This window comes from Schistocerca nitens, unplaced genomic scaffold, assembly GCF_023898315.1.
Source record: "Schistocerca nitens isolate TAMUIC-IGC-003100 unplaced genomic scaffold, iqSchNite1.1 HiC_scaffold_528, whole genome shotgun sequence".
Taxonomy (NCBI): Eukaryota; Metazoa; Arthropoda; class Insecta; order Orthoptera; family Acrididae; genus Schistocerca; species Schistocerca nitens.
The window spans coordinates 4,898,715-4,970,803 of record NW_026046061.1 but is presented as its reverse complement, the minus strand read 5'-3'; positions in this window follow the sequence as shown (position 1 = coordinate 4,970,803).

The window sequence follows — 72,089 nt, the reverse complement described above, 5'->3', positions numbered from 1 at the left end:
GGCACAATGCCGACTTAAGTACAAGAAGAGTGAGTCTTGTAACAGTTTGTGCTTTGAGCGGCTCCTGGGAGACGAGTATCAGATTCCGATGCACCAGTGCAGGTTTACTGTATCCCTTGGACCTTCACATTGACGATGAAACACAGAAATTGCATCGGAATTGAATATAAAAGTCACAATGCCGACTTAAGTACAATAAGAGTGAATCATCTAAGAGTTTGTGCTTTGAGCGGCTCGTGGGAGACCAGTATTGGATTCCGATGCACCAATGAAGGTTTACTGTATCCCTTGGACCTCCACATTGACGATGAAACACAGAAATCGCATCGGAATTGAATATAAAATGCACAATGACGACTTAAGTACAAGAAGAGTGAATCTTGTAAGAGTTTGTGCTTTGAGCGGCTCCTGGGAAACCAGTATTGGATTCCGATGCACCAGTGCAGGTTTACTGTATCCCTTGGACCTTCACATTGACGATGAAACACAGAGATCGCATCGGAATTGAATATAAAAGGCACAATGCCGACTTAAGTACAAGAAGAGTGAGTCTGCTAAGAGTTTGTGCTTTGAGCGGCTTCTGGGAGACCAGTATTAGATTCCGATGCACCAGCGCAGGTTTACTGTATCCCTTGGACCTTCACATTGACGAAGAAACACAGATATCGCATCGGAATTGAATATAAAGGCCACAATGCCGACATAAGTACAAGAAGAGTGAGTATTCTAACAGTTTGTGGTTTGTGTGGCTCCTGGGAGACCAGTATTAAATTCCGATGCACCAGTGCAAGTTTACTGTGTGCCTTGGACCTTCACATTGACGATGAAACACAGAAATCGCATCGGAATTGAATATAAAAGGCACAATGCCGACTTAAGTACAAGAAGAGTGAATCTTCTACGAGTTTGTGCTTTGAGCGGCTCCTGGGTGACCAGTATTAGATTCCGATGCACCGGTGCAGGTTTACTGTATCCCTTGGACCTTCACATTGACGATGAAACACAGAAATCGCATCGGAATTGAATATAAAAGGCACAATGACGACTTAAGAACAAGAAGAGTGAGTCTTTTAACAGTTTGTGGTTTGAGCGACTCCTGGGAGACCAGTATCAGATTCCGATGCACCAGTGCAGGTTTACTGTATCCCTTGGACCTCCACATTGACGATGAAACACAGATATCTCATCGGAATTGAATTTAAAAGGCACAATGACGACTTAAGTACAAGAAGAGTGAGTCTTCTAGCAGTTTGTGGTTTAGCGGCTCTAGGGAGACCAGTATTAGATTCCGATGCTCCAGTGCAGGTTTACTGTATCCCTTGGACCTTCACATTGACGATGAAACACAGAAATCGCATCGGACTTGAATATAAAAGGCACAATGCCGACTTAAGTACAAGAGGAGTGAATCTTCTAAGAGTTTGTGGTTTGAGTGGCTCCTGGGAGACCAGTATTAGATTCCGATGCACCAGTGCAGGTTTACTGTATCCCTTGGACCTTCACATTGACGATGAAACACAGAAATCGCATCGGAATTGAATATAAAATGAACAATGCCGACATAAGTACAAGAAGAGTGAATCTTCTACGAGTTTGTGCTTTGAGTGGCTCCTGGGAGACCAGTATTAGATTCCGATGCACCAGTGCAGGTTTACTGTATCCCTTGGACCTTCACATTGACGATGAAACACAGAAATCGCATCGGAATTGAATATAAAAGGCACAATGCCGACATAAGTACAAGAAGAGTGAATCTTCTAAGCGTTTGTGCATTGAGCGGCTCCTGGGAGACCAGTATTAGATTCCGATGCACCAGTGCAGGTTTACTGTATCCCTTGGGCCTTCACATTGCCGATGAAACACAGAAATCGCATCGGAATTGAATATAAAAGGCACATTGCCGACTTAAGTTCAAGAAGAGTGAATCTTCTAAGATTTTGTGCATTGAGCGGCTCCCCGAGACCAGTATTAGATTCCAATGCACCAGTGGAGGTTTACTGCATCCCTTGGACCTTCACATTGACGATGAAACACAGAAATGTCATCGCAATTGAATATAAAAGGCACAATGCCGACTTAAGTACAAGTAGAGTAAGTCTTCTAACAGTTTGTGCTTTGAGCGGCTCCTGCGAGACCAGCATTAGATTCTGATGCACCAGTGCAGGTTTAATGTATCCCTTGGACCTTCGCATTGACGATGAAACACAGAAATCGCATCGGAATTGAATATAAAAGGCACAATGCCGACTTAAGTACAAGAAGAGTGAATCTTCTAAGAGTTTGTGCTTTGGGCGGCTCCTGGGAGACCAGTATTAGATTCCGATGCACCAGTGCAGGTTTACTGTATCTCTTGGACCTTCACATTGACGATGAAACACAGATATCGCATCGGAATTGAATATAAAAGGCACAATGCCGACATAAGTACAAGACGAGTGAGTATTCTAACAGTTTGTGGTTTGTGTGGCTCCTGTTAGACCAGTATTTGATTCCGATGCACCAGTGCAGGTTTGCTGTATACCTTGGACCTACACAATGACGATGAAACACAGAAATCGCATCGGAATTGAATATAAAAGGAACAATGCCGACTTAAGCACAAGATGAGTGAGTCTTCTAACAGCTTGTGCTTTGAGCGGCTCCAGGGAGACCTGTATTGGAATCCGATGCACCAGTGCAGGTTTATTGTATCCCTTCGACCTTCACACTGACGATGAAAGACAGAAATCTCATCCGAATTGAATATAAAAGGAACAATGCCGACTTAAGTACAAGAAGAGTGAGTCTTCCAACAGTTTGTGCTTTGAGCGGCTCGTGGGAGACGAGTATTGGATTCCGATGCACCAGTGCAGGTTTACTGTATCCCTTGGACCTTCACATTGACGATGAAACACAGATATCGCATCGGAATTGAATATAAAAGGCACAATGCCGACATAAGTACAAGAAGAGTGAGTATTCTAACAGTTTGTGGTTTGTGTGGCTCCTGGGAGACCAGTATTAGATTCCGATGCACCAGTGCAGGTTTACTGTATCCCTTGGACCTTCACATTGACGATGAAACACAGAAATCGCATCGGAATTGAATATAAAAGACACAATGCCGACTTAAGTACAAGAAGAGTGAGTCTTCTAACAGTTTGTGGTTTGAGCGACTCCTGGGAGACCAGTATCAGATTCCGATGCACCAGTGCAGGTTTACTGTATCCCTTGGACCTCCACATTGACGATGAAACACAGACATCTCATCGGAATTGAATTTAAAAGGCACAATGACGACTTAAGTACAAGAAGAGTGAGTCTTCTAGCAGTTTGTGGTTTAGCGGCTCTAGGGAGACCAGTATTAGATTCCGATGCTCCAGTGCAGGTTTACTGTATCCCTTGGACCTTCACATTGACGATGAAACACAGAAATCGCATCGGAATTGAATATAAAAGGCACAATGCCGACATAAGTACAAGAAGAGTGAATCTTCTACGAGTTTGTGCTTTGAGTGGCTCCTGGGAGGCCAGTATTAGATTCCGATGCACCAGTGCAGGTTTACTGTATCCCTTGGACCTTCACATTGACGATGAAACACAGAAATCGCATCGGAATTGAATATAAAAGGCACAATGCCGACATAAGTACAAGAAGAGTGAATCTTCTAAGAGTTTGTGCTTTGAGCGGCTCCTGGGAGACCAGTATTAGATTCCGATGCACCAGTGCAGGTTTACTGTATCCCTTGGGCCTTCACATTGCCGATGAAACACAGAAATCGCATCGGAATTGAATATAAAAGGCACATTGCCGACTTAAGTTCAAGAAGAGTGAATCTTCTAAGATTTTGTGCATTGAGCGGCTCCTGGGAGACCAGTATTAGATTCCGATGCACCAGTGCAGGTTTACTGTATCCCTTGGACCTTCACATTGACGATGAAACACAGAAATCGCATCGGAATTGAAAATAAAAGGCACAATGCCGACTTAAGTACAAGAAGAGTGAATCTTCTAAGAGTTTGTGCTTTGAGCGGCTAATGGGAGACCAGTATTAGATTCCGATGCACCAGTGCAGGTTTACTGTATCCCTTGGACCTTCACATTGACGATGAAACACAGATATCGCATCGGAATTGAATATAAAAGGCACAATGCCGACATAAGTACAAGAAGAGTGAGTATTCTAACAGTTTGTGCTTTGAGCGGCTCCTGGGAGACGAGTATTAGATTCCGATGCACCAGTGCAGGTTTACTGTATCCTTTGGACCTTCACATTGACGATGAAACACAGAAATCGCATCGGAATTGAATATTAATGGCACAATGCCTACTTAAGTACAAGAAGAGTGAATCTTCTAAGATTTTGTGCTTTGAGCGGCTCCTGGGAGACAAGTATTAGATTCCGATGCACCAGTGCAGGTTTACTGTTGCCCTTGGACCTTCACATTGACGATGAAACACAGAAATCGCATCGGAATTGACTATAAAAGACACAATACCGACTCAAGTATAAGAAGAGTGATTCTTCTATGAGTTTGTGCTTTGAGCGGCTCCTGGGAGACCAGTATTAGATTCCGCTGCACCAGTGCAGGTTTACTGTTGCCCTTGGACTTTCACATTGACGATGAAACACAGAAATCGCATCGGAATTGAATATAAAAGACACAATGCCGACTTAAGTACAAGAAGAGTGAATCTTCTAAGAGTTTGTGCTTTGAGCGGCTCCTGGGAGACGAGTATTAGATTCCGCTGCACCAGTGCAGGTTTACTGTATCCCTTGGACCTTCACATTGACGATGAAATACAGAAATCGCATCGGAATTGAATATAAAACGCACAATGCCGACTTAAGTACAAGAAGAGTGAATCTTCTAAGACTTTGTGGTTTGAGCGGTTCCTGGAAGACCAGTATTGGATTCCGATGCACCAGTGCAGGTTTACTGTATCCCTTGGACCTACACATTGACGATGAAACACAGAAATCGCATCGGAATTGAATATAAAAGGCACAATGCCGACTTAAGTACAAGAAGAGTGAATCTTCTAAGAGTTTGTGCTTTGAGCGGCTCCTGGGAGACCAGTATTAGATTCCGATGCACCAGTGCAGGTTTACTGTATCTCTTGGACCTTCACATTGACGATGATACACAGATATCGCATCGGAATTGAATGTAAAAGGCACAATGCCGACATAAGTACAAGACGAGTGAGTATTCTAACAGTTTGTGGTTTGTGTGGCTCCTGTTAGACCAGTATTTGATTCCGATGCACCAGTGCAGGTTTGCTGTATACCTTGGACCTACACATTGACGATGAAACACAGAAACCGCATCGGAATTGAATATAAAAGGAACAATGCCGACTTAAGCACAAGATGAGCGAGTCTTCTAACAGCTTGTGCTTTGAGCGGCTCCAGGGAGACCAGTATTGGAATCCGATGCACCAGTGCAGGTTTATTGTATCCCTTCGACCTTCACACTGACGATGAAAGACAGAAATCTCATCCGAATTGAATATAAAAGGAACAATGCCGACTTAAGTACAAGAAGAGTGAGTCTTCCAACAGTTTGTGCTTTGAGCGGCTCGTGGGAGACCAGTATTGGATTCCGATGCACCAGTGCAGGTTTACTGTATCCCTTGGACCTTCACATTGACGATGAAACACAGATATCGCATCGGAATTGAATATAAAAGGCACAATGCCGACATAAGTACAAGAAGAGTGAGTATTCTAACAGTTTGTGGTTTGTGTGGCTCCTGGGAGACCAGTATTTGATTCCGATGCACCAGTGCAGGTTTACTGTATCCCTTGGACCTTCACATTGACGATGAAACACAGAAATCGCATCGGAATTGAATATAAAAGACACAATGCCGACTTAAGTACAAGAAGAGTGAGTCTTCTAACAGTTTGTGGTTTGAGTGACTCCTGGGAGACCAGTATCAGATTCCGATGCACCAGTGCAGGTTTACTGTATCCCTTGGACCTCCACATTGACGATGAAACACAGATATCTCATCGGAATTGAATTTAAAAGGCACAATGACGACTTAAGTACAAGAAGAGTGAGTCTTCTAGCAGTTTGTGGTTTAGCGGCTCTAGGGAGACCAGTATTAGATTCCGATGCTCCAGTGCAGGTTTACTGTATCCCTTGGACCTTCGCTTGACGATGAAACACAGAAATCGCATCGGAATTGAATATAAAAGGCACAATGCCGACATAAGTACAAGAAGAGTGAGTATTCTAACAGTTTGTGCTTTGAGCGGCTCCTGGGAGACGAGTATTAGATTCCGATGCACCAGTGCAGGTTTACTGTATCCTTTGGACCTTCACATTGACGATGAAACACAGAAATCGCATCGGAATTGAATATTAATGGCACAATGCCTACTTAAGTACAAGAAGAGTGAATCTTCTAAGATTTTGTGCTTTGAGCGGCTCCTGGGAGACAAGTATTAGATTCCGATGCACCAGTGCAGGTTTACTGTTGCCCTTGGACCTTCACATTGACGATGAAACACAGAAATCGCATCGGAATTGACTATAAAAGACACAATACCGACTCAAGTATAAGAAGAGTGATTCTTCTATGAGTTTGTGCTTTGAGCGGCTCCTGGGAGACCAGTATTAGATTCCGCTGCACCAGTGCAGGTTTACTGTTGCCCTTGGACCTTCACATTGACGATGAAACACAGAAATCGCATCGGAATTGAATATAAAAGACACAATGCCGACTTAAGTACAAGAAGAGTGAATCTTCTAAGAGTTTGTGCTTTGAGCGGCTCCTGGGAGACGAGTATTAGATTCCGCTGCACCAGTGCAGGTTTACTGTATCCCTTGGACCTTCACATTGACGATGAAATACAGAAATCGCATCGGAATTGAATATAAAACGCACAATGCCGACTTAAGTACAAGAAGAGTGAATCTTCTAAGACTTTGTGGTTTGAGCGGTTCCTGGAAGACCAGTATTGGATTCCGATGCACCAGTGCAGGTTTACTGTATCCCTTGGACCTACACATTGACGATGAAACACAGAAATCGCATCGGAATTGAATATAAAAGGCACAATGCCGACTTAAGTACAAGAAGAGTGAATCTTCTAAGAGTTTGTGCTTTGAGCGGCTCCTGGGTGACCAGTATTAGATTCCGATGCACCAGTGCAGGTTTACTGTATCTCTTGGACCTTCACATTGACGATGATACACAGATATCGCATCGGAATTGAATGTAAAAGGCACAATCCCGACATAAGTACAAGACGAGTGAGTATTCTAACAGTTTGTGGTTTGTGTGGCTCCTGGGTGACCAGTATTTGATTCCGATGCACCAGTGCAGGTTTACTGTATCCCTTGGACCTACACTTTGACGATGAAACACAGATATCGCATCGGAATTGAATATAAAAGGAACAATGCCGACTTAAGTACAAGATGAGTGAGTCTTCTAACAGCTTGTGCTTTGAGCGGCTCCAGGGAGACCAGTATTGGAATCCGATGCACCAGTGCAGGTTTATTGTATCCCTTGGACCTACACATTGACGATGAAACACAGAAATCGCATCGGAATTGAAAATGAAAGGCACAATGCCGACTTAAGTACAAGAAGAGTGAATCTTCTAAGAGTTTGTGCTTTGAGCGGCTAATGGGAGACCAGTATTAGATTCCGATGCACCAGTGCAGGTTTACTGTATCCCTTGGACCTTCACATTGACGATGAAACACAGATATCGCATCGGAATTGAATATAAAAGGCACAATGCCGACATAAGTACAAGAAGATTGAGTGTTCTGTTTGTGGTTTGTGTGGCTCCTGGGAGACCAGTATTAGATTCCGATGCACCAGTGCAGGTTTACTGTATCCCTTGGACCTTCACATTGGCGATGAAACACAGAAATCGCATCGGAATTGAATATTAATGGCACAATGCCTACTTAAGTACAAGAAGAGTGAATCTTCTAGGATTTTGTGCTTTGAGCGGCTCCTGGGAGACAAGTATTAGATTCCGATGCACCAGTGCAGGTTTACTGTTGCCCTTGGACCTTCACATTGACGATGAAACACAGAAATCGCATCGGAATTGACTATAAAAGACACAATACCGACTCAAGTATAAGAAGAGTGATTCTTCTATGAGTTTGTGCTTTGAGCGGCTCCTGGGAGACCAGTATTAGATTCCGATGCACCAGTGCAGGTTTAATGTATCCCTTGGACCTTCGCATTGACGATGAAACACAGAAATCGCATCGGAATTGAATATAAAAGGCACAATGCCGACTTAAGTACAAGAAGAGTGAATCTTCTAAGAGTTTGTGGTTTGAGCGGTTCCTGGAAGACCAGTATTGGATTCCGATGCACCAGTGCAGGTTTACTGTATCCCTTGGACCTTCACATTGACGATGAAACTCAGAAATCGCATCGGAATTGAATATTAAAGGCACAATGCCGACTTAAGTACAAGAAGAGTGAGTCTTGTAACAGTTTGTGCTTTGAGCGGCTCCTGGGGGACGAGTATTAGATTCCGATGCACCAGTGCAGGTTTGCTGTATCCCTTGGACCTTCACATTGACGGTGAAACACAGAAATCGCATCGGAATTGAATATAAAAGGTACAATGCTGACTTAAGTAGGAGATGAGTGAATCTTCTAAGAGTTTGTGTTGTGAGCGGCTCCTGGGAGACCAGTATTGGATTCCGATGCACCAGTGCAGGTTTACTGTATCCCTTGGACCTTCACATTGACGATGAAACACAGAAATCGCATCGGAATTGAATATAAAAGGCACAATGCCGACTCAAGTACATGAAGAGTGAGTCTTCTAACAGTTTGTGCATTGTGCGGGTCCTGGGAGACCAGTATTAGATTCCGATGCACCAGTGCAGGTTTACTGTATCCCTTGGACCTTCACATTGACGATGAAACACAGAAATCGCATCGGTATTGAATAGAAAAGTCACAATGCCAGTGAATCTTCTAAGAGTTTGTGCTTTGAGCGGCACCTGGGGACCAGTATTGGATTCCGATGCACCAGTGCAGGTTTACTGTATCCCTTGGACCTTCACATTGACGATGAAACACAGAAATCGCATCGGAATTGAATATAAAAGGCACAATGCCGACTTAAGTACAAGAAGAGTAAATCTTCTAAGAGTTTGTGCTTTGAGCGGCTCCTGGGAGACCAGTATTGGATTCCGATGCACCAGTGCCGGTTTACTGTATCCCTTGGACCTTCACATTGACGATGAAACACAGAAATCGTATCGGAATTGAATATTAAAGGCACAATGCCGACTTAAGTACAAGAAGAGTGAGTCTTGTAACAGTTTGTGCTTTGAGCGGCTCCTGGGAGACCAGTATTGGATTCCGATTCACCAGTGCAGGTTTTCTGTAACCCTTGGACCTTCACACTGACGATGGAAGACAGAAATCGCATCCGAATTGAATATAAAAGGCACAATGCCGACTTAAGTACAAGAAGAGTGAGTCTTGTAACAGTTTGTGCTTTGAGCGGCTCCTGGGAGACGAGTATCAGATTCCGATGCACCAGTGCAGGTTTACTGTATCCCTTGGACCTTCACATTGACGATGAAACACAGAAATTGCATCGGAATTGAATATAAAAGTCACAATGCCGACTTAAGTACAATAAGAGTGAATCATCTAAGAGTTTGTGCTTTGAGCGGCTCGTGGGAGACCAGTATTGGATTCCGATGCACCAGTGAAGGTTTACTGTATCCCTTGGACCTTCACATTGACGATGAAACACAGAAATCGCATCGGAATTGAATATAAAATGCACAATGACGACTTAAGTACAAGAAGAGTGAATCTTGTAAGAGTTTGTGCTTTGAGCGGCTCCTGGGAAACCAGTATTGGATTCCGATGCACCAGTGCAGGTTTACTGTATCCCTTGGACCTTCACATTGACGATGAAACACAGAAATCGCATCGGAATTGAATATAAAAGGCACAATGCCGACTTAAGTACAAGAAGAGTGAGTCTTCTAAGAGTTTGTGCTTTGAGCGGCTTCTGGGAGACCAGTATTAGATTCCGATGCACCAGTGCAGGTTTATTGTATCCCTTGGACCTTCACATTGACGAAGAAACACAGATATCGCATCGGAATTGAATATAAAAGCCACAATGCCGACATAAGGACAAGAAGAGTGAGTATTCTAACAGTTTGTGGTTTGTGTGGCTCCTGGGAGACCAGTATTAAATTCCGATGCACCAGTGCAAGTTTACTGTGTGCCTTGGACCTTCACATTGACGATGAAACACAGAAATCGCATCGGAATTGAATATAAAAGGCACAATGCCGACTTAAGTACAAGAAGAATGAATCTTCTACGAGTTTGTGCTTTGAGCGGCTCCTGGGTGACCAGTATTAGATTCCGATGCACCGGTGCAGGTTTACTGTATCCCTTGGACCTTCACATTGACGATGAAACACAGAAATCGCATCGGAATTGAATTTAAAATTCACAATGACGACTTAAGAACAAGAAGAGTGAGTCTTTTAACAGTTTGTGGTTTGAGCGACTCCTGGGAGACCAGTATCAGATTCCGATGCACCAGTGCAGGTTTACTGTATCCCTTGGACCTCCACATTGACGATGAAACACAGATATCTCATCGGAATTGAATTTAAAAGGCACAATGACGACTTAAGTACAAGAAGAGTGAGTCTTCTAGCAGTTTGTGGTTTAGCGGCTCTAGGGAGACCAGTATTAGATTCCGATGCTCCAGTGCAGGTTTACTGTATCCCTTGGACCTTCACATTGACGATGAAACACAGAAATCGCATCGGAATTGAATATAAAAGGCACAATGCCGACTTAAGTACAAGAGGAGTGAATCTTCTAAGAGTATGTGGTTTGAGTGGCTCCTGGGAGACCAGTATTAGATTCCGATGCACCAGTGCAGGTTTACTGTATCCCTTGGACCTTCACATTGACGATGAAACACAGAAATCGCATCGGAATTGAATATAAAAGGCACAATGCCGACTCAAGTACAAGAAGAGTGAGTCTTCTAACAGTTTGTGCATTGAGCGGGTCCTGGGAGACCAGTATTAGATTCCGATGCACCAGTGCAGGTTTACTGTATCCCTTGGACCTTCACATTGACGATGAAACACAGAAATAGCTTCGGTATTGAATAGAAAAGTCACAATGCCAGTGAATCTTCTAAGAGTTTGTGCTTTGAGCGGCACCTGGGGACCAGTATTGGATTCCGATGCACCAGTGCAGGTTTACTGTATCCCTTGGACCTTCACATTGACGATGAAACACAGAAATCGCATCGGAATTGAATATAAAAGGCACAATGCCGACTTAAGTACAAGAAGAGTAAATCTTCTAAGAGTTTGTGCTTTGAGCGGCTCCTGGGAGACCAGTATTGGATTCCGATGCACCAGTGCCGGTTTACTGTATCCCTTGGACCTTCACATTGACGATGAAACACAGAAATCGTATCGGAATTGAATATTAAAGGCACAATGCCGACTTAAGTACAAGAAGAGTGAGTCTTGTAACAGTTTGTGCTTTGAGCGGCTCCTGGGAGACCAGTATTGGATTCCGATTCACCAGTGCAGGTTTTCTGTATCCCTTGGACCTTCACACTGACGATGAAAGACAGAAATCGCATCCGAATTGAATATAAAAGGCACAATGCCGACTTAAGTACAAGAAGAGTGAGTCTTGTAACAGTTTGTGCTTTGAGCGGCTCCTGGGAGACGAGTATCAGATTCCGATGCACCAGTGCAGGTTTACTGTATCCCTTGGACCTTCACATTGACGATGAAACACAGAAATTGCATCGGAATTGAATATAAAAGTCACAATGCCGACTTAAGTACAATAAGAGTGAATCATCTAAGAGTTTGTGCTTTGAGTGGCTCGTGGGAGACCAGTATTGGATTCCGATGCACCAGTGAAGGTTTACTGTATCCCTTGGACCTTCACATTGACGATGAAACACAGAAATCGCATCGGAATTGAATATAAAATGCACAATGACGACTTAAGTACAAGAAGAGTGAATCTTGTAAGAGTTTGTGCTTTGAGCGGCTCCTGGGAAACCAGTATTGGATTCCGATGCACCAGTGCAGGTTTACTGTATCCCTTGGACCTTCACATTGACGACGAAACACAGAAATCGCATCGGAATTGAATATAAAAGGCACAATGCCGACTTAAGTACAAGAAGAGTGAGTCTTCTAAGAGTTTGTGCTTTGAGCGGCTTCTGGGAGACCAGTATTAGATTCCGCTGCACCAGTGCAGGTTTACTGTATCCCTTGGACCTTCACATTGACGAAGAAACACAGATATCGCATCGGAATTGAATATAAAAGCCACAATGCCGACATAAGTACAAGAAGAGTGAGTATTCTAACAGTTTGTGGTTTGTGTGGCTCCTGGGAGACCAGTATTAAATTCCGATGCACCAGTGCAAGTTTACTGTGTGCCTTGGACCTTCACATTGACGATGAAACACAGAAATCGCATCGGAATTGAATATAAAAGGCACAATGCCGACTTAAGTACAAGAAGAGTGAATCTTCTACGAGTTTGTGCTTTGAGCGGCTCCTGGGTGACCAGTATTAGATTCCGATGCACCGGTGCAGGTTTACTGTATCCCTTGGACCTTCACATTGACGATGAAACACAGAAATCGCATCGGAATTGAATATAAAAGGCACAATGACGACTTAAGAACAAGAAGAGTGAGTCTTTTAACAGTTTGTGGTTTGAGCGACTCCTGGGAGACCAGTATCAGATTCCGATGCACCAGTGCAGGTTTACTGTATCCCTTGGACCTCCACATTGACGATGAAACACAGATATCTCATCCGAATTGAATTTAAAAAGCACAATGACGACTTAAGTACAAGAAGAGTGAGTCTTCTAGCAGTTTGTGGTTTAGCGGCTCTAGGGAGACCAGTATTAGATTCCGATGCTCCAGTGCAGGTTTACTGTATCCCTTGGACCTTCACATTGACGATGAAACACAGAAATCGCATCGGAATTGAATATAAAAGGCACAACGCCGACTTAAGTACAAGAGGAGTGAATCTTCTAAGAGTTTGTGGTTTGAGTGGCTCCTGGGAGACCAGTATTAGATTCCGATGCACCAGTGCAGGTTTACTGTATCCCTTGGACCTTCACATTGACGATGAAACACAGAAATCGCATCGGAATTGAATATAAAATGCACAATGCCGACATAAGTACAAGAAGAGTGAATCTTCTACGAGTTTGTGCTTTGAGTGGCTCCTGGGAGACCAGTATTAGATTCCGATGCACCAGTGCAGGTTTACTGTATCCCTTGGACCTTCACATTGACGATGAAACACAGAAATCGCATCGGAATTGAATATAAAAGGCACAATGCCGACATAAGTACAAGAAGAGTGAATCTTCTAAGCGTTTGTGCTTTGAGCGGCTCCTGGGAGACCAGTATTAGATTCCGATGCACCAGTGCAGGTTTTCTGTATCCCTTGGGCCTTCACATTGCCGATGAAACACAGAAATCGCATCGGAATTGAATATAAAAGGCACATTGCCGACTTAAGTTCAAGAAGAGTGAATCTTCTAAGATTTTGTGCATTGAGCGGCTCCCCGAGACCAGTATTAGATTCCAATGCACCAGTGGAGGTTTACTGCATCCCTTGGACCTTCACATTGACGATGAAACACAGAAATGTCATCGCAATTGAATATAAAAGGAACAATGCCGACTTAAGTACAAGTAGAATAAGTCTTCTAACAGTTTGTGCTTTGAGCGGCTCCTGCGAGACCAGCATTAGATTCTGATGCACCAGTGCAGGTTTAATGTATCCCTTGGACCTTCGGATTGACGATGAAACACAGAAATCGCATCGGAATTGAATATAAAAGGCACAATGCCGACTTAAGTACAAGAAGAGTGATTCTTCTAAGAGTTTGTGCTTTGGGCGGCTCCTGGGAGACCAGTATTAGATTCCGATGCACCAGTGCAGGTTTACTGTATCTCTTGGACCTTCACATTGACGATGAAACACAGATATCGCATCGGAATTAGATATAAAAGGCACAATGCCGACATAAGTACAAGACGAGTGAGTATTCTAACAGTTTGTGGTTTGTGTGGCTCCTGTTAGACCAGTATTTGATTCCGATGCACCAGTGCAGGTTTGCTGTATACCTTGGACCTACATATTGACGATGAAACACAGAAATCGCATCGGAATTGAATATAAAAGGAACAATGCCGACTTAAGCACAAGATGAGTGAGTCTTCTAACAGCTTGTGCTTTGAGCGGCTCCAGGGAGACCAGTATTGGAATCCGATGCACCAGTGCAGGTTTATTGTATCCCTTCGACCTTCACACTGACGATGAAAGACAGAAATCTCATCCGAATTGAATATAAAAGGAACAATGCCGATTTAAGTACAAGAAGAGTGAGTCTTCCAACAGTTTGTGCTTTGAGCGGCTCGTGGGAGACCAGTATTGGATTCCGATGCACCAGTGCAGGTTTACTGTATCCCTTGGACCTTCACATTGACGATGAAACACAGATATCGCATCGGAATTGAATATAAAATGCACAATGACGACTTATGTACAAGAAGAGTGAATCTTCTAAGAGTTTGTGCTTTGAGTGGCTCCTGGGAAACCAGTATTGGATTCCGATGCACCAGTGCAGGTTTACTGTATCCCTTGGACCTTCACATTGACGATGAAACACAGAAATCGCATCGGAATTGAAAATAAAAGGCACAATGCCGACTTAAGTACAAGAAGAGTGAATCTTCTAAGAGTTTGTGCTTTGAGCGGCTAATGGGAGCCCAGTATTAGATTCCGATGCACCAGTGCAGGTTTACTGTATCCCTTGGACCTTCACATTGACGATGAAACACAGATATCGCATCGGAATTGAATATAAAAGGCACAATGCCGACATAAGTACAAGAAGAGTGAGTATTCTAACAGTTTGTGGTTTGTGTGGCTCCTGGGAGACCAGTATTAGATTCCGATGCACCAGTGGAGGTTTACTGTATCCCTTGGACCTACACATTGACGATGAAACACAGAAATCGCATCGGAATTGAATATAAAAAACACAATGCCGACTTAAGTACAAGAAGAGTGAGTCTTCTAACAGTTTGTGGTTTGAGCGACTCCTGGGAGACCAGTATCAGATTCCGATGCACCAGTGCAGGTTTACTGTATCCCTTGGACCTCCACATTGACGATGAAACACAGATATCTCATCGGAATTGAATTTAAAAGGCACAATGACGACTTAAGTACAAGAAGAGTGAGTCTTCTAGCAGTTGGTGGTTTAGCGGCTCTAGGGAGACCAGTATTAGATTCCGATGCTCCAGTGCAGGTTTACTGTATCCCTTGGACCTTCACATTGACGATGAAACACAGAAATCGCATCGGAATTGAATATAAAAGGCACAATGCCGACATAAGTACAAGAAGAGTGAATCTTCTACGAGTTTGTGCTTTGAGTGGCTCCTGGGAGGCCAGTATTAGATTCCGATGCACCAGTGCAGGTTTACTGTATCCCTTGGACCTTCACATTGACGATGAAACACAGAAATCGCATCGGAATTGAATATAAAAGGCACAATGCCGACATAAGTACAAGAAGAGTGAATCTTCTAAGAGTTTGAGCTTTGAGCGGCTCCTGGGAGACCAGTATTAGATTCCGATGCACCAGTGCAGGTTTACTGTATCCCTTGGGCCTTCACATTGCCGATGAAACACAGAAATCGCATCGGAATTGAATATAAAAGGCACATTGCCGACTTAAGTTCAAGAAGAGTGAATCTTCTAAGATTTTGTGCATTGAGCGGCTCCCCGAGACCAGTATTAGATTCCAATGCACCAGTGGAGGTTTACTGCATCCCTTGGACCTTCACATTGACGATGAAACACAGAAATGTCATCGCAATTGAATATAAAAGGCACAATGCCGACTTAAGTACAAGAAGAGTGAATCTTCTAAGAGTTTGTGCTTTGGGCGGCTCCTGGGAGACCAGTATTAGATTCCGATGCACCAGTGCAGGTTTACTGTATCTCTTGGACCTTCACATTGACGATGAAACACAGATATCGCATCGGAATTGAATATAAAAGGCACAATGCCGACATAAGTACAAGACGAGTGAGTATTCTAACAGTTTGTGGTTTGTGTGGCTCCTGGGAGGCCAGTATTTGATTCCGATGCACCAGTGCAGGTTTGCTGTATCCCTTGGACCTACACATTGACGATGAAACACAGAAATCGCATCGGAATTGAATATAAAAGGAACAATGCCGACTTAAGTACAAGATGAGTGAGTCTTCTAACAGCTTGTGCTTTGAGCGGCTCCAGGGAGACCAGAATTGGATTCCGATGCACCAGTGCAGGTTTATTGTATCCCTTCGACCTTCACACTGACGATGAAAGACAGAAATCTCATCCGAATTGAATATAAAAGGAACAATGCCGACTTAAGTACAAGAAGAGTGAGTCTTCCAACAGTTTGTGCTTTGAGCGGCTCGTGGGAGACCAGTATTGGATTCCGATGCACCAGTGCAGGTTTACTGTATCCCTTGGACCTTCACATTGACGATGAAACACAGATATCGCATCGGAATTGAATATAAAATGCACAATGACGACTTATGTACAAGAAGAGTGAATCTTCTAAGAGTTTGTGCTTTGAGCGGCTCCTGGGAAACCAGTATTGGATTCCGATGCACCAGTGCAGGTTTACTGTATCCCTTGGACCTTCACATTGACGATGAAACACAGAAATCGCATCGGAATTGAAAATAAAAGGCACAATGCCGACTTAAGTACAAGAAGAGTGAATCTTCTAAGAGTTTGTGCTTTGAGCGGCTAATGGGAGACCAGTATTAGATTCCGATGCACCAGTGCAGGTTTACTGTATCCCTTGGACCTTCACATTGACGATGAAACACAGATATCGCATCGGAATTGAATATAAAAGGCACAATGCCGACATAAGTACAAGAAGAGTGAGTATTCTAAGAGTTTGTGGTTTGTGTGGCTCCTGGGAGACCAGTATTAGATTCCGATGCACCAGTGCAGGTTTACTGTTGCCCTTGGACCTTCACATTGACGATGAAACACAGAAATCGCATCGGAATTGACTATAAAAGACACAATACCGACTCAAGTATAAGAAGAGTGATTCTTCTATGAGTTTGTGCTTTGAGCGGCTCCTGGGAGACCAGTATTAGATTCCGCTGCACCAGTGCAGGTTTACTGTTGCCCTTGGACTTTCACATTGACGATGAAACACAGAAATCGCATCGGAATTGAATATAAAAGACACAATGCCGACTTAAGTACAAGAAGAGTGAATCTTCTAAGAGTTTGTGCTTTGAGCGGCTCCTGGGAGACGAGTATTAGATTCCGCTGCACCAGTGCAGGTTTACTGTATCCCTTGGACCTTCACATTGGCGATGAAATACAGAAATCGCATCGGAATTGAATATAAAACGCACAATGCCGACTTAAGTACAAGAAGAGTGAATCTTCTAAGAGTTTGTGCTTTGAGCGGCTCCTGGGATACGAGTTTTAGATTCCGCTGCACCAGTGCAGGTTTACTGTATCCCTTGGACTTTCACATTGACGATGAAACACAGAAATCGCATCGGAATTGAATATAAAAGACACAATGCCAATTAAGTACAAGAAGAGTGAATCTTCTAAGAGTTTGTGCTTTGAGCGGCTCCTGGGATACGAGTTTTAGATTCCGCTGCACCAGTGCAGGTTTACCGTATCCCTTGGACCTTCACATTGACGATGAAATACAGAAATCGCATCGGAATTGAATATAAAACGCACAATGCCGACTTAAGTACAAGAAGAGTGAATCTTCTAAGACTTTGTGGTTTGAGCGGTTCCTGGAAGACCAGTATTGGATTCCGATGCACCAGTGCAGGTTTACTGTATCCCTTGGACCTTCACATTGACGATGAAACACAGAAATCGCATCGGAATTGAATATAAAAGGCACAATGCCGACTTAAGTACAAGAAGAGTGAATCTTCTAAGAGTTTGTGCTTTGAGCGGCTCCTGGGAGACCAGTATTAGATTCCGATGCACCAGTGCAGGTTTACTGTATCTCTTGGACCTTCACATTGACGATGATACACAGATATCGCATCGGAATTGAATGTAAAAGGCACAATGCCGACATAAGTACAAGACGAGTGAGTATTCTAACAGTTTGTGGTTTGTGTGGCTCCTGGGAGACCAGTATTTGATTCCGATGCACCAGTGCAGGTTTACTGTATCCCTTGGACCTACACATTGACGATGAAACACAGAAATCGCATCGGAATTGAATATAAAAGGAACAATGCCGACTTAAGTACAAGATGAGTGAGTCTTCTAACAGCTTGTGCTTTGAGCGGCTCCAGGGAGACCAGTATTGGAATCCGATGCACCAGTGCAGGTTTATTGTATCCCTTCGACCTTCACACTGACGATGAAAGACAGAAATCTCATCCGAATTGAATATAAAAGGAACAATGCCGACTTAAGTACAAGAAGAGTGAGTCTTCCAACAGTTTGTGCTTTGAGCGGCTCGTGGGAGACCAGTATTGGATTCCGATGCACCAGTGCAGGTTTACTGTATCCCTTGGACCTTCACATTGACGATGAAACACAGATATCGCATCGGAATTGAATATAAAATGCACAATGACGACTTATGTACAAGAAGAGTGAATCTTCTAAGAGTTTGTGCTTTGAGCGGCTCCTGGGAAACCAGTATTGGATTCCGATGCACCAGTGCAGGTTTACTGTATCCCTTGGACCTTTACATTGACGATGAAACACAGAAATCGCATCGGAATTGAAAATAAAAGGCACAATGCCGACTTCAGTACCAGAAGAGTGAATCTTCTAAGAGTTTGTGCTTTGAGCGGCTAATGGGAGACCAGTATTAGATTCCGATGCACCAGTGCAGGTTTACTGTATCCCTTGGACCTTCACATCGACGATGAAACACAGATATCGCATCGGAATTGAATATAAAAGGCACAATGCCGACATAAGTACAAGAAGATTGAGTATTCTAAGAGTTTGTCGTTTGTGTGGCTCCTGGGAGACCAGTATTAGATTCCGATGCACCAGTGCAGGTTTACTGTATCCCTTGGACCTTCACATTGGCGATGAAACACAGAAATCGCATCGGAATTGAATATTAATGGCACAATGCCTACTTACGTACAAGAAGAGTGAATCTTCTAAGATTTTGTGCATTGAGCTGCTCCTGGGAGACAAGTATTAGATTCCGATGCACCAGTGCAGGTTTACTGTTGCCCTTGGACCTTCACATTGACGATGAAACACAGAAATCGCATCGGAATTGACTATAAAAGACACAATACCGACTCAAGTATAAGAAGAGTGATTCTTCTATGAGGTTGTGCTTTGAGCGGCTCCTGGGAGACCAGTATTAGATTCCGATGCACCAGTGCAGGTTTAATGTATCCCTTGGACCTTCGCATTGTCGATGAAACACAGAAATCGCATCGGAATTGAATATAAAAGGCACAATGCCGACTTAAGTACAAGAAGAGTGAATCTTCTAAGAGTTTGTGCTTTGAGCGGCTCCTGGGAGACGAGTATTAGATTCCGATGCACCAGTGCAGGTTTACTGTATCTCTTGGACCTTCACATTGACGATGAAACACAGATATCGCATCGGAATTGAATATAAAAGGCACATTGCCGACTTAAGTTCAAGAAGAGTGAATCTTCTAAGATTTTGTGCATTGAGCGGCTCCCCGAGACCAGTATTAGATTCCAATGCACCAGTGGAGGTTTACTGCATCCCTTGGACCTTCACATTGACGATGAAACACAGAAATGTCATCGCAATTGAATATAAAAGGCACAATGCCGACTTAAGTACAAGAAGAGTGAATCTTCTAAGAGTTTGTGCTTTGGGCGGCTCCTGGGAGACCAGTATTAGATTCCGATGCACCAGTGCAGGTTTACTGTATCTCTTGGACCTTCACATTGACGATGAAACACAGATATCGCATCGGAATTGAATATAAAAGGCACAATGCCGACATAAGTACAAGACGAGTGAGTATTCTAACAGTTTGTGGTCTGTGTGGCTCCTGGGAGGCCAGTATTTGATTCCGATGCACCAGTGCAGGTTTGCTGTATCCCTTGGACCTACACATTGACGATGAAACACAGAAATCGCATCGGAATTGAATATAAAAGGAACAATGCCGACTTAAGTACAAGATGAGTGAGTCTTCTAACAGCTTGTGCTTTGAGCGGCTCCAGGGAGACCAGAATTGGATTCCGATGCACCAGTGCAGGTTTATTGTATCCCTTCGACCTTCACACTGACGATGAAAGACAGAAATCTCATCCGAATTGAATATAAAAGGAACAATGCCGACTTAAGTACAAGAAGAGTGAGTCTTCCAACAGTTTGTGCTTTGAGCGGCTCGTGGGAGACCAGTATTGGATTCCGATGCACCAGTGCAGGTTTACTGTATCCCTTGGACCTTCACATTGACGATGAAACACAGATATCGCATCGGAATTGAATATAAAATGCACAATGACGACTTATGTACAAGAAGAGTGAATCTTCTAAGAGTTTGTGCTTTGAGCGGCTCCTGGGAAACCAGTATTGGATTCCGATGCACCAGTGCAGGTTAACTGTATCCCTTGGACCTTCACATTGACGATGAAACACAGAAATCGCATCGGAATGGAAAATAAAAGGCACAATGCCGACTTAAGTACAAGAAGAGTGAATCTTCTAAGAGTTTGTGCTTTGAGCGGCTAATGGGAGACCAGTATTAGATTCCGATGCACCAGTGCAGGTTTACTGTATCCCTTGGACCTTCACATTGACGATGAAACACAGATATCGCATCGGAATTGAATATAAAAGGCACAATGCCGACATAAGTACAAGAAGAGTGAGTATTCTAAGAGTTTGTGGTTTGTGTGGCTCCTGGGAGACCAGTATTAGATTCCGATGCACCAGTGCAGGTTTACTGTTGCCCTTGGACCTTCACATTGACGATGAAACACAGAAATCGCATCGGAATTGACTATAAAAGACACAATACCGACTCAAGTATAAGAAGAGTGATTCTTCTATGAGTTTGTGCTTTGAGCGGCTCCTGGGAGACCAGTATTAGATTCCGCTGCACCAGTGCAGGTTTACTGTTGCCCTTGGACTTTCACATTGACGATGAAACACAGAAATCGCATCGGAATTGAATATAAAAGACACAATGCCGACTTAAGTACAAGAAGAGTGAATCTTCTAAGAGTTTGTGCTTTGAGCGGCTCCTGGGAGACGAGTATTAGATTCCGCTGCACCAGTGCAGGTTTACTGTATCCCTTGGACCTTCACATTGACGATGAAATACAGAAATCGCATCGGAATTGAATATAAAACGCACAATGCCGACTTAAGTACAAGAAGAGTGAATCTTCTAAGAGTTTGTGCTTTGAGCGGCTCCTGGGATACGAGTTTTAGATTCCGCTGCACCAGTGCAGGTTTACTGTATCATTTGGACTTTCACATTGACGATGAAACACAGAAATCGCATCGGAATTGAATATAAAAGACACAATGCCGACTTAAGTACAAGAAGAGTGAATCTTCTAAGAGTTTGTGCTTTGAGCGGCTCCTGGGATACGAGTTTTAGATTCCGCTGCACCAGTGCAGGTTTACTGTATCTCTTGGACCTTCACATTGACGATGAAACACAGATATCGCATCGGAATTGAATATAAAAGGCACATTGCCGACTTAAGTTCAAGAAGAGTGAATCTTCTAAGATTTTGTGCATTGAGCGGCTCCCCGAGACCAGTATTAGATTCCAATGCACCAGTGGAGGTTTACTGCATCCCTTGGACCTTCACATTGACGATGAAACACAGAAATGTCATCGCAATTGAATATAAAAGGCACAATGCCGACTTAAGTACAAGAAGAGTGAATCTTCTAAGAGTTTGTGCTTTGGGCGGCTCCTGGGAGACCAGTATTAGATTCCGATGCACCAGTGCAGGTTTACTGTATCTCTTGGACCTTCACATTGACGATGAAACACAGATATCGCATCGGAATTGAATATAAAAGGCACAATGCCGACATAAGTACAAGACGAGTGAGTATTCTAACAGTTTGTGGTCTGTGTGGCTCCTGGGAGGCCAGTATTTGATTCCGATGCACCAGTGCAGGTTTGCTGTATCCCTTGGACCTACACATTGACGATGAAACACAGAAATCGCATCGGAATTGAATATAAAAGGAACAATGCCGACTTAAGTACAAGATGAGTGAGTCTTCTAACAGCTTGTGCTTTGAGCGGCTCCAGGGAGACCAGAATTGGATTCCGATGCACCAGTGCAGGTTTATTGTATCCCTTCGACCTTCACACTGACGATGAAAGACAGAAATCTCATCCGAATTGAATATAAAAGGAACAATGCCGACTTAAGTACAAGAAGAGTGAGTCTTCCAACAGTTTGTGCTTTGAGCGGCTCGTGGGAGACCAGTATTGGATTCCGATGCACCAGTGCAGGTTTACTGTATCCCTTGGACCTTCACATTGACGATGAAACACAGATATCGCATCGGAATTGAATATAAAATGCACAATGACGACTTATGTACAAGAAGAGTGAATCTTCTAAGAGTTTGTGCTTTGAGCGGCTCCTGGGAAACCAGTATTGGATTCCGATGCACCAGTGCAGGTTAACTGTATCCCTTGGACCTTCACATTGACGATGAAACACAGAAATCGCATCGGAATGGAAAATAAAAGGCACAATGCCGACTTAAGTACAAGAAGAGTGAATCTTCTAAGAGTTTGTGCTTTGAGCGGCTAATGGGAGACCAGTATTAGATTCCGATGCACCAGTGCAGGTTTACTGTATCCCTTGGACCTTCACATTGACGATGAAACACAGATATCGCATCGGAATTGAATATAAAAGGCACAATGCCGACATAAGTACAAGAAGAGTGAGTATTCTAAGAGTTTGTGGTTTGTGTGGCTCCTGGGAGACCAGTATTAGATTCCGATGCACCAGTGCAGGTTTACTGTTGCCCTTGGACCTTCACATTGACGATGAAACACAGAAATCGCATCGGAATTGACTATAAAAGACACAATACCGACTCAAGTATAAGAAGAGTGATTCTTCTATGAGTTTGTGCTTTGAGCGGCTCCTGGGAGACCAGTATTAGATTCCGCTGCACCAGTGCAGGTTTACTGTTGCCCTTGGACTTTCACATTGACGATGAAACACAGAAATCGCATCGGAATTGAATATAAAAGACACAATGCCGACTTAAGTACAAGAAGAGTGAATCTTCTAAGAGTTTGTGCTTTGAGCGGCTCCTGGGAGACGAGTATTAGATTCCGCTGCACCAGTGCAGGTTTACTGTATCCCTTGGACCTTCACATTGACGATGAAATACAGAAATCGCATCGGAATTGAATATAAAACGCACAATGCCGACTTAAGTACAAGAAGAGTGAATCTTCTAAGAGTTTGTGCTTTGAGCGGCTCCTGGGATACGAGTTTTAGATTCCGCTGCACCAGTGCAGGTTTACTGTATCATTTGGACTTTCACATTGACGATGAAACACAGAAATCGCATCGGAATTGAATATAAAAGACACAATGCCGACTTAAGTACAAGAAGAGTGAATCTTCTAAGAGTTTGTGCTTTGAGCGGCTCCTGGGATACGAGTTTTAGATTCCGCTGCACCAGTGCAGGTTTACCGTATCCCTTGGACCTTCACATTGACGATGAAATACAGAAATCGCATCGGAATTGAATATAAAACGCACAATGCCGACTTAAGTACAAGAAGAGTGAATCTTCTAAGACTTTGTGGTTTGAGCGGTTCCTGGAAGACCAGTATTGGATTCCGATGCACCAGTGCAGGTTTACTGTATCCCTTGGACCTTCACATTGACGATGAAACACAGAAATCGCATCGGAATTGAATATAAAAGGCACAATGCCGACTTAAGTACAAGAAGAGTGAATCTTCTAAGAGTTTGTGCTTTGAGCGGCTCCTGGGAGACCAGTATTAGATTCCGATGCACCAGTGCAGGTTTACTGTATCTCTTGGACCTTCACATTGACGATGATACACAGATATCGCATCGGAATTGAATGTAAAAGGCACAATGCCGACATAAGTACAAGACGAGTGAGTATTCTAACAGTTTGTGGTTTGTGTGGCTCCTGGGAGACCAGTATTTGATTCCGATGCACCAGTGCAGGTTTACTGTATCCCTTGGACCTACACATTGACGATGAAACACAGAAATCGCATCGGAATTGAATATAAAAGGAACAATGCCGACTTAAGTACAAGATGAGTGAGTCTTCTAACAGCTTGTGCTTTGAGCGGCTCCAGGGAGACCAGTATTGGAACCCGATGCACCAGTGCAGGTTTATTGTATCCCTTCGACCTTCACACTGACGATGAAAGACAGAAATCTCATCCGAATTGAATATAAAAGGAACAATGCCGACTTAAGTACAAGAAGAGTGAGTCTTCCAACAGTTTGTGCTTTGAGCGGCTCGTGGGAGACCAGTATTGGATTCCGATGCACCAGTGCAGGTTTACTGTATCCCTTGGACCTTCACATTGACGATGAAACACAGATATCGCATCGGAATTGAATATAAAATGCACAATGACGACTTATGTACAAGAAGAGTGAATCTTCTAAGAGTTTGTGCTTTGAGCGGCTCCTGGGAAACCAGTATTGGATTCCGATGCACCAGTGCAGGTTTACTGTATCCCTTGGACCTTTACATTGACGATGAAACACAGAAATCGCATCGGAATTGAAAATAAAAGGCACAATGCCGACTTCAGTACCAGAAGAGTGAATCTTCTAAGAGTTTGTGCTTTGAGCGGCTAATGGGAGACCAGTATTAGATTCCGATGCACCAGTGCAGGTTTACTGTATCCCTTGGACCTTCACATTGACGATGAAACACAGATATCGCATCGGAATTGAATATAAAAGGCACAATGCCGACATAAGTACAAGAAGATTGAGTATTCTAAGAGTTTGTCGTTTGTGTGGCTCCTGGGAGACCAGTATTAGATTCCGATGCACCAGTGCAGGTTTACTGTATCCCTTGGACCTTCACATTGGCGATGAAACACAGAAATCGCATCGGAATTGAATATTAATGGCACAATGCCTACTTACGTACAAGAAGAGTGAATCTTCTAAGATTTTGTGCTTTGAGCGGCTCCTGGGAGACAAGTATTAGATTCCGATGCACCAGTGCAGGTTTACTGTTGCCCTTGGACCTTCACATTGACGATGAAACACAGAAATCGCATCGGAATTGACTATAAAAGACACAATACCGACTCAAGTATAAGAAGAGTGATTCTTCTATGAGGTTGTGCTTTGAGCGGCTCCTGGGAGACCAGTATTAGATTCCGATGCACCAGTGCAGGTTTAATGTATCCCTTGGACCTTCGCATTGTCGATGAAACACAGAAATCGCATCGGAATTGAATATAAAAGGCACAATGCCGACTTAAGTACAAGAAGAGTGAATCTTCTAAGAGTTTGTGCTTTGAGCGGCTCCTGGGAGACGAGTATTAGATTCCGATGCACCAGTGCAGGTTTACTGTATCTCTTGGACCTTCACATTGACGATGAAACACAGATATCGCATCGGAATTGAATATAAAAGGCACAATGCCGACATAAGTACAAGACGAGTGAGTATTCTAACAGTTTGTGGTTTGTGTGGCTCCTGGGAGACCAGTATTTGATTCCGATGCACCAGTGCAGGTTTACTGTATCCCTTGGACCTTCACATTGACGATGAAACACAGAAATCGTATCGGAATTGAATATAAAAGGTACAATGCCGACTTAAGTAGAAGAAGAGTGAATCTTCTAAGAGTTTGTAATGTGAGCGGCTCCTGGGAGACCAGTATTGGATACCGATGCACCAGTGCAGGGTTACTGTATCCATTGGACCTTCACATTGACGATGAAACACAGAAATCGCATCGGAATTGAATATGAAAGGCAAATTGCCGACTTAAGTACAAGAAGAGTGAATCTTCTAAGGGTTTCTTCTTTGAGCGGCTCCTCGGAGACCAATATTGGATTCCGATGCACCAGTGCAGGTTTACTGTATCCCTTGGACCTTCACATTGACGATGAAACACAGAAATCGCATCGGAATTGAATATTAAAGGCACAATGCCGACTTAAGTACAAGAAGAGTGAGTCGTGTAACAGTTTGTGCGTTGAGCGGCTCCTGGGAGACGAGTATTAGATTCCGATGCACCAGTGGAGGTTTGCTGTATCCCTTGGACCTTCACATTGACGATGAAACACAGAAATCGCATCGGAATTGAATATAAAAGGCACAATGCCGACTTAAGTACAAGAAGAGTAAATCTTCTAAGAGTTTGTGCTTTGAGCGGCTCCTGGGAGACCAGTATTGGATTCCGATGCACCAGTGCAGGTTTACTGTATCCCTTGGACCTTCACATTGACGATGAAACACAGAAATCGTATCAGAATTGAATATTAAAGGCACGATGCCGACTTAAGTACAAGAAGAGTAAGTCTTCTAACAGTTTGTGCTTTGAGCGGCTCCTGGGAGACGAGTATTAGATTCGGATGCACCAGTGCAGGTTTACTGTATCCCTTGGACCTTCACATTGACGATGAAATACAGAAATCGCATCGGAATTGAATATAAAACGCACAAAGCCGACTTAAGTACAAGAAGAGTGAATCTTCTAAGAGTTTGTGGTTTGAGCGGTTCCTGGAAGACCAGTATTGGATTCCGATGCACCAGTGCAGGTTTACTGTATCCCTTGGACCTTCACATTGACGATGAAACTCAGAAATCGCATCGGAATTGAATATTAAAGGCACAATGCCGACTTAAGTACAAGAAGAGTGAGTCTTGTAACAGTTTGTGCTTTGAGCGGCTCCTGGGGTACGAGTATTAGATTCCGATGCACCAGTGCAGGTTTGCTGTATCCCTTGGACCTTCACATTGTCGGTGAAACACAGAAATCGCATCGGAATTGAATATAAAAGGTACAATGCTGACTTAAGTAGGAGATGAGTGAATCTTCTAAGAGTTTGTGTTGTGAGCGACTCCTGGGAGACCAGTATTGGATTCCGATGCACCAGTGCAGGTTTACTGTATCCCTTGGACCTTCACATTGACGATGAAACACAGAAATCGCATCGGAATTGAATATAAAAGGCACAATGCCGACTCAAGTACAAGATGAGTGAATCTTCTAGGAGTTTGTGCTTTGGGCGGCTCGTGGGAGACCAGTATTGGATTCCGATGCAGCAGTGCAGGTTAACTGTATCCCTTGGACCTTCACATTGACGATGAAACACAGAAATCGCTTCGGAATTGAATATGAAAGTCACAATGCCGACTTAAGTACAAGAAGAGTGAGTCTTCTAACTGTTTGTGCATTGAGCGGGTCCTGGGAGACCAGTATTAGATTCCGATGCACCATTGCAGGTTTACTGTATCCCTTGGACCTTCACATTGACGATGAAACACAGAAATCGCTTCGGTATTGAATATAAAAGGCACAATGCCAGTGAATCTTCTAAGAGTTTGTGCTTTGAGCGGCACCTGGGGACCAGTATTGGATTCCGATGCACCAGTGCAGGTTTACTGTATCCGTTGGACCTTCACATTGACGATGAAACACAGAAATCGCATCGGAATTGAATATAAAAGGCACAATGCCGACTTAAGTACAAGATGAGTAAATCTTCTAAGAGTTTGTGCTTTGAGCTGCTCCTGGGAGACCAGTATTGGATTCCGATGCACCAGTGCCGGTTTACTGTATCCCTTGGACCTTCACATTGACGATGAAACACAGAAATCGTATCGGAATTGAATATTAAAGGCACAATGCCGACTTAAGTACAAGAAGAGTGAGTCTTGTAACAGTTTGTGCTTTGAGCGGCTCCTGGGAGACCAGTATTAGATTCCGATGCACCAGTGCAGGTTTACTGTATCCCTTGGACCTTCACATTGACGATGAAACACAGAAATCGCATCGGAATTCAATATAAAAGGTACAATGCCGACTTAAGTAGGAGAAGAGTGAATATTCTAAGAGTTTGTGTTGTGAGCGGCTCCTGGGAGACCAGTATTGGATTCCGATGCACCAGTGCAGGTTTACTGTATCCCGTGGACCTTCACATTGACGATGAAACACATAAATCGCATCGGAATTCAATATAAAAGGCACAATGCCGACTTAAGTACAAGAAGAGTGAATCTAATAAGAGTTTGGTCTTTGACCGGCTCCTGGGCGACCAGTATTGGATTCCGATGCACCAGTGCAGGTTTACTGTATCCCTTGGACCTTCACATTGACGATGAAACACAGAAATCGCATCGGAATTGAATATAAAAGGCACAATGCCGACTTAAGTACAAGAAGAGTGAATCTTCTAAGAGTTTGTGGTTTGAGCGGCTCCTGGGAGACCAGTATTGGATTTCGATGCACCAGTGCAGGTTAACTGTATCACTTGCGCCTTCACATTGAGGATGAAATACAGAAATCCCATCGGAATTGAATATAAAAGGCACAATGCCGACTTAACTACAAGAAGAGTGAGTATTCTAACAGTTTGTGCTTTGAGCGGCTCCTGGGAGACAAGTATTAGATTCCAATGCACCAGTGCAGGTTTACTGTATTCCTTGGACATTCACATTGACGATGAAACACAGATATCTCATCGGAATTGAATATAAAAGGCACAATGCCGACTTAAGTACAAGAAGAGTGAGTCTTGTAACAGTTTGTGCTTTGAGCGGCTCCTGGGAGACGAGTATCAGATTCCGATGCACCAGTGCAGGTTTACTGTATCCCTTGGACCTTCACATTGACGATGAAACACAGAAATCGCATCGGAATTGAATGTAAAACGCACAATGCCGACTTAAGTACGAGAAGAGTGAATCTTCTAAGAGTTTGTGGTTTGAGCGGTTCCTGGAAGACCAGTGTTGGATTCCGATGCACCAGTGCAGGTTCACTGTATCCCTTGGACCTTCCCATTGACGATGAAACACAGAAATCGCATCGGAATTCAATATAAAAGGTACAATGCCGACTTAAGTAGGAGAAGAGTGAATCTTCTAAGAGTTTGTGTTGTGAGCGGCTCCTGGGAGACCAGTATTGGATTCCGATGCACCAGTGCAGGTTTACTGTATTCCTTGGACCTTCCCTTGACGATGCAACAAAGAAATCGCATCGGAATTGAATATAAAAGGCACAATGCCGACTTAAGTACAAGAAGAGTGAATCTTCTAAGAGTTTGGTCTTTCAGCGGCTCCTGGGCGACCAGTATTGGATTCCGATGCACCAGTGCAGGTTTACTGTATCCCTTGGACCTTCGCATTGACGATGAAACACAGAAATCGCATCGGAATTGAATATAAAAGGCACAATGCCGACTTAAGTGCAAGAAGAGTGAATCTTCTAAGAGTTTGTGGTTTGAGCGGCTCCTGGGAGACCAGTATTGGATTCCGATGCACAAGTGCAGGTTAACTGTATCCCTTGGTCCTTCACATTGACGATGAAGCACAGAATTCGCATCGGAATTGAATATAAATGGCACAATGCCGACTTAAGTACAAGAAGAGTGAGTCTTCTAACAGTTTGAGCTTTGAGCGGCTCCTGGGAGACCAGTATTATATTCCGATGCACCAGTGCAGGTTTACTGTACCCCTTGGACCTTCACATTGACGATGAAACACAGAAATCGCATCGGTATTGAATATAAAAGGCACAATGCCGACTTATGTACAAGGAAAGTGAATCTTTTAAGAGTTTGTGCTTTGAGCGGCACCTGGGAGACCGGTATTGGATTCCGATGCACCAGTGCAGGTTTACTGTATCCCTTGGACCTTCACATTGACGATGAAACACAGAAATCCCATCGGAATTGAATATAAAAGGCACAATGCCGACTTAAGTACAAGAAGAGTAAATCTTCTAAGAGTTTGTGCTTTGAGCGGCTCCTGGGAGACCAGTATTGGATTCCGATGCACCAGTGCAGGTTTACTGTATCCCGTGGACCTTCACATTGACGATGAAACACAGAAATCGTATCGGAATTGAATATTAAAGGCACAATGCCGACTTAAGTACAAGAAGAGTGAGTCTTCTAACAGTTTGTGCTTTGAGCGGCTCCTGGGAGACGAGTATTAGATTCCGATGCACCAGTGCAGGTTTACTGTATCCCTTGGTCCTTCACATTGACGATGAAATACAGAAATCGCATCGGAATGGAATATAAAACGCACATTGCTGACTTAAGTACAAGAAGAGTGAATCTTCTAAGACTTTGTGGTTTGAGCGGTTCCTGGAAGACCAGTATTGGATTCCGATGCACCAGTGCAGGTTTACTGTATCCCTTGGACCTTCACATTGACGATGAAACACAGAAATCGCATCGGAATTGAATATTAAAGGCACAATGCCGACTTAAGTACAAGAAGAGTGAGTCTTGTAACAGTTTGTGCTTTGAGCGGCTCCTGGGAGACGAGTATCAGATTCCGATGCACCAGTGCAGGTTTACTGTATCCCTTGGACCTTCACATTGACGATGAAACACAGAAATCGCATCGGAATTCAATATAAAAGGTACAATGTCGACTTAAGTAGGAGAAGAGTGAATCTTCTAAGAGTTTGGTCTTTGAGCGGCTCCTGGACGACCAGTATTGGATTCCGATGCACCAGTGCAGGTTTACTGTATCCCTTGGACCTTCACATTGACGATGAAACACAGAAATCGCATCGGAATTGAATATAAAACGCACAATGCCGACTTCAGTACAAGAAGAGTGAATCTTCTAAGAGTTTGTGGTTTGAGCGGTTCCTGGAAGACCAGTGTTGGATTCCGATGCACCAGTGCAGGTTCACTGTATCCCTTGGACCTTCACATTGACGATGAAACACAGAAATCGCATCGGAATTCAATATAAAAGGTACAATGCCGACTTAAGTAGGAGAAGAGTGAATCTTCTAAGAGTTTGTGTTGTGAGCGGCTCCTGGGAGACCAGTATTGGATTCCGATGCACCAGTGCAGGTTTACTGTATCCCTTGGACCTTCACATTGACGATGAAACACAGAAATCGCATCGGAATTGAATATAAAAGGCACAATGCCGACTTAAGTACAAGAAGAGTGAATCTTCTAAGAGTTTGGTCTATGAGCGGCTCCTGGGCGACCAGTATTGGATTCCGATGCACCAGTGCAGGTTTACTGTATCCCTTGGACCTTCACATTGACGATGAAACACAGAAATCGCATCGGAATTGAATATAAAAGGCACAATGCCGACTTAAGTACAAGAAGAGTGAATCTTCTAAGAGTTTGTGCTTTGAGCGGCTCCTGGGAGACCAGTATTGGATTCCGATGCACAAGTGCAGGTTAACTGTATCACTTGCGCCTTCACATTGAGGATGAAATACAGATATCGCATCGGAATTGAATATAAAAGGCACAATGCCGACTTAACTACAAGAAGAGTGAGTATTCTAACAGTTGTGCTTTGAGCGGCTCCTGGGAGACCAGTATTAGATTCCGATGCACCAGTGCAGGTTTACTGTATTCCTTGGACATTCACATTGACGATGAAACACAGATATCTCATCGGAATTGAATATAAAAGGCACAATGCCGACATAAGTACAAGAAGAGTGAGTATTCTAACAGTTTGAGGTTTGAGCGGCTCCTGTGAGACCAGTATTTGATTCCGATGCACCAGTGCAGGTTTACTGTATCCCTTGGACCTTCACATTGACGATGAAACACAGAAATCGCATCGGAATTGAATATAAACGTCACAATGCCGACTTAAGTGCAAGAAGAGTGAGTCTTCTAACATCTTGTGCTTTGAGCGGCTCCTGGGAGACCAGTATTGGATTCCGATGCACCAGTGCAGGTTTACTGTATCCATTGGACCTTCACATTGACGATGAAACACAGAAATCGCATCGGAATTGAATATAAAAGGCAAATTGCCGACTTAAGTACAAGAAGAGTGAATCTTCTAAGAGTTTGGTCTTTGAGCGGCTCCTCGGAGACCAATATTGGATTCCGATGCACCAGTGCTGGTTTACTGTATCCCTTGGACCTTCACATTGACGGTGAAACACAGAAATCGCATCGGAATTGAATATTAAAGTCACAATGCCGACTTAAGTACAAGAAGAGTGAGTCGTGTAACAGTTTGTGCTTTGACCGGCTCCTGGGAGACGAGTATCTGATTCCGATGCACCAGTGCAGGTTTGCTGTATCCCTTGGACCTTCACATTGACGATGAAACACAGAAATCGCATCGGAATTGAATATAAAAGGCACAATGCCGACTTAAGTACAAGAAGAGTAAATCTTCTAAGAGTTTGTGCTTTGAGCGGCTCCTGGGAGGCCAGTATTGGATTCCGATGCACCAGTGCAGGTTTACTGTATCCCTTGGACCTTCACATTGACGATGAAACACAGAAATCGTATCGGAATTGAATATTAAAGGCACGATGCCGACTTAAGTACAAGAAGAGTGAGTCTTCTAACAGTTTGTGCTTTGAGCGGCTCCTGGGAGACGAGTATTAGATTCGGATGCACCAGTGCAGGTTTACTGTATCCCTTGGACCTTCACATTGACGATGAAATACAGAAATCGCATCGGAATTGAATATAAAACGCACAAAGCCGACTTAAGTACAAGAAGAGTGAATCTTCTAAGAGTTTGTGGTTTGAGCGGTTCCTGGAAGACCAGTATTGGATTCCGATGCACCAGTGCAGGTTTACTGTATCCCTTGGACCTTCACATTGACGATGAAACACAGAAATCGCATCGGAATTGAATATTAAAGGCACAATGCCGACTTAAGTACAAGAAGAGTGAGTCTTGTAACAGTTTGTGCTTTGAGCGGCTCCTGGGGGACGAGTATTAGATTCCGATGCACCAGTGCAGGTTTGCTGTATCCCTTGGACCTTCACATTGACGGTGAAACACAGAAATCGCATCGGAATTGAATATAAAAGGTACAATGCTGACTTAAGTAGGAGATGAGTGAATCTTCTAAGAGTTTGTGTTGTGAGCGGCTCCTGGGAGACCAGTATTGGATTCCGATGCACCAGTGCAGGTTTACTGTATCCCTTGGACCTTCACATTGACGATGAAACACAGAAATCGCATCGGAATTGAATATAAAAGGCACAATGCCGACTCAAGTACAAGATGAGTGAATCTTCTAGGAGTTTGTGCTTTGGGCGGCTCGTGGGAGACCAGTATTGGATTCCGATGCAGCAGTGCAGGTTAACTGTATCCCTTGGACCTTCACATTGACGATGAAACACAGAAATCGCTTCGGAATTGAATATAAAAGTCACAATGCCGACTTAAGTACAAGAAGAGTGAGTCTTCTAACAGTTTGTGCTTTGAGCGGGTCCTGGGAGACCAGTATTAGTTCCGATGCACCAGTGCAGGTTTACTGTATCCCTTGGACCTTCACATTGACGATGAAACACAGAAATCGCTTCGGGATTGAATATAAAAGGCACAATGCCAGTGAATCTTCTAAGAGTTTGTGCTTTGAGCGGCACCTGGGGACCAGTATTGGATTCCGATGCACCAGTGCAGGTTTACTGTATCCCTTGGACCTTCACATTGACGATGAAACACAGAAATCGCATCGGAATTGAATATAAAAGGCACAATGCCGACTTAAGTACAAGAAGAGTAAATCTTCTAAGAGTTTGTGCTTTGAGCGGCTCCTGGGAGACCAGTATTGGATTCCGATGCACCAGTGCCGGTTTACTGTATCCCTTGGACCTTCACATTGACGATGAAACACAGAAATCGTATCGGAATTGAATATTAAAGGCACAATGCCGACTTAAGTACAAGAAGAGTGAGTCTTGTAACAGTTTGTGCTTAGAGCGGCTGCTGGGAGACCAGTATTAGATTCCGATGCACCAGTGCAGGTTTACTGTATCCCTTGGACCTTCACATTGACGATGAAACTCAGAAATCGTATCGGAATTGAATATTAAAGGCACAATGCCGACTTAAGTACAAGAAGAGTAAATCTTCTAAGAGTTTGTGCTTTGAGCGGCTCCTTGGAGACCAGTATTGGATTCCGATGCACCAGTGCAGGTTTACTGTATCCCTTGGACCTTCACATTGACGATGAAACACAGAAATTGCATCGGAATTGAATATAAAAGTCACCTTGCCGACCTAAGTACAAGAAGAGTGAGTCTTGTAACAGTTTGTGCTTTGAGCGGCTCCTGGGAGACCAGTATTAGATTCCGATGCACCAGTGCAGGTTTACTGTATCCCTTGGACCTTCACATTGACGATGAAACTCAGAAATCGTATCGGAATTGAATATTAAAGGCACAATGCCGACTTAAGTACAAGAAGAGTGAGTCTTATAACAGTTTGTGCTTTGAGCGGCTCCTGGGAGACGAGTATCAGATTCCGATGCACCAGTGCAGGTTTACTGTATCCCTTGGACCTTCACATTGACGATGAAACACAGAAATCGCATCGGAATTGAATATAAAACGCACAATGCCGACTTAAGTACAAGAAGAGTGAATCTTCTAAGAGTTTGTGGTTTGAGCGGTTCCTGGAAGACCAGTGTTGGATTCCGATGCACCAGTGCAGGTTCACTGTATCCCTTGGACCTTCAAATTGACGATGAAACACAGAAATCGCATCGGAATTCAATATAAAAGGCACAATGCCGACTTAAGTACAAGAAGAGTGAGTCTTATAACAGTTTGTGCTTTGAGCGGCTCCTGGGAGACGAGTATCAGATTCCGATGCACCAGTGCAGGTTAACTGTATCCCTTGGACCTTCACATTGACGATGAAACACAGAAATTGCATCGGAATTGAATATAAAACGCACAATGCCGACTTAAGTACAAGTAGAGTGAGTATTCTAACAGTTTGTGGTTTGAGCGGCTCCTGTGAGACCAGTATTTGATTCCGATGCACCAGTGCAGGTTTACTGTATCCCTTGGACCTTCACATTGACGACGAAACACAGAAATCGCGTCGGAATTGAACATAAAACGCACAATGCCGACTTAAGTACAAGAAGAGTGAATCTTCTAAGAGTTTGTGGTTTGAGCGGTTCCTGGAAGACCAGCATTGGATTCCGATGCACCTGTGAAGGTTTACTGTATCCCTTGGACCTTCAAATTGACGATGAAACACAGAAATCACATCTGAATTGAATATAAAACGTCCAATGCCGACTTAGGTAGGAGAAGAGTGAATCTTCGACGAGTTTGTGTTGTGAGCGGCTCCTGGGAGACCAGTATTGGATTCCGATGCACCAGTGCAGGTTTACTGTATCCCTTGGACCTTCACATTGACGATGAAACACAGAAATCGCATCGGAATTGAATATAAAAGGCACAATGCCGACTCAAGTACAAGATGAGTGAATCTTCTAGGAGTTTGTGCTTTGGGCGGCTCGTGGGAGACCAGTATTGGATTCCGATGCAGCAGTGCAGGTTAACTGTATCCCTTGGACCTTCACATTGACGATGAAACACAGAAATCGCTTCGGAATTGAATATAAAAGTCACAATGCCGACTTAAGTACAAGAAGAGTGAGTCTTCTAACAGTTTGTGCTTTGAGCGGGTCCTGGGAGGCCAGTATTAGATTCCGATGCACCAGTGCAGGTTTACTGTATCCCTTGGACCTTCACATTGACGATGAAACACAGAAATCGCTTCGGTATTGAATATAAAAGGCACAATGCCAGTGAATCTTCTAAGAGTTTGTGCTTTGAGCGGCACCTGGGGACCAGTATTGGATTCCGATGCACCAGTGCAGGTTTACTGTATCCCTTGGACCTTCACATTGACGATGAAACACAGAAATCGCATCGGAATTGAATATAAAAGGCACAATGCCGACTTAAGTACAAGAAGAGTAAATCTTATAACAGTTTGTGCTTTGAGCGGCTCCTGGGAGACGAGTATCAGATTCCGATGCACCAGTGCAGGTTAACTGTATCCCTTGGACCTTCACATTGACGATGAAACACAGAAATTGCATCGGAATTGAATATAAAACGCACAATGCCGACTTAAGTACAAGTAGAGTGAGTATTCTAACAGTTTGTGGTTTGAGCGGCTCCTGTGAGACCAGTATTTGATTCCGATGCACCAGTGCAGGTTTACTGTATCCCTTGGACCTTCACATTGACGACGAAACACAGAAATCGCGTCGGAATTGAACATAAAACGCACAATGCCGACTTAAGTACAAGAAGAGTGAATCTTCTAAGAGTTTGTGGTTTGAGCGGTTCCTGGAAGACCAGCATTGGATTCCGATGCACCTGTGAAGGTTTACTGTATCCCTTGGACCTTCAAATTGACGATGAAACACAGAAATCACATCTGAATTGAATATAAAACGTCCAATGCCGACTTAGGTAGGAGAAGAGTGAATCTTCGACGAGTTTGTGTTGTGAGCGGCTCCTGGGAGACCAGTATTGGATTCCGATGCACCAGTGCAGGTTTACTGTATCCCTTGGACCTTCACATTGACGATGAAACACAGAAATCGCATCGGAATTGAATATAAAAGGCACAATGCCGACTCAAGTACAAGATGAGTGAATCTTCTAGGAGTTTGTGCTTTGGGCGGCTCGTGGGAGACCAGTATTGGATTCCGATGCAGCAGTGCAGGTTAACTGTATCCCTTGGACCTTCACATTGACGATGAAACACAGAAATCGCTTCGGAATTGAATATAAAAGTCACAATGCCGACTTAAGTACAAGAAGAGTGAGTCTTCTAACAGTTTGTGCTTTGAGCGGGTCCTGGGAGGCCAGTATTAGATTCCGATGCACCAGTGCAGGTTTACTGTATCCCTTGGACCTTCACATTGACGATGAAACACAGAAATCGCTTCGGTATTGAATATAAAAGGCACAATGCCAGTGAATCTTCTAAGAGTTTGTGCTTTGAGCGGCACCTGGGGACCAGTATTGGATTCCGATGCACCAGTGCAGGTTTACTGTATCCCTTGGACCTTCACATTGACGATGAAACACAGAAATCGCATCGGAATTGAATATAAAAGGCACAATGCCGACTTAAGTACAAGAAGAGTAAATCTTCTAAGAGTTTGTGCTTTGAGCGGCTCCTGGGAGACCAGTATTGGATTCCGATGCACCAGTGCCGGTTTACTGTATCCCTTGGACCTTCACATTGACGATGAAACACAGAAATCGTATCGGAATTGAATATTAAAGGCACAATGCCGACTTAAGTACAAGAAGAGTGAGTCTTGTAACAGTTTGTGCTTAGAGCGGCTGCTGGGAGACCAGTATTAGATTCCGATGCACCAGTGCAGGTTTACTGTATCCCTTGGACCTTCACATTGACGATGAAACTCAGAAATCGCATCGGAATTGAATATTAAAGGCACAATGCCGACTTAAGTACAAGAAGAGTAAATCTTCTAAGAGTTTGTGCTTTGAGCGGCTCCTGGGAGACCAGTATTGGATTCCGATGCACCAGTGCAGGTTTACTGTATCCCTTGGACCTTCACATTGACGATGAAACACAGAAATCGTATCGGAATTGAATATTAAAGGCACGATGCCGACTTAAGTACAAGAAGAGTGAGTCTTCTAACAGTTTGTGCTTTGAGCGGCTCCTGGGAGACGAGTATTAGATTCGGATGCACCAGTGCAGGTTTACTGTATCCCTTGGACCTTCACATTGACGATGAAATACAGAAATCGCATCGGAATTGAATATAAAACGCACAAAGCCGACTTAAGTACAAGAAGAGTGAATCTTCTAAGAGTTTGTGGTTTGAGCGGTTCCTGGAAGACCAGTATTGGATTCCGATGCACCAGTGCAGGTTTACTGTATCCCTTGGACCTTCACATTGACGATGAAACACAGAAATCGCATCGGAATTGAATATTAAAGGCACAATGCCGACTTAAGTACAAGAAGAGTGAGTCTTGTAACAGTTTGTGCTTTGAGCGGCTCCTGGGGGACGAGTATTAGATTCCGATGCACCAGTGCAGGTTTGCTGTATCCCTTGGACCTTCACATTGACGGTGAAACACAGAAATCGCATCGGAATTGAATATAAAAGGTACAATGCTGACTTAAGTAGGAGATGAGTGAATCTTCTAAGAGTTTGTGTTGTGAGCGGCTCCTGGGAGACCAGTATTGGATTCCGATGCACCAGTGCAGGTTTACTGTATCCCTTGGACCTTCACATTGACGATGAAACACAGAAATCGCATCGGAATTGAATATAAAAGGCACAATGCCGACTCAAGTACAAGATGAGTGAATCTTCTAGGAGTTTGTGCTTTGGGCGGCTCGTGGGAGACCAGTATTGGATTCCGATGCAGCAGTGCAGGTTAACTGTATCCCTTGGACCTTCACATTGACGATGAAACACAGAAATCGCTTCGGAATTGAATATAAAAGTCACAATGCCGACTTAAGTACAAGAAGAGTGAGTCTTCTAACAGTTTGTGCTTTGAGCGGGTCCTGGGAGACCAGTATTAGTTCCGATGCACCAGTGCAGGTTTACTGTATCCCTTGGACCTTCACATTGACGATGAAACACAGAAATCGCTTCGGGATTGAATATAAAAGGCACAATGCCAGTGAATCTTCTAAGAGTTTGTGCTTTGAGCGGCACCTGGGGACCAGTATTGGATTCCGATGCACCAGTGCAGGTTTACTGTATCCCTTGGACCTTCACATTGACGATGAAACACAGAAATCGCATCGGAATTGAATATAAAAGGCACAATGCCGACTTAAGTACAAGAAGAGTAAATCTTCTAAGAGTTTGTGCTTTGAGCGGCTCCTGGGAGACCAGTATTGGATTCCGATGCACCAGTGCCGGTTTACTGTATCCCTTGGACCTTCACATTGACGATGAAACACAGAAATCGTATCGGAATTGAATATTAAAGGCACAATGCCGACTTAAGTACAAGAAGAGTGAGTCTTGTAACAGTTTGTGCTTAGAGCGGCTGCTGGGAGACCAGTATTAGATTCCGATGCACCAGTGCAGGGTTACTGTATCCCTTGGACCTTCACATTGACGATGAAACTCAGAAATCGTATCGGAATTGAATATTAAAGGCACAATGCCGACTTAAGTACAAGAAGAGTAAATCTTCTAAGAGTTTGTGCTTTGAGCGGCTCCTGGGAGACCAGTATTGGATTCCGATGCACCAGTGCAGGTTTACTGTATCCCTTGGACCTTCACATTGACGATGAAACACAGAAATTGCATCGGAATTGAATATAAAAGTCACCTTGCCGACCTAAGTACAAGAAGAGTGAGTCTTGTAACAGTTTGTGCTTTGAGCGGCTCCTGGGAGACCAGTATTAGATTCCGATGCACCAGTGCAGGTTTACTGTATCCCTTGGACCTTCACATTGACGATGAAACTCAGAAATCGTATCGGAATTGAATATTAAAGGCACAATGCCGACTTAAGTACAAGAAGAGTGAGTCTTATAACAGTTTGTGCTTTGAGCGGCTCCTGGGAGACGAGTATCAGATTCCGATGCACCAGTGCAGGTTTACTGTATCCCTTGGACCTTCACATTGACGATGAAACACAGAAATCGCATCGGAATTGAATATAAAACGCACAATGCCGACTTAAGTACAAGAAGAGTGAATCTTCTAAGAGTTTGTGGTTTGAGCGGTTCCTGGAAGACCAGTGTTGGATTCCGATGCACCAGTGCAGGTTCACTGTATCCCTTGGACCTTCAAATTGACGATGAAACACAGAAATCGCATCGGAATTCAATATAAAAGGCACAATGCCGACTTAAGTACAAGAAGAGTGAGTCTTATAACAGTTTGTGCTTTGAGCGGCTCCTGGGAGACGAGTATCAGATTCCGATGCACCAGTGCAGGTTAACTGTATCCCTTGGACCTTCACATTGACGATGAAACACAGAAATTGCATCGGAATTGAATATAAAACGCACAATGCCGACTTAAGTACAAGTAGAGTGAGTATTCTAACAGTTTGTGGTTTGAGCGGCTCCTGTGAGACCAGTATTTGATTCCGATGCACCAGTGCAGGTTTACTGTATCCCTTGGACCTTCACATTGACGACGAAACACAGAAATCGCGTCGGAATTGAACATAAAACGCACAATGCCGACTTAAGTACAAGAAGAGTGAATCTTCTAAGAGTTTGTGGTTTGAGCGGTTCCTGGAAGACCAGCATTGGATTCCGATGCACCTGTGAAGGTTTACTGTATCCCTTGGACCTTCAAATTGACGATGAAACACAGAAATCACATCTGAATTGAATATAAAACGTCCAATGCCGACTTAGGTAGGAGAAGAGTGAATCTTCGACGAGTTTGTGTTGTGAGCGGCTCCTGGGAGACCAGTATTGGATTCCGATGCACCAGTGCAGGTTTACTGTATCCCTTGGACCTTCACATTGACGATGAAACACAGAAATCGCATCGGAATTGAATATAAAAGGCACAATGCCGACTCAAGTACAAGATGAGTGAATCTTCTAGGAGTTTGTGCTTTGGGCGGCTCGTGGGAGACCAGTATTGGATTCCGATGCAGCAGTGCAGGTTAACTGTATCCCTTGGACCTTCACATTGACGATGAAACACAGAAATCGCTTCGGAATTGAATATAAAAGTCACAATGCCGACTTAAGTACAAGAAGAGTGAGTCTTCTAACAGTTTGTGCTTTGAGCGGGTCCTGGGAGGCCAGTATTAGATTCCGATGCACCAGTGCAGGTTTACTGTATCCCTTGGACCTTCACATTGACGATGAAACACAGAAATCGCTTCGGTATTGAATATAAAAGGCACAATGCCAGTGAATCTTCTAAGAGTTTGTGCTTTGAGCGGCACCTGGGGACCAGTATTGGATTCCGATGCACCAGTGCAGGTTTACTGTATCCCTTGGACCTTCACATTGACGATGAAACACAGAAATCGCATCGGAATTGAATATAAAAGGCACAATGCCGACTTAAGTACAAGAAGAGTAAATCTTCTAAGAGTTTGTGCTTTGAGCGGCTCCTGGGAGACCAGTATTGGATTCCGATGCACCAGTGCCGGTTTACTGTATCCCTTGGACCTTCACATTGACGATGAAACACAGAAATCGTATCGGAATTGAATATTAAAGGCACAATGCCGACTTAAGTACAAGAAGAGTGAGTCTTGTAACAGTTTGTGCTTAGAGCGGCTGCTGGGAGACCAGTATTAGATTCCGATGCACCAGTGCAGGTTTACTGTATCCCTTGGACCTTCACATTGACGATGAAACTCAGAAATCGCATCGGAATTGAATATTAAAGGCACAATGCCGACTTAAGTACAAGAAGAGTAAATCTTCTAAGAGTTTGTGCTTTGAGCGGCTCCTGGGAGACCAGTATTGGATTCCGATGCACCAGTGCAGGTTTACTGTATCCCTTGGACCTTCACATTGACGATGAAACACAGAAATTGCATCGGAATTGAATATAAAAGTCACCTTGCCGACCTAAGTACAAGAAGAGTGAGTCTTGTAACAGTTTGTGCTTTGAGCGGCTCCTGGGAGACCAGTATTAGATTCCGATGCACCAGTGCAGGTTTACTGTATCCCTTGGACCTTCACATTGACGATGAAACTCAGAAATCGTATCGGAATTGAATATTAAAGGCACAATGCCGACTTAAGTACAAGAAGAGTGAGTCTTATAACAGTTTGTGCTTTGAGCGGCTCCTGGGAGACGAGTATCAGATTCCGATGCACCAGTGCAGGTTTACTGTATCCCTTGGACCTTCACATTGACGATGAAACACAGAAATCGCATCGGAATTGAATATAAAACGCACAATGCCGACTTAAGTACAAGAAGAGTGAATCTTCTAAGAGTTTGTGGTTTGAGCGGTTCCTGGAAGACCAGTGTTGGATTCCGATGCACCAGTGCAGGTTCACTGTATCCCTTGGACCTTCACATTGACGATGAAACACAGAAATCGCATCGGAATTCAATATAAAAGGCACAATGCCGACTTAAGTACAAGAAGAGTGAGTCTTATAACAGTTTGTGCTTTGAGCGGCTCCTGGGAGACGAGTATCAGATTCCGATGCACCAGTGCAGGTTTACTGTATCCCTTGGACCTTCACATTGACGATGAAACACAGAAATTGCATCGGAATTGAATATAAAACGCACAATGCCGACTTAAGTACAAGTAGAGTGAGTATTCTAACAGTTTGTGGTTTGAGCGGCTCCTGTGAGACCAGTATTTGATTCCGATGCACCAGTGCAGGTTTACTGTATCCCTTGGACCTTCACATTGACGACGAAACACAGAAATCGCGTCGGAATTGAACATAAAACGCACAATGCCGACTTAAGTACAAGAAGAGTGAATCTTCTAAGAGTTTGTGGTTTGAGCGGTTCCTGGAAGACCAGCATTGGATTCCGATGCACCTGTGAAGGTTTACTGTATCCCTTGGACCTTCAAATTGACGATGAAACACAGAAATCACATCTGAATTGAATATAAAACGTCCAATGCCGACTTAAGTAGGAGAAGAGTGAATCTTCTACGAGTTTGTGTTGTGAGCGGCTCCTAGGAGACCAGTATTGGATTCCGATGCACCAGTGCAGGTTTACTGTATCCCTTGGACCTTCACATTGACGATGAAACAAAGAAATCGCATCGGAATTGAATATAAAAGGCACAATGCCGACTTAAGTACAAGAAGAGTGAATCTTCTAAGAGTTTGGTCTTTGAGCGGCTCCTGGGCGACCAGTATTGGATTCCGATGCACCAGTGCAGGTTTACTGTATCCCTTGGACCTTCGCATTGACGATGAAACACAGAAATCGCATCGGAATTGAATATAAAAGGCACAATGCCGACTTAAGTGCAAGAAGAGTGAATCTTCTAAGAGTTTGTGGTTTGAGCGGCTCCTGGGAGACCAGTATTGGATTCCGATGCACAAGTGCAGGTTAACTGTATCCCTTGGTCATTCACATTGACGATGAAGCACAGAAATCGCATCGGAATTGAATATAAAAGGCACAATGCCGACTTAAGTACAAGAAGAGTGAGTCTTCTAACAGTTTGAGCTTTGAGCGGCTCCTGGGAGACCAGTATTAGATTCCGATGCACCAGTGCAGGTTTACTGTACCCCTTGGACCTTCACATTGACGATGAAACACAGAAATCACATCGGTATTGAATATAAAAGGCACAATGCCGACTTATGTACAAGGAAAGTGAATCTTCTAAGAGTTTGTGCTTTGAGTGGCACCTGGGAGACCAGTATTGGATTCCGATGCACCAGTGCAGGTTTACTGTATCCCTTGGTCCTTCACATTGACGATGAAATACAGAAATCGCATCGGAATTGAATATACAACGCACATTGCTGACTTAAGTACAAGAAGAGTGAATCTTCTAAGAGTTTGTGGTTTGAGCGGTTCCTGGAAGACCAGTATTGGATTCCGATGCACCAGTGCAGGTTTACTGTATCCCTTGGACCTTCAAATTGACGATGAAACACAGAAATCGCATCGGAATTGAATATAAAACGTACAATGCCGACTTAAGTAGAAGAAGAGTGAATCTTCTAAGAGGTTGTGCTTTGAGCGGCTCTTGGGAGTCCAGTATTGAATTCCGATGCATCAGTGCAGGTTTACTGTATACCTTGGACCTTCACATTGACGATGAAACACAGAAATCGCATCGGAATTGAATATAAAAGGCACAATGCCGACTTAAGTACAAGAAGAGTGAATCTTCTAAGAGTTTGTGATTTGAATGGCTCCTGGGAGACCAGTATTGGATTCCGATGCACCAGTGCAGGTTAACTGTATCACTTGCGCCTTCACATTGAGGATGAAATACAGAAATCCCATCGGAATTGAATATAAAAGGCACAATGCCGACTTAACTACAAGAAGAGTGAGTATTCTAACAGTTTGTGCTTTGAGCGGCTCCTGGGAGACCAGTATTAGATTCCAATGCACCAGTGCAGGTTTACTGTATTCCTTGGACATTCACATTGACGATGAAACACAGATATCTCATCGGAATTGAATATAAAAGGCACAATGCCAACTTAAGTACAAGAAGAGTGAGTATTCTAACAGTTTGTGGTTTGAGCGGCTCCTGTGAGACCAGTATTTGATTCCGATGCACCAGTGCAGGTTTACTGTATCCCTTGGACCTTCACATTGACGACGAAACACAGAAATCGCATCGGAATTGAACATAAAACGCACAATGCCGACTTAAGTACAAGAAGAGTGAATCTTCTAAGAGTTTGTGGTTTGAGCGGTTCCTGGAAGACCAGCATTGGATTCCGATGCACCTGTGAAGGTTTACTGTATCCCTTGGACCTTCACATTGACGATGAAACACAGAAATCGCATCGGAATTGAATATAAAACGTCCAATGCCGACTTAAGTAGGAGAAGAGTGAATCTTCTAAGAGTTTGTGTTGTGAGCGGCTCCTGGGAGACCAGTATTGGATTCCGATGCACCAGTGCAGGTTTACTGTATCCCTTGGACCTTCACATTGACGATGAAACAAAGAAATCGCATCGGAATTGAATATAAAAGGCACAATGCCGACTTAAGTACAAGAAGAGTGAATCTTCTAAGAGTTTGGTCTTTGAGCGGCTCCTGGGCGACCAGTATTGGATTCCGATGCACCAGTGCAGGTTTACTGTATCCCTTGGACCTTCGCATTGACGATGAAACACAGAAATCGCATCGGAATTGAATATAAAAGGCACAATGCCGACTTAAGTGCAAGAAGAGTGAATCTTCTAAGAGTTTGTGGTTTGAGCGGCTCCTGGGAGACCAGTATTGGATTCCGATGCACAAGTGCAGGTTAACTGTATCCCTTGGTCATTCACATTGACGATGAAGCACAGAAATCGCATCGGAATTGAATATAAAAGGCACAATGCCGACTTAAGTACAAGAAGAGTGAGTCTTCTAACAGTTTGAGCTTTGAGCGGCTCCTGGGAGACCAGTATTAGATTCCGATGCACCAGTGCAGGTTTACTGTACCCCTTGGACCTTCACATTGACGATGAAACACAGAAATCGCATCGGTATTGAATATAAAAGGCACAATGCCGACTTATGTACAAGGAAAGTGAATCTTCTAAGAGTTTGTGCTTTGAGTGGCACCTGGGAGACCAGTATTGGATTCCGATGCACCAGTGCAGGTTTACTGTATCCCTTGGTCCTTCACATTGACGATGAAATACAGAAATCGCATCGGAATTGAATATACAACGCACATTGCTGACTTAAGTACAAGAAGAGTGAATCTTCTAAGAGTTTGTGGTTTGAGCGGTTCCTGGAAGACCAGTATTGGATTCCGATGCACCAGTGCAGGTTTACTGTATCCCTTGGACCTTCAAATTGACGATGAAACACAGAAATCGCATCGGAATTGAATATAAAACGTACAATGCCGACTTAAGTAGAAGAAGAGTGAATCTTCTAAGAGTTTGTGCTTTGAGCGGCTCTTGGGAGTCCAGTATTGAATTCCGATGCATCAGTGCAGGTTTACTGTATACCTTGGACCTTCACATTGACGATGAAACACAGAAATCGCTTCGGAATTGAATATAAAAGGCACAATGCCGACTTAAGTACAAGAAGAGTGAATCTTCTAAGAGTTTGTGATTTGAATGGCTCCTGGGAGACCAGTATTGGATTCCGATGCACCAGTGCAGGTTAACTGTATCACTTGCGCCTTCACATTGAGGATGAAATACAGAAATCCCATCGGAATTGAATATAAAAGGCACAATGCCGACTTAACTACAAGAAGAGTGAGTATTCTAACAGTTTGTGCTTTGAGCGGCTCCTGGGAGACCAGTATTAGATTCCAATGCACCAGTGCAGGTTTACTGTATTCCTTGGACATTCACATTGACGATGAAACACAGATATCTCATCGGAATTGAATATAAAAGGCACAATGCCAACTTAAGTACAAGAAGAGTGAGTATTCTAACAGTTTGTGGTTTGAGCGGCTCCTGTGAGACCAGTATTTGATTCCGATGCACCAGTGCAGGTTTACTGTATCCCTTGGACCTTCACATTGACGACGAAACACAGAAATCGCATCGGAATTGAACATAAAACGCACAATGCCGACTTAAGTACAAGAAGAGTGAATCTTCTAAGAGTTTGTGGTTTGAGCGGTTCCTGGAAGACCAGCATTGGATTCCGATGCACCTGTGAAGGTTTACTGTATCCCTTGGACCTTCACATTGACGATGAAATACAGAAATCGCATCGGAATTGAATATAAAACGTCCAATGCCGACTTAAGTAGGAGAAGAGTGAATCTTCTAAGAGTTTGTGTTGTGAGCGGCTCCTGGGAGACCAGTATTGGATTCCGATGCACCAGTGCAGGTTTACTGTATCCCTTGGACCTTCACATTGACGATGAAACAAAGAAATCGCATCGGAATTGAATATAAAAGGCACAATGCCGACTTAAGTACAAGAAGAGTGAATCTTCTAAGAGTTTGGTCTTTGAGCGGCTCCTGGGCGACCAGTATTGGATTCCGATGCACCAGTGCAGGTTTACTGTATCCCTTGGACCTTCGCATTGACGATGAAACACAGAAATCGCATCGGAATTGAATATAAAAGGCACAATGCCGACTTAAGTGCAAGAAGAGTGAATCTTCTAAGAGTTTGTGGTTTGAGCGGCTCCTGGAAGACCAGTATTGGATTACGATGCACAAGTGCAGGTTAACTGTATCCCTTGGTCCTTCACATTGACGATGAAGCACAGAAATCGCATCGGAATTGAATATAAAAGGCACAATGCCGACTTAAGTACAAGAAGAGTGAGTCTTCTAACAGTTTGAGCTTTGAGCGGCTCCTGGGAGACCAGTATTAGATTCCGATGCACCAGTGCAGGTTTACTGTACCCCTTGGACCTTCACATTGACGATGAAACACAGAAATCGCATCGGTATTGAATATAAAAGGCACAATGCCGACTTATGTATAAGGAAAGTGAATCTTCTAAGAGTTTGTGCTTTGAGCGGCACCTGGGAGACCAGTATTGGATTCCGATGCACCAGTGCAGGTTTACTGTATCCCTTGGACCTTCACATTGACGATGAAACACAGAAATCCCATCGGAATTGAATATAAAAGGCACAATGCCGACTTAAGTACAAGAAGAGTAAATCTTCTAAGAGTTTGTGCTTTGAGCTGCTCCTGTGAGACCAGTATTGGATTCCGATGCACCAGTGCAGGTTTACTGTATCCCTTGGACCTTCACATTGACGATGAAACACAGAAATCGTATCGTAATTGAATATTAAAGGCACAATGCCGACTTAAGTACAAGAAGAGTGAGTCTTCTAACAGTTTGTGCTTTGAGCGGCTCCTGGGAGACGAGTATTAGATTCCGATGCACCAGTGCAGGTTTACTGTATCCCTTGGTCCTTCACATTGACGATGAAATACAGAAATCGCATCGGAATTGAATATTAAAGGCACAATGCCGACTTAAGTACAAGAAGAGTGAGTCTTGTAACAGTTTGTGCATTTAGCGGCTCCTGGGAGACGAGTATTAGATCCCGATGCACCAGTGCAGGTTTACTGTATCCCTTGGACGTTCACATTGACGATGAAACAGAGAAATCGCATCGGAATTGAACATAAAACGCACAATGCCGACTTAAGTACAAGAAGAGTGAATCTTCTAAGAGTTTGTGGTTTGAGCGGTTCCTGGAAGACCAGTATTGGATTCCGATGCACCAGTGCAGGTTTACTGTATCCCTTGGACCTTCAAATTGACGATGAAACACAGAAATCGCATCGGAATTGAATATAAAACGTACAATGCCGACTTAAGTAGAAGAAGAGTGAATCTTCTAAGAGTTTGTGCTTTGAGCGGCTCTTGGGAGTCCAGTACTGAATTCCGATGCACCAGTGCAGGTTTACTGTATACCTTGGACCTTCACATTGAGGATGAAACTCAGAAATCGCATCGGAATTGAATATAAAAGGCACAATGCCGACTTAAGTACAAGAAGAGTGAGTCTTGTAACAGTTTGTGCTTTGAGCGGCTCCTGGGAGACGATTATTAGATTCCGATGCACAAGTGCAGGTTAACTGTATCCCTTGGTCCTTCACATTGACGATGAAGCACAGAAATCGCATCGGAATTGAATATAAAAGGCACAATGCCGACTTAAGTACAAGAAGAGTGAATCTTCTAAGAGTTTGTGGTTTGAGCGGTTCCTGGAAGACCAGTGTTGGATTCCGATGCACCGGTGCAGGTTCACTGTATCCCTTGGACCTTCACATTGACGATGAAACACAGAAATCGCATCGGAATTCAATATAAAAGGTACAATGTCGACTTAAGTAGGAGAAGAGTGAATCTTCTAAGAGTTTGGTCTTTGAGCGGCTCCTGGACGACCAGTATTGGATTCCGATGCACCAGTGCAGGTTTACTGTATCCCTTGGACCTTCACATTGACGATGAAACACAGAAATCGCATCGGAATTGAATATAAAACGCACAATGCCGACTTAACTACAAGAAGAGTGAGTATTCTAATAGTTTGTGCTTTGAGCGGCTCCTGGGAGACCAGTATTAGATTCCGATGCACCAGTGCAGGTTTACTGTATTCCTTGGACATTCACATTGACGATGAAACACAGATATCTCATCGGAATTGAATATAAAAGGCACAATGCCGACATAAGTACAAGAAGAGTGAGTATTCTAACAGTTTGAGGTTTGAGCGGCTCCTGTGACACCAGTATTTGATTCCGATGCACCAGTGCAGGTTTACTGTATCCCTTGGACCTTCACATTGACGATGAAACACAGAAATCGCATCGGAATTGAATATAAAATGCACAATGCCGACTTAAGTGCAAGAAGAGTGAGTCTTCTAACATCTTGTGCTTTGAGCGGCTCCTGGGAGACCAGTATTGGATTCCGATGCACCAGTGCATGTTTACTGTATCCCTTGGACCTTCACATTGACGATGAAACACAGAAATCGCTTCGGAATTGAATATAAAAGGCACAATGCCGACTCAAGTACAAGTTGAGTGAATCTTCTTGGAGTTTGTGCTTTGAGCGGCTCCTGGGAGACCAGTATTGGATTCCGATGCACCAGTGCAGGTTAACTGTATCCCTTGGTCCTTCACATTGACGATGAAACACAGAAATCGATTCGGAATTGAATATAAAAGGCACAATGCCGACTTAAGTACAAGAAGAGTGAGTCTTCTAACAGTTTGAGGTTTGAGCGGCTCCTGGGAGACCTGTATTAGATTCCGATGCACCAGTGCAGGTTTACTGTATCCCTTGGACCTTCACATTGACGATGAAACACAGAAATCGCATCGGTATTGAATATAAAAGGCACAATGCCGACTTATGTACAAGGAAAGTGAATCTTCTAAGAGTTTGTGCTTTGAGCGGCACCTGGGAGACCAGTATTGGATTCCGATGCACCAGTGCAGGTTTACTGTATCCCTTGGACCTTCACATTGACGATGAAACACAGAAATCGCATCGGAATTGAATATAAAAGGCACAATGCCGACTTAAGTACAAGAAGAGTAAATCTTCTAAGAGTTTGTGCTTTGAGCGGCTCCTGGGAGACCAGTATTGGATTCCGATGCACCAGCGCAGGTTTACTGTATCCCTTGGACCTTCACATTGACGATGAAACACAGAGATCGTATCGGAATTGAATATTAAAGGCACAATGCCGACTTAAGTACAAGAAGAGTGAGTCTTCTAACAGTTTGTGCTTTGAGCGGCTCCTGGGAGACGAGTATTAGATTCCGATGCACCAGTGCAGGTTTACTGTATCCCTTGGTCCTTCACATTGACGATGAAATACAGAAATCGCATCGGAATTGAATATAAAACGCACATTGCCGACTTAAGTACAAGAAGAGTGAATCTTCTAAGACTTTGTGGTTTGAGCGGTTCCTGGAAGACCAGTATTGGATTCCGATGCACCAGTGAAGGTTTACTGTATCCCTAGGACCTTCACATTGACGATGAAACACAGAAATCGCATCGGAATTGAATATTAGAGGCACAATGCCGACTTAAGTACAATAAGACTGAGTCTTGTAACAGTTTGTGCTTTGAGCGGCTCCTGGGAGACGAGTATTAGATTCCGATGCACCAGTGCAGGTTTACTGTATCCCTTGGACGTTCACATTGACGATGAAACACTAAAATCGCATCGGAATTGAACATAAAACGCACAATGCCGACTTAAGTACAAGAAGAGTGAATCTTCTAAGAGTTTGTGCTTTGAGCGGCTCTTGGGAGTCCAGTATTGAATTCCGATGCACCAGTGCAGGTTTACTGTATACCTTGGACCTTCACATTGAGGATGAAACACAGAAATTGCATCGGAATTGAATATAAAAGTCACCTTGCCGACTTAAGTACAAGAAGAGTGAGTCTTGTAACAGTTTGTGCTTTGAGCGGCTCCTGGGAGACCAGTATTAGATTCCGATGCACCAGTGCAGGTTTACTGTATCCCTTGGACCTTCACATTGACGATGAAACTCAGAAATCGCATCGGAATTGAATATTAAAGGCACAATGCCGACTTAAGTACAAGAAGAGTGAGTCTTGTAACAGTTTGTGCTTTGAGCGGCTCCTGGGAGACGAGTATCAGATTCCGATGCACCAGTGCAGGTTTACTGTATCCCTTGGACCTTCACATTGACGATGAAACTCAGAAATCGCATCGGAATTGAATATTAAAGGCACAATGCCGACTTAAGTACAAGAAGAGTGAGTCTTCTAACAGTTTGAGCTTTGAGCGGCTCCTGGGAGACCAGTATTAGATTCCGATGCACCAGTGCAGGTTTACTGTATCCCTTGGACCTTCTCATTGACGATGAAACACAGAAATCGCATCGGTATTGAATATGAAAGGCACAATGCCGACTTATGTACAAGGAAAGTGAAGCTTCTAAGAGTTTGTGGTTTGAGCGGCACCTGGGAGACCAGTATTGGATTCCGATGCACCAGTGCAGGTTTACTGTATCCCTTGGACCTTCACATTGACGATGAAACACAGAAATGGCATCGGAATTGAATATAAAAGGCGCAATGCCGACTTAAGTACAAGAAGAGTCGATCTTCTAAGAGTTTGTGCTTTGAGCGGCTCCTGGGGGACCAGTATTGGATTCCGATGCACCAGTGCATGTTTACTGTATCCCTTGGACCTTCACATTGACGATGAAACACAGAAATTGTATCGGAATTGAATATTAAAGGCACAATGCCGACTTAAGTACAAGAAGAGTGAGTCTTCTAACAGTTTGTGTTTTGAGCGGCTCCTGGGAGACGAGTATTACATTCCGATGCACCAGTGCAGGTTTACTGTATCCCTTGGTCCTTCACATTGACGATGAAATACAGAAATCGCACATTGCCGACTTAAGTACAAGAAGAGTGAATCTTCTAAGACTTCGTGGTTTGAGCGGTTCCTGGAAGACCAGTATTGGATTCCGATGCACCAGTGCAGGTTTACTGTATCCCTTGGACCTTCACATTGACGATGAAACACAGAAATCGCATCGGAATTGAATATTAAAGGCACAATGCCGACTTAAGTACAAGAAGAGTGAGTCTTGTAACAGTTTGTGCTTTGAGCGGCACCTGGGAGACGAGTATTAGATTCCGATGCACCGGTGCAGGTTTACTGTATCCCTTGGACCTTCACATTGACGATGAAACACAGAAATCGCATCGGAATTGAATATAAGAGGCACAATGCCGACTCAAGTACACGATGTGTGAATCTTCTAGGAGTTTGTGCTTTGAGCGGCTCCTGGGAGACCAGTATTGGATTCCGATGCACCAGTGCAGGTTAACTGTATCCCTTGGTCCTTCCCATTGACGATGAAACACAGAAATCGCTTCGGAATTGAATATAAAAGGTACAATGCCGACTTAAGTACAAGAAGAGTGAGTCTTCTAACAGTTTGAGCTTTGAGCGGCACCTGGGAGACCAGTATTAGATTCCGATGCACCAGTGCAGGTTTACTGTATCCCTTGGACCTTCACATTGACGATGAAACACAGAAATCGCATCGGTATTGAATATAAAAGGCACAATGCCGACTTATGTACAAGGAAAGTGAATCTTCTAAGAGTTTGTGCTTTGAGCGGCACCTGGGAGACCAGTATTGGATTCCGATGCACCAGTGCAGGTTTACTGTATCCCTTGAACCTTCACATTGACGATGAAACACAGAAATCGCATCGGAATTGAATGTAAAAGGCACAATGCCGACTTAAGTACAAGAAGAGTGAATCTTCTAAGAGTTTGTGGTTTCAGCGGCTCCTGGGAGACCAGTATTGGGTTCCGATGCACCAGTGCAGGTTAACTGTATCACTTGCGCCTTCACATTGAGGATGAAATACAGAAATCGCATCGGAATTGAATATAAAAGGCACAATGCCGACTTAACTACAAGAAGAGTGAGTATTCTAACAGTTTGTGCTTTGAGCGGCTCCTGGGAGACCAGTATTAGATTCCGATGCACCAGTGCAGGTTTACTGTATTCCTTGGACATTCACATTGACGATGAAACACAGATATCTCATCGGAATTGAATAAAAAGGCACAATGCCGACATAAGTACAAGAAGAGTGAGTATTCTAACAGTTTGTGGTTTGAGCGGCTCCTGGGAGACCAGTATTTGATTCCGATGCACCAGTGCAGGTTTACTGTATACCTTGGACCTTCACATTGACGATGAAACACAGAAATCGCATCGGAATTGAATATAAAATGCACAATGCCGACTTAAGTGCAAGAAGAGTGAGTCTTCTAACAGCTTGTGCTCTGAGCGGCTCCTGGGAGACCAGTATTGGATTCCGATGCACCAGTGCTGGTTTACTGTATCCCTTGGACCTTCACATTGACGATGAAACACAGAAATCGCATCGGAATTGACATAAAACGCACAATGCCGACTTAAGTACAAGAAGAGTGAATTTTCTAAGAGTTTGTGCTTTGAGCGGCTCTTGGGAGTCCAGTATTGAATTCCGATGCACCAGTGCAGGTTTACTGTATACCTTGGACGTTCACATTGAGGATGAAACACAGAAATTGCATCGGAATTGAATATAAAAGTCACCTTGCCGACTTAAGTACAAGAAGAGTGAGTCTTGTAACAGTTTGTGCTTTGAGCGGCTCCTGGGAGACCAGTATTAGATTCCGATGCACCAGTGCAGGTTTACTGTATCCCTTGGACCTTCACATTGACGATGAAACTCAGAAATCGCATCGGAATTGAATATTAAAGGCACAATGCCAACTTAAGTACAAGAAGAGTGAGTCTTGTAACAGTCTGTGCTTTGAGCGGCTCCTGGGAGACGAGTATCAGATTCCGATGCACCAGTGCAGGTTTACTGTATCCCTTGGACATTCACATTGACGATGAAACACAGAAATCGCATCGGAATTGAATATAAAAGGCACAATGCCGACTCAAGTACAAGATGAGTGAATCTTCTAGGAGTTTGTGCTTTGAGCGGCTCCTGGGAGACCAGTATTGGATTCCGATGCACCAGTGCAGGTTAACTGTATCCCTTGGTCCTTCACATTGACGATGAAACACAGAAATCGCTTCGGAATTGAATATAAAAGGCACAATGCCGACTTAAGTACAAGAAGAGTGAGTCTTCTAACAGTTTGAGCTTTGAGCGGCTCCTGGGAGACCAGTATTACATTCCGATGCACCAGTGCAGGTTTACTGTATCCCTTGGACCTTCACATTGACGATGAAACACAGAAATCGCATCGGTATTGAATATAAAAGGCACAATGCCGACTTATGTACAAGGAAAGTGAATCTTCTAAGAGTTTGTGCTTTGAGCGGCACCTGGGAGACCAGTATTGGATTCCGATGCACCAGTGCAGGTTTACTGTATCCCTTGGACCTTCACATTGACGATGAAACACAGAAATGGCATCGGAATTGAATATAAAAGGCGCAATGACGACTTAAGTACAAGAAGAGTAAATCTTCTAAGAGTTTGTGCTTTGAGCGGCTCCTGGGAGACCAGTATTGGATTCCGATGCACCACTGCATGTTTACTGTATCCCTTGGACCTTCACATTGACGATGAAACACAGAAATTGTATCGGAATTGAATATTAAAGGCACAATGCCGACTTAAGTACATGAAGAGTGAGTCTTCTAACAGTTTGTGTTTTGAGCGGCTCCTGGGAGACGAGTATTAGATTCCGATGCACCAGTGCAGGTTTACTGTATCCCTTGGTCCTTCACATTGACGATGAAATACAGAAATCGCATCGGAATTGAATATAAAACGCACATTGCCGACTTAAGTACAAGAAGAGTGAATCTTCTAAGACTTTGTGGTTTGAGCGGTTCCTGGAAGACCAGTATTGGATTCCGATGCACCAGTGCAGGTTTACTGTATCCCTTGGACCTTCACATTGACGATGAAACACAGAAATCGCATCGGAATTGAATATTAAAGGCACAATGCCGACTTAAGTACAAGAAGAGTGAGTCTTGTAACAGTTTGTGCTTTGAGCGGCACCTGGGAGACGAGTATTAGATTCCGATGCACCGGTGCAGGTTTACTGTATCCCTTGGACCTTCACATTGACGATGAAACACAGAAATCGCATCGGAATTGAATATAAGAGGCACAATGCCGACTCAAGTACAAGATGTGTGAATCTTCTAGGAGTTTGTGCTTTGAGCGGCTCCTGGGAGACCAGTATTGGATTCCGATGCACCAGTGCAGGTTAACTGTATCCCTTGGTCCTTCCCATTGACGATGAAACACAGAAATCGCTTCGGAATTGAATATAAAAGGTACAATGCCGACTTAAGTACAAGAAGAGTGAGTCTTCTAACAGTTTGAGCTTTGAGCGGCACCTGGGAGACCAGTATTAGATTCCGATGCACCAGTGCAGGTTTACTGTATCCCTTGGACCTTCACATTGACGATGAAACACAGAAATCGCAAGGGAATTGAATATAAAACGCACAATGCCGTCTTAAGTACAAGAAGAGTGAATCTTCTAAGAGTTTGTGGTTTGAGCGGTTCCTGGAAGACCAGTGTTGGATTCCGATGCACCAGTGCAGGTTCACTGTATCCCTTGGACCTTCACAATGACGATGATACACAGAAATCGCATCGGAATTCAATATAAAGGGTACAATGCCGACTTAAGTAGGAGAAGAGTGAATCTTCTAAGAGTTTGTGTTGTGAGCGGCTCCTGGGCGACCAGTATTGGATTCCGATGCACCTGTGCAGGTTTACTGTATCCCTTGGACCTTCACATTGACGATGAAACACAGAAATCGCATCGGAATTGAATATAAAAGGCACAATGCCGACTTAAGTACAAGAAGAGTGAATCTTCTAAGTGTTTGGTCTTTGAGCGGCTCCTGGGCGACCAGTATTGGATTCCGATGCACCAGTGCAGGTTTACTGTATCCCTTGGACCTTCACATTGACGATGAAACACAGAAATCGCATCGGAATTGAATGTAACAGGCACAATGCCGACTTAAGTACAAGAAGAGTGAATCTTCTAAGAGTTTGTGGTTTGAGCGGCTCCTGGGAGACCAGTATTGGATTCCGATGCACCAGTGCTGGTTAACTGTATCACTTGCGCCTTCAAATTGAGGATGAAATTCAGAAATCGCATCGGAATTGAATATAAAAGGCACAATGCCGACTTAACTACAAGAAGAGTGAGTATTCTAACAGTTTGTGCTTTGAGCGGCTCCTGGGAGACGAGTATTAGATTCCGATGCACCAGTGCAGGTTTACTGTATCCCTTGGACCTTCACATTGACGATGAAACACAGAAATCGTATCGGAATTGAATATTAAAGGCACAATGCCGACTTAAGTACAAGAAGAGTGAGTCTTCTAACAGTTTGTGCTTTGAGCGGCTCCTGGCAGACGAGTATTAGATTCCGATGCACCAGTGCAGGTTTACTGTATCCCTTGGTCCTTCACATTGACGATGAAATACAGAAATCGCATCGGAATTGAATATAAAACGCACATTGCCGACTTAAGTACAAGAAGAGTGAATCTTCTAAGACTTTGTGGTTTGAGCGGTTCCTGGAAGACCAGTATTGGATTCCGATGCACCAGTGCAGGTTTACTGTATCCCTTGGACCTTCACACTGACGATGAAACACAGAAATCGCATCGGAATTGAATATTAGAGGCACAATGCCGACTTAAGTACAAGAAGAGTGAGTCTTGTAAAAGTTTGTGCTTTGAGCGGCTCCTGGGAGACGAGTATTAGATTCCGATGCACCGGTGCAGGTTTACTGTATCCCTTGGACCTTCACATTGACGATGAAACACAGAAATCGCATCGGAATTGAATATAAGAGGCACAATGCCGACTCAAGTACAAGATGTGTGAATCTTCTAGGAGTTTGTGCTTTGAGCGGCTCCTGGGAGACCAGTATTGGATTCCGATGCACCAGTGCAGGTTAACTGTATCCCTTGGTCCTTCCCATTGACGATGAAACACAGAAATCGCTTCGGAATTGAATATAAAAGGTACAATGCCGACTTAAGTACAAGAAGAGTGAGTCTTCTAACAGTTTGAGCTTTGAGCGGCACCTGGGAGACCAGTATTAGATTCCGATGCACCAGTGCAGGTTTACTGTATCCCTTGGACCTTCACATTGACGATGAAACACAGAAATCGCAAGGGAATTGAATATAAAACGCACAATGCCGTCTTAAGTACAAGAAGAGTGAATCTTCTAAGAGTTTGTGGTTTGAGCGGTTCCTGGAAGACCAGTGTTGGATTCCGATGCACCAGTGCAGGTTCACTGTATCCCTTGGACCTTCACAATGACGATGATACACAGAAATCGCATCGGAATTCAATATAAAGGGTACAATGCCGACTTAAGTAGGAGAAGAGTGAATCTTCTAAGAGTTTGTGTTGTGAGCGGCTCCTGGGCGACCAGTATTGGATTCCGATGCACCTGTGCAGGTTTACTGTATCCCTTGGACCTTCACATTGACGATGAAACACAGAAATCGCATCGGAATTGAATATAAAAGGCACAATGCCGACTTAAGTACAAGAAGAGTGAATCTTCTAAGTGTTTGGTCTTTGAGCGGCTCCTGGGCGACCAGTATTGGATTCCGATGCACCAGTGCAGGTTTACTGTATCCCTTGGACCTTCACATTGACGATGAAACACAGAAATCGCATCGGAATTGAATGTAACAGGCACAATGCCGACTTAAGTACAAGAAGAGTGAATCTTCTAAGAGTTTGTGGTTTGAGCGGCTCCTGGGAGACCAGTATTGGATTCCGATGCACCAGTGCTGGTTAACTGTATCACTTGCGCCTTCAAATTGAGGATGAAATTCAGAAATCGCATCGGAATTGAATATAAAAGGCACAATGCCGACTTAACTACAAGAAGAGTGAGTATTCTAACAGTTTGTGCTTTGAGCGGCTCCTGGGAGACGAGTATTAGATTCCGATGCACCAGTGCAGGTTTACTGTATCCCTTGGACCTTCACATTGACGATGAAACACAGAAATCGTATCGGAATTGAATATTAAAGGCACAATGCCGACTTAAGTACAAGAAGAGTGAGTCTTCTAACAGTTTGTGCTTTGAGCGGCTCCTGGCAGACGAGTATTAGATTCCGATGCACCAGTGCAGGTTTACTGTATCCCTTGGTCCTTCACATTGACGATGAAATACAGAAATCGCATCGGAATTGAATATAAAACGCACATTGCCGACTTAAGTACAAGAAGAGTGAATCTTCTAAGACTTTGTGGTTTGAGCGGTTCCTGGAAGACCAGTATTGGATTCCGATGCACCAGTGCAGGTTTACTGTATCCCTTGGACCTTCACACTGACGATGAAACACAGAAATCGCATCGGAATTGAATATTAGAGGCACAATGCCGACTTAAGTACAAGAAGAGTGAGTCTTGTAAAAGTTTGTGCTTTGAGCGGCTCCTGGGAGACGAGTATTAGATTCCGATGCACCGGTGCAGGTTTACTGTATCCCTTGGACCTTCACATTGACGATGAAACACAGAAATCGCATCGGAATTGAATATAAGAGGCACAATGCCGACTCAAGTACAAGTTGTGTGAATCTTCTAGGAGTTTGTGCTTTGAGCGGCTCCTGGGAGACGAGTATTAGATTCCGATGCACCAGTGCAGGTTTACTGTATCCTTTGGACCTTCACATTGACGATGAAACACAGAAAACGCATCGGTATTGAATATAAAAGGCACAATGCCGACTTATGTACAAGGAAAGTGAATCTTCTAAGAGTTTGTGCTTTGAGCGGCACCTGGGAGACCAGTATTGGATTCCGATGCACCAGTGCAGGTTTACTGTATCCCTTGGACCTTCACATTGACGATGAAACACAGAAATCGCATCGGAATTGAATATAAAACGCACAATGCCGACTTAAGTACAAGAAGAGTGAATCTTCTAAGAGTTTGTGGTTTGAGCGGTTCCTGGAAGACCAGTGTTGGATTCCGATGCACCAGTGCAGGTTCACTGTATCCCTTGGACCTTCACAATGACGATGTAACACAGAAATCACATCGGAATTCAATATAAAAGGTACAATGCCGACTTAAGTAGGAGAAGAGTGAATCTTCTAAGAGTTTGTGTTGTGAGCGGCTCCTGGGAGACCAGTATTGGATTCCGATGCACCAGTGCAGGTTTACTGTATCCCTTGGACCTTCACATTGACGATGAAACACAGAAATCGGATCGGAATTGAATATAAAAGGCACAATGCCGACTTAAGTACAAGAAGAGAGAATCTTCTAAGAGTTTGGTCTTTGAGCGGCTCCTGGGCGACCAGTATTGGATTCCGATGCACCAGTGCAGGTTTACTGTATCCCTTGGACCTTCACATTGACGATGAAACACAGAAATCGCATCGGAATTGAATGTAAAAGGCACAATGCCGACATAAGTACAAGAAGAGTGAATCTTCTAAGAGTTTGTGGTTTGAGCGGCTCCTGTGAGACCAGTATTGGATTCCGATGCACCAGTGCAGGTTAACTGTATCACTTGAGCCTTCACATTGAGGATGAAATACAGAAATCGCATCGGAATTGAATATAAAAGGCACAATGCCGACTTAACTACAAGAAGAGTGAGTATTCTAACAGTTTGTGCTTTGAGCGGCTCCTGGGAGACCAGTATTAGATTCCGATGCACCAGTGCAGGTTTACTGTATTCCTTGGACATTCTCATTGACGATGAAACACAGATATCTCATCGGAATTGAATAAAAAGGCACAATGCCGACATAAGTACAAGAAGAGTGAGTATTCTAACAGTTTGTGGTTTGAGCGGCTCCTGGGAGACCAGTATTTGATTCCGATGCACCAGTGCAGGTTTACTGTATCCCTTGGACCTTCACATTGACGATGAAACACAGAAATCGCATCGGAATTGAATATAAAATGCACAATGCCGACTTAAGTGCAAGAAGAGTGAGTCTTCTAACAGCTTGTGCTTTGAGCGGCTCCTGGGAGACCAGTATTGGATTCCGATGCACCAGTGCAGGTTTACTATATACCTTGGACCTTCACATTGACGATGAAACACAGAAATCGCATCGGAATTGAATATAAAAGACACAATGCCGACATAAGTACAAGAAGAGTGAATCTTCTAACAGTTTGTGCTTTGAGCGGCTCCTGGGAGACCAGTAGTAGATTCCGATGCACCAGTGCAGGTTTACTGTATCCCTTGGACCTTCACATTGACGATGAAACACAGAAATCGCATCGAAATTGAATATAAAAGGCACAATGCCGACTCAAGTACAAGATGAGTGAATCTTCTAGGAGTTTGTGCTTTGAGCGGCTCCTGGGAGACCAGTATTGGATTCCGATGCACCAGTGCAGGTTAACTGTATCCCTTGGTCCTTCACATTGACGATGAAACACAGAAATCGCTTCGGAATTGAATATAAAAGGCACAATGCCGACTTAAGTACAAGAAGAGTGAGTCTTCTAACAGTTTGAGCTTTGAGCGGCTCCTGGGAGACCAGTATTAGATTCCGATGCACCAGTGCAGGTTTACTGTATCCCTTGGACCTTCACATTGACGATGAAACACAGAAATCGCATCGGTATTGAATATAAAAGGCACAATGCCGACTTATGTACAAGGAAAGTGAATCTTCTAAGAATTTGTGCTTTGAGCGGCACCTGGGAGACCAGTATTGGATTCCGATGCACCAGTGCAGGTTTACTGTATCCCTTGGTCCTTCACATTGACGATGAAACACAGAAATCGCATCGGAATTGAATATAAAAGGCACAATGCCGACTCAAGTACAAGATGAGTGAATCTTCTAGGAGTTTGTGCTTTGAGCGGCTCCTGGGAGACCAGTATTGGATTCCGATGCACCAGTGCAGGTTAACTGTATCCCTTGGTCCTTCACATTGACGATGAAACACAGAAATCGCTTCGGAATTGAATATAAAAGGCACAATGCTGACTTAAGTACAAGAAGAGTGAGTCTTCTAACAGTTTGAGCTTTGAGCGGCTCCTGGGAGACCAGTATTAGATTTCGATGCACCAGTGCAGGTTTACTGTATCCCTTGGACCTTCACATTGACGATGAAACACAGAAATCGCATCGGTATTGAATATAAAAGGCACAATGCCGACTTATGTACAAGGAAAGTGAATCTTCTAAGAGTTTGTGCTTTGAGCGGCACCTGGGAGACCAGTATTGGATTCCGATGCACCAGTGCAGGTTTACTGTATCCCTTGGACCTTCACATTGACGATGAAACACAGAAATCGCATCGGAATTGAATATAAAAGGCACAATGCCGACTTAAGTACAAGAAGAGTAAATCTAAGAGTTTGTGCTTTGAGCGGCTCCTGGGAGACGAGTATTAGATTCCGATGCACCAGTGCAGGTTTACTGTATCCCTTGGTCCTTCACATTGACGATGAAGTACAGAAATCGCATCGGAATTGAATATAAAACGCACATTGCCGACTTAAGTACAAGAAGAGTGAATCTTCTAAGACTTTGTGGTTTGATCGGTTCCTGGAAGACCAGTATTGGATTCCGATGCACCAGTGCAGGTTTACTGTATCCCTTGGACCTTCACACTGACGATGAAACACAGAAATCGCATCGGAATTGAATATTAGAGGCACAATGCCGACTTAAGTACAAGAAGAGTGAGTCTTGTAAAAGTTTGTGCTTTGAGCGGCTCCTGGGAGACGAGTATTAGATTCCGATGCACCGGTGCAGGTTTACTGTATCCCTTGGACCTTCACATTGACGATGAAACACAGAAATCGCATCGGAATTGAATATAAGAGGCACAATGCCGACTCAAGTACAAGTTGTGTGAATCTTCTAGGAGTTTGTGCTTTGAGCGGCTCCTGGGAGACGAGTATTAGATTCCGATGCACCAGTGCAGGTTTACTGTATCCCTTGGACCTTCACATTGACGATGAAACACAGAAAACGCATCGGTATTGAATATAAAAGGCACAATGCCGACTTATGTACAAGGAAAGTGAATCTTCTAAGAGTTTGTGCTTTGAGCGGCACCTGGGAGACCAGTATTGGATTCCGATGCACCAGTGCAGGTTTACTGTATCCCTTGGACCTTCACATTGACGATGAAACACAGAAATCGCATCGGAATTGAATATAAAACGCACAATGCCGACTTAAGTACAAGAAGAGTGAATCTTCTAAGAGTTTGTGGTTTGAGCGGTTCCTGGAAGACCAGTGTTGGATTCCGATGCATCAGTGCAGGTTCACTGTATCCCTTGGACCTTCACAATGACGATGAAACACAGAAATCACATCGGAATTCAATATAAAAGGTACAATGCCGACTTAAGTAGGAGAAGAGAGAATCTTCTAAGAGTTTGTGTTGTGAGCGGCTCCTGGGAGACCAGTATTGGATTCCGATGCACCAGTGCAGGTTTACTGTATCCCTTGGACCTTCACATTGACGATGAAACACAGAAATCGCATCGGAATTGAATATAAAAGGCACAATGCCGACTTAAGTACAAGAAGAGTGAATCTTCTAAGAGTTTGGTCTTTGAGCGGCTCCTGGGCGACCAGTATTGGATTCCGATGCACCAGTGCAGGTTTACTGTATCCCTTGGACCTTCACATTGACGATGAAACACAGAAATCGCATCGGAATTGAATGTAAAAGGCACAATGCCGACTTAAGTACAAGAAGAGTGAATCTTCTAAGAGTTTGTGGTTTGAGCGGCTCCTGTGAGACCAGTATTGGATTCCGATGCACCAGTGCAGGTTAACTGTATCACTTGAGCCTTCACATTGAGGATGTAATACAGAAATCGCATCGGAATTGAATATAAAAGGCACAATGCCGACTTAACTACAAGAAGAGTGAGTATTCTAACAGTTTGTGCTTTGAGCGGCTCCTGGGAGACCAGTTTTAGATTCCGATGCACCAGTGCAGGTTTACTGTATTCCTTGGACATTCTCATTGACGATGAAACACAGATATCTCATCGGAATTGAATAAAAAGGCACAATGCCGACATAAGTACAAGAAGAGTGAGTATTCTAACAGTTTGTGGTTTGAGCGGCTCCTGAGAGACCAGTATTTGATTCCGATGCACCAGTGCAGGTTTACTGTATCCCTTGGACCTTCACATTGACGATGAAACACAGAAATCGCATCGGAATTGAATATAAAATGCACAATGCCGACTTAAGTGCAAGAAGAGTGAGTCTTCTAACAGCTTGTGCTTTGAGCGGCTCCTGGGAGACCAGTATTGGATTCCGATGCACCAGTGCAGGTTTACTATATACCTTGGACCTTCACATTGACGATGAAACACAGAAATCGCATCGGAATTGAATATAAAAGACACAATGCCGACATAAGTACAAGAAGAGTGAATCTTCTAAGAGTTTGTGCTTTGAGCGGCTCCTGGGAGACCAGTAGTAGATTCCGATGCACCAGTGCAGGTTTACTGTATCCCTTGGACCTTCACATTGACGATGAAACACAGAAATCGCATCGGAATTGAATATAAAAGGCACAATGCCGACTCAAGTACAAGATGAGTGAATCTTCTAGGAGTTTGTGCTTTGAGCGGCTCCTGGGAGACCAGTATTGGATTCCGATGCACCAGTGCAGGTTAACTGTATCCCTTGGTCCTTCACATTGACGATGAAACACAGAAATCGCTTCGGAATTGAATATAAAAGGCACAATGCCGACTTAAGTACAAGAAGAGTGAGTCTTCTAACAGTTTGAGCTTTGAGCGGCTCCTGGGAGACCAGTATTAGATTCCGATGCACCAGTGCAGGTTTACTGTATCCCTTGGACCTTCACATTGACGATGAAACACAGAAATCGCATCGGTATTGAATATAAAAGGCACAATGCCGACTTATGTACAAGGAAAGTGAATCTTCTAAGAATTTGTGCTTTGAGCGGCACCTGGGAGACCAGTATTGGATTCCGATGCACCAGTGCAGGTTTACTGTATCCCTTGGACCTTCACATTGACGATGAAACACAGAAATCGCATCGGAATTGAATATAAAAGGCACAATGCCGACTTAAGTACAAGAAGAGTAAATCTTCTAAGAGTTTGTGCTTTGAGCGGCTCCTGGGAGACGAGTATTAGATTCCGATGCACCAGTGCAGGTTTACTGTATCCCTTGGACCTTCACATTGACGATGAAACACAGAAATCGTATCGGAATTGAATATTAAAGGCACAATGCCGACTTAACTACAAGAAGAGTGAGTCTTCTAACAGTTTGTGCTTTGAGCGGCTCCTGGGAGACGAGTATTAGATTCCGATGCACCAGTGCAGGTTTACTGTATCCCTTGGTCCTTCACATTGACGATGAAATACAGAAATCGCATCGGAATTGAATATAAACCGCACATTGCCGACTTCAGTACAAGAAGAGTGAATCTTCTAAGACTCTGTGGTTTGAGCGGTTCCTGGAAGACCAGTATTGGATTCCGATGCACCAGTGCAGGTTTACTGCATCCCTTCGACCTTCACACTGACGATGAAACACAGAAATCGCATCGGAATTGAATATTAGAGGCACAATGCCGACTTAAGTACAAGAAGAGTGAGTCTTGTAAAAGTTTGTGCTTTGAGCGGCTCCTGGGAGACGAGTATTAGATTCCGATGCACCAGTGCAGGTTTACTGTATCCCTTGGACGTTCACATTGACGATGAAACACAGAAATCGCATCGGAATTGAACATAAAACGCACAATGCCGACTTAAGTACAAGAAGAGTGAATCTTCTAAGAGTTTGTGGTTTGAGCGGTTCCTGGAAGACCAGTATTGGATTCCGATGCACCAGTGCAGGTTTACTGTATCCCTTGGACCTTCAAATTGACGATGAAACACAGAAATCGCATCGGAATTGAATATAAAAATTACAATGCAGACTTAAGTATAAGAAGAGTGAATCTTCTAAGAGTTTGTGCTTTGAGCGGCTCTTGGGAGTCCAGTATTGAATTCCGATGCACCAGTGCAGGTTTACTGTATACCTTGGACCTTCACATTGAGGATGAAACACAGAAATTTCATCGGAATTGAATATAAAATTCACTTTGCCGACGTAAGTACAAGAAGAGTGAGTCTTGTAACAGTTTGTGCTTTGAGCGGCTCCTGGGAGACCAGTATTAGATTCCGATGCACCAGGGCAGGTTTACTGTATCCCTTGGACCTTCACATTGACGATGAAACTCAGAAATCGCATCGGAATTGAATATTAAAGGCACAATGCCGACTTAAGTACAAGAAGAGTGAGTCCTGTAACAGTTTGTGCTTTGAGCGGCTCCTGGGAGACGAGTATCAGATTCCGATGCACCAGTGCAGGTTTACTGTATCCCTTGGACCTTCACATTGACGATGAAACACAGAAATCGCATCGGAATTGAATATAAAAGGCACAATGCCGACTTATGTACAAGGAAAGTGAATCTTCTAAGAGTTTGTGCTTTGAGCGGCACCTGGGAGACCAGTATTGGATTCCGATGCACCAGTGCAGGTTTACTGTATCCCTTGGACCTTCACATTGACGATGAAACACAGAAATCGCATCGGAATTGAATATAAAACGCACAATGCCGACTTAAGTACAAGAAGAGTGAATCTTCTAAGAGTTTGTGGTTTGAGCGGTTCCTGGAAGACCAGTGTTGGATTCCGATGCACCAGTGCAGGTTCACTGTATCCCTTGGACCTTCACAATGACGATGAAACACAGAAATCACATCGGAATTCAATATAAAAGGTACAATGCCGACTTAAGTAGGAGAAGAGTGAATCTTCTAAGAGTTTGTGTTGTGAGCGGCTCCTGGGAGACCAGTATTGGATTCCGATGCACCAGTGCAGGTTTACTGTATCCCTTGGACCTTCACATTGACGATGAAACACAGAAATCGCATCGGAATTGAATATAAAAGGCACAATGCCGACTTAAGTACAAGAAGAGTGAATCTTCTAAGAGTTTGGTCTTTGAGCGGCTCCTGGGCGACCAGTATTGGATTCCGATGCACCAGTGCAGGTTTACTGTATCCCTTGGACCTTCACATTGACGATGAAACACAGAAATCGCATCGGAATTGAATGTAAAAGGCACAATGCCGACTTAAGTACAAGAAGAGTGAATCTTCTAAGAGTTTGTGGTTTGAGCGGCTCCTGTGAGACCAGTATTGGATTCCGATGCACCAGTGCAGGTTAACTGTATCACTTGAGCCTTCACATTGAGGATGAAATACAGAAATCGCATCGGAATTGAATATAAAAGGCACAATGCCGACTTAACTACAAGAAGAGTGAGTATTCTAACAGTTTGTGCTTTGAGCGGCTCCTGGGAGACCAGTATTAGATTCCGATGCACCAGTGCAGGTTTACTGTATCCCTTGGACATTCTCATTGACGATGAAACACAGATATCTCATCGGAATTGAATAAAAAGGCACAATGCCGACATAAGTACAAGAAGAGTGAGTATTCTAACAGTTTGTGGTTTGAGCGGCTCCTGGGAGACCAGTATTTGATTCCGATGCACCAGTGCAGGTTTACTGTATCCCTTGGACCTTCACATTGACGATGAAACACAGAAATCGCATCGGAATTGAATATAAAATGCACAATGCCGACTTAAGTGCAAGAAGAGTGAGTCTTCTAACAGCTTGTGCTTTGAGCGGCTCCTGGGAGACCAGTATTGGATTCCGATGCACCAGTGCAGGTTTACTATATACCTTGGACCTTCACATTGACGATGAAACACAGAAATCGCATCGGAATTGAATATAAAAAACACAATGCCGACATAAGTACAAGAAGAGTGAATCTTCTAAGAGTTTGTGCTTTGAGCGGCTCCTGGGAGACCAGTAGTAGATTCCGATGCACCAGTGCAGGTTTACTGTATCCCTTGGACCTTCACATTGACGATGAAACACAGAAATCGCATCGGAATTGAATATAAAAGGCACAATGCCGACTCAAGTACAAGATGAGTGAATCTTCTAGGAGTTTGTGCTTTGAGCGGCTCCTGGGAGACCAGTATTGGATTCCGATGCACCAGTGCAGGTTAACTGTATCCCTTGGTCCTTCACATTGACGATGAAACACAGAAATCGCTTCGGAATTGAATATAAAAGGCACAACGCCGACTTAAGTACAAGAAGAGTGAGTCTTCTAACAGTTTGAGCTTTGAGCGGCTCCTGGGAGACCAGTATTAGATTCCGATGCACCAGTGCAGGTTTACTGTATCCCTTGGACCTTCACATTGACGATGAAACACAGAAATCGCATCGGTATTGAATATAAAAGGCACAATGCCGACTTATGTACAAGGAAAGTGAATCTTCTAAGAATTTGTGCTTTGAGCGGCACCTGGGAGACCAGTATTGGATTCCGATGCACCAGTGCAGGTTTACTGTATCCCTTGGACCTTCACATTGACGATGAAACACAGAAATCGCATCGGAATTGAATATAAAAGGCACAATGCCGACTTAAGTACAAGAAGAGTAAATCTTCTAAGAGTTTGTGCTTTGAGCGGCTCCTGGGAGACGAGTATTAGATTCCGATGCACCAGTGCAGGTTTACTGTATCCCTTGGACCTTCACATTGACGATGAAACACAGAAATCGTATCGGAATTGAATATTAAAGGCACAATGCCGACTTAAGTACAAGAAGAGTGAGTCTTCTAACAGTTTGTGCTTTGAGCGGCTCCTGGGAGACGAGTATTAGATTCCGATGCACCAGTGCAGGTTTACTGTATCCCTTGGTCCTTCACATTGACGATGAAATACAGAAATCGCATCGGAATTGAATATAAAACGCACATTGCCGACTTAAGTACAAGAAGAGTGAATCTTCTAAGACTCTGTGGTTTGAGCGGTTCCTGGAAGACCAGTATTGGATTCCGATGCACCAGTGCAGGTTTACTGCATCCCTTGGACCTTCACACTGACGATGAAACACAGAAATCGCATCGGAATTGAATATTAGAGGCACAATGCCGACTTAAGTACAAGAAGAGTGAGTCTTCTAAAAGTTTGTGCTTTGAGCGGCTCCTGGGAGACGAGTATTAGATTCCGATGCACCAGTGCAGGTTTACTGTATCCCTTGGACGTTCACATTGACGATGAAACACAGAAATCGCATCGGAATTGAACATAAAACGCACAATGCCGACTTAAGTACAAGAAGAGTGAATCTTCTAAGAGTTTGTGGTTTGAGCGGTTCCTGGAAGACCAGTATTGGATTCCGATGCACCAGTGCAGGTTTACTGTATCCCTTGGACCTTCAAATTGACGATGAAACACAGAAATCGCATCGGAATTGAATATAAAAATTACAATGCCGACTTAGGTATAAGAAGAGTGAATCTTCTAAGAGTTTGTGCTTTGAGCGGCTCTTGGGAGTCCAGTATTGAATTCCGATGCACCAGTGCAGGTTTACTGTATACCTTGGACCTTCACATTGAGGATGAAACACAGAAATTGCATCGGAATTGAATATAAAATTCACTTTGCCGACTTAAGTACAAGAAGAGTGAGTCTTGTAACAGTTTGTGCTTTGAGCGGCTCCTGGGAGACCAGTATTAGATTCCGATGCACCAGGGCAGGTTTACTGTATCCCTTGGACCTTCACATTGACGATGAAACTCAGAAATCGCATCGGAATTGAATATTAAAGGCACAATGCCGACTTAAGTACAAGAAGAGTGAGTCCTGTAACAGTTTGTGCTTTGAGCGGCTCCTGGGAGACGAGTATCAGATTCCGATGCACCAGTGCAGGTTTACTGTATCCCTTGGACCTTCACATTGACGATGAAACACAGAAATCGCATCGGAATTGAATATAAAAGGCACAATGCCGACTCAAGTACAAGATGAGTGAATCTTCTAGGAGTTTTTGCTTTGAGCGGCTCCTGGGAGACCAGTATTGGATTCCGATGCACCAGTGCAGGTTAACTGTATCCCTTGGTCCTTCACATTGACGATGAAACACAGAAATCGCTTCGGAATTGACTATAAAAGGCACAATGCCGACGTAAGTACAAGAAGAGTGAGTCTTCTAACAGTTTGAGCTTTGAGCGGCTCCTGGGAGACCAGTATTAGATTCCGATGCACCAGTGCAGGTTTACTGTATCCCTTGGACCTTCACATTGACGATGAAACACAGAAATCGCATCGGTATTGAATATAAAAGGCACAATGCCGACTTATGTACAAGGAAAGTGAATCTTCTAAGAGTTTGTGCTTTGAGCGGCACCTGGGAGTCCAGTATTGGATTCCGATGCACCAGTGCAGGTTTACTGTATCCCTTGGACCTTCACATTGACGATGAAACACAGAAATCGCATCGGAATTGAATATAAAAGGCACAATGCCGACTTAAGTACAAGAAGAGTAAATCTTCTAAGAGTTTGTGCTTTGAGCGGCTGCTGGGAGACCAGTATCAGATTTCGATGCACCAGTGCAGGTTTACTGTATCCCTTGGACCTTCACATTGACGATGAAACACAGAAATCGTATCGGAATTGAATATTAAAGGCACAATGCCGACTTAAGTACAAGAAGAGTGAGTCTTCTAACAGTTTGTGTTTTGAGCGGCTCCTGGGAGACGAGTATTAGATTCCGATGCACCAGTGCAGGTTTACTGTATCCCTTGGTCCTTCACATTGACGATGAAATACAGAAATCGCATCGGAATTGAATATAAAACGCACATTGCCGACTTAAGTACAAGAAGAGTGAATCTTCTAAGACTTTGTGGTTTGAGCGGTTCCTGGAAGTCCAGTATTGGATTCCGATGCACCAGTGCAGGTTTACTGTATCCCTTGGACCTTCACATTGACGATGAAACACAGAAATCGCATCGGAATTGCATATTAAAGGCACAATGCCGACTTAAGTACAAGAAGAGTGAGTCTTCTAACAGTTTGTGCTTTGAGCGGCTCCTGGGAGCCGAGTATTAGATTCCGATGCACCAGTGCAGGTTTACTGTATCCCTTGGACGTTCACATTGACGATGAAACACAGAAATCGCATCCGAATTGAACATAAAACGCACAATGCCGTCTTAAGTACAAGAAGAGTGAGTCTTGTAACAGTTTGTGCTTTGAGCGGCTCCTGGGAGACGAGTATGAGATTCCGATGCACCAGTGCAGGTTTACTGTATCCCTTGGACCATCACATTGACGATTAAACACAGAAATCGCATCGGAATTGAATATAAGAGGCACAATGCCGACTCAAGTACAAGATGTGTGAATCTTCTAGGAGTTTGTGCTTTGAGCGGCTCCTGGGAGACCAGTATTGGATTCCGATGCACCAGTGCAGGTTAACTGTATCCCTTGGTCCTTCCCATTGACGATGTAACACAGAAATCGCTTCGGAATTGAATATAAAAGGTACAATGCCGACTTAAGTACAAGAAGATTGAGTCTTCTAACAGTTTGAGCTTTGAGCGGCTCCTGGGAGACCAGTATTAGATTCCGATGCACCAGTGCAGGTTTACTGTATCCCTTGGACCTTCACAGTGACGATGAAACACAGAAATCGCATCGGTATTGAATATAAAAGGCACAATGCCGACTTATGTACAAGGAAAGTGAATCTTCTAAGAGTTTGTGCTTTGAGCGGCACCTGGGAGACCAGTATTGGATTCCGATGCACCAGTGCAGGTTTACTGTATCCCTTGAACCTTCACATTGACGATGAAACACAGAAATCGCATCGGAATTGAATATAAAACGCACAATGCCGACTTAAGTACAAGAAGAGTGAATCTTCTAAGAGTTTGTGGTTTGAGCGGTTCCTGGAAGACCAGTGTTGGATTCCGATGCACCAGTGCAGGATCACTGTATCCCTAGGACCTTCACAATGACGATGAAAAACAGAAATCGCATCGGAATTCAATATAAAAGGTACAATGCCGACTTAAGTAGGAGAAGAGTGAATCTTCTAAGAGTTTGTGTTGTGAGCGGCTCCTGGGAGACCAGTATTGGATTCCGATGCACCAGTGCAGGTTTACTGTATCCCTTGGACCTTCACATTGACGATGAAACACAGAAATCGCATCGGAATTGAATATAAAAGGCACAATGCCGACTTAAGTACAAGAAGAGTGAATCTTCTAAGAGTTTGGTCTTTGAGCGGCTCCTGGGCGACCAGTATTGGATTCCGATGCACCAGTGCAGGTTTACTGTATCCCTTGGACCTTCACATTGACGATGAAACACAGATATCGCATCGGAATTGAATGTAAAAGGCACAATGCCGACTTAAGTACAAGAAGTGTGAATCTTCTAAGAGTTTGTGGTTTGAGCGGCTCCTGGGAGACCAGTATTGGATTCCGATGCACCAGTGCAGGTTAACTGTATCACTTGCGCCTTCACATTGAGGATGAAATACAGAAATCGCATCGGAATTGAATATAAAAGGCACAATGCCGACTTAACTACAAGAAGAGTGAGTATTCTAACAGTTTTTGGTTTGAGCGGCTCCTGGGAGACCAGTATTTGATTCCAATGCACCAGTGCAGGTTTACTGTATCCCTTGGACCTTCACATTGACGATGAAACACAGAAATCGCATCGGAATTGAATATAAAATGCACAATGCCGACTTAAGTGCAAGAAGAGTGAGTCTTCTAACAGCTTGTGCTTTGAGCGGCTCCTGGGAGACCAGTATTGGATTCTGATGCACCAGTGCAGGTTTACTGTATCCCTTGGACCTTCACATTGACGATGAAATACAGAAATCGCATCGGAATTGAATATAAAAGACACAATGCCGACATAAGTACAAGAAGAGTGAATCTTCTAAGAGTTTGTGCTTTGAGCGGCTCCTGGGAGACCAGTAGTAGATTCCGATGCACCAGTGCAGGTTTACTGTATCCCTTGGCCCTTCACATTGACGATGAAACACAGAAATCGCATCGGAATTGAATATAAAACGCACAATGCCGACTCAAGTACAAGATGAGTGAATCTTCTAGGAGTTTGTGCTTTGAGCGGCTCCTGGGAGACCAGTATTGGATTCCGATGCACCAGTGCAGGTTTACTGTATCCCTTGGACCTTCACATTGACGATGAAACACAGAAATCGCATCGGAATTGAATATAAAAGGCACAATGCCGACTTAAGTACAAGAAGAGTAAATCTTCTAAGAGTTTGTGCTTTGAGCGGCTGCTGGGAGACCAGTATCAGATTTCGATGCACCAGTGCAGGTTTACTGTATCCCTTGGACCTTCACATTGACGATGAAACACAGAAATCGTATCGGAATTGAATATTAAAGGCACAATGCCGACTTAAGTACAAGAAGAGTGAGTCTTCTAACA